This window comes from Seriola dumerili, unplaced genomic scaffold (genome assembly GCF_002260705.1).
Source record: "Seriola dumerili isolate Sdu_G_001 unplaced genomic scaffold, Sdu_1.0 BDQW01000169.1, whole genome shotgun sequence".
Taxonomy (NCBI): domain Eukaryota; kingdom Metazoa; phylum Chordata; class Actinopteri; order Carangiformes; family Carangidae; genus Seriola; species Seriola dumerili.
In genome coordinates, this window is record NW_019174424.1 from 283,954 (window position 1) to 356,042 (window position 72,089).

The following is a 72,089-nucleotide window of genomic DNA, read 5'->3' on the forward strand; positions in this document are numbered from 1 at the left end:
GCATCCAACTCGCACCCAGCATTTTAATTGAAAGCACAATTTTAATCTTTTTGTTTATTTTTGATCATATTAGTGTTATTCTTTATGCTGTTAGTGTTTTATTTCCATAACATATGCTGTGATCTACGAGCTGCTGCTTGTGATTTGTAGTGAAACAGACTGTTCAGGGCTCTGGCTGCCAGCTCTTACCCAAGACCAAGAGTTCATCATGGGCCAGTCTGGAAGAGGAGAAAGGCCTAGTGTCCTTTCTACTTCGGGCCCCCAGTACATGACCACGACCTCTTATCAAGTTACATAACAGTTTATAGAGACATATTAGTGATGTTTCTGACACGCTTGCATACTCTCCATCTTCTGGCACACTCATTCATGCACATATCCTCTCTATTTCACACTCATGTTCTTCCTTTCTTTCAAATATACATGCGCCAACACACACAAAGACCCAACAGCATTTATCAGCAGCCAGAGTGTTGACAGAAAGTAAACAGCACTGTCTCTATCAGCCGATGTGTATCAGGGCTACAGGGACCCCATTCATTCCTATCATCAGTGATTACCACCACTGAGTGCTCCTCCTGCTCCTGATTTTTATCTGCACTAGCAGGCAAAATGATCTCTATCAGACACTACAGTAACTACCACTAAAAAGTATGTATATTCTTCTCATTCTTTGTTAATTCATTCATAGTTGCAGGAAGAAGATGAGGTGGATTAGGTGGGTGACGATGTTACTGAAATGGGAAATTATCTCCTCAGTGAGAACTTGCCTTAAAATAGATTAAATTGTGGACATGACTTTTTTTTCCAAGTTGTTACATTAGTATCTAGGTTTTTTCACAGTTAAAATACATTCCTAGAAGAACATGGGAAAATGCATCAATGTAAGCCTAATCTTAAACTAAATCAAGTTTAAGCACTAGGAGGATTGTGTATACTGAGCATGTACAGGCCCAGGGACTATGGGATCAAATGCTTAAGGAAGAAGCTAGTTTTCACTGATAACCTCCAACCATAAATAACTTGGAGAAACAGATGCATTTTTCATGCTTTCTAGTGGAAATGCTCCCTCCAGTCACCCCATAATGTCGCATGCATGTAAATCAGTCATTTGACAGGGTTTGCACATATCCTGGAAGACATGGGATTATATTGTTTTTCCTGCATGAATGTTAAACGTTACTTCAAGTGATTAAATATTACTTTTGTCTGATATTGCTGCAACAATATTGGTAACATCATTCAGAGCCATCAAGATTGGATTAGATTAGATTAGATTTGTCAGGCAGGCACACTGATCCAATTACTATATATGACAGTGTGAGATAAAGAGGAAAAAAGTTTAAGCAACAAATAGAGAAATACAAGGCAATTTTGATGAAAAAGAAAAAGGAGGGAGAGCTGTTGTGATTGGAGTAGGTAGGTAGGAAGATTCTATGTCCAGTATATTATGGTTTTCTCCTCTATAAATTTTGTGGTATATAATATCTATCACTGAAGCCAAGCAAAAAATTCACGTAAATTATTTCTGTTGAGGCGCCAGCACCAGTCAAGAGCATCATGACAAAAGACCATCTGTTGTTACACACACACACACACACACACACACACACCCAAAGACATGCCTTTAACTAATTCAACTTTTAACAACTTTATAGACTGATTGTCTTTCACATACATTTTCATAATCGTTCTGCTTTTCACCCATTAGAGCTTCATATCACGCCCTCTTTACAAACTGAATGTATGATTACAGCCATTATTGTCCATGCAGTGTCTGTGTGTATCCATTATTATTATAGCTGTGATATAAGTCAGCATACGGATCAAGGACACACTGCTCTTTCATCCTCTTAGCCAGCACTTAGTGACAGATGTAGACCACATAGATGTGCACACACACACACACACACACACACACATACACACACACACACACACACACATACATATACACAGACAGATGTGTAGCCATAAGTCATGATCTATATTCCACACTTATTTTCTCTCTGAGAACTTTACTGTCCCCTGAGTATATTGTTTGCCCTTCCTTTTTTCTTTCTTGACAGAGACTAATGGAAGAGACAAAGACAAGCTCCAGTGAGAACCATCTCAATCCATCTCAATAAATGATGCAATTAGCTCACACATCTTTTTCTGCCCACAGAGGAGCAGAGGCCTTTTGTCATTTCAGTTAGATCAGAGTTTTTCAAACAAGTTTTTTTTTTTATTTGTTCCAGAATTATGTAAAAAAAATAAAAAAATAAAACAGGCTCACTGGGACCAAACCCTAGTAAACTTGTTTTAAAGTGCTTGTTGTATATGTTGTATAGTGTTCCAGTTCTACACTACACAGACCACCTGGTGTATGGCAGAAGACAAGAGCTGATACTTAGTAACTTAAGCTCAACAAACAGAAATGTGTTGAAGTCAAGTGGACATTCTTTTTTTATGAAGCGTTATCACGGACGCAGCAGCTGACCATCCCTACGTGGATGTAAGCAGAATGTTGGCAATAACTGTGGCAGAGTGTAGCAGCGGTAAAAACCATAGAGCAGGAGCTCAGCAGTTTATGAGATGAACAATAGTAAAGCACTCTGTCTCATAACCCCGCCGCTTCCAGCTGCAGTGTTTCTCTAATGCTTAGTTGACTACGAAGTTTGCGGAAAAAATGCAAATGTGATGATCTATCTTATGAGACAGACGCCATGTTGAGTTTCCCATAATGACAATATTACAGGGGGGATGTGAATGGGCTGTGTGCAGGAGAAATCCCTGAAGCCAATATACAGTAGTTATTAACCTCTGTTAGAAACCTGTATCACAAAACCAGTTCAGCCAATAACACAAACATGAGCTCTTATTATAGTCTGATTTCACATCAATATAATCAGCAGCATGAGCCATAACAACTTGTAATTCAAAATTATTGAGAAACAATGATTCTCAAGGTGAGAGTTAGGGGTGTTGTGGGGTTCGTAGACAATGATTTGCTCATGTTTATTGCAATGATTCAAAACTACTTTGCACAATAAGTGAGTGAAAATATAATGCTAGGTTAAAGTAATTTATGCCTTCATACTCCCAGCTACACTGCAGTTCTCGCTACCATACTACACAACTGGAGTATTGGCATGACGTAGATTTGAAAGTGTGTACACTAATCTGCTAGTTTATAATGGACTGTGATCCACACCATTTTTAGACATCTCTGTCAGCTGTGAGTTAATCTGGACCGGCACACACACACACACACACACACATACACATACACACACACACACAAAGACACTGTAACACACAGAGCCAGGGGTTCAAGGGTTAACAAGCATTACACTCAGGGTCATTAATACTAGAAGGGAGGGAAGAGGTTAGAGGGATTTATGTAGCTCCAAACTCCATTCATCTGTGTCTATCTCTAAGACAAATAATGGCCGGCCTCCCACCCAACAAATGACTACAGCAGATGAACACAATGAAGAGACGTAATTGTTATACAAACAGCCACTCATGACAGGAAGGAAATCCATAATATATGACTGTATGGCTTTACAAAGAATAGTTACAATTGTTGGATGCACTAGTTACATAACTTGGAACTTTTACAAATTACTGTGATACAACAGATGCTGTATTGCAGAATTCTGATTTCCTTCCATGGTGATAACACGGTGACTTAGGTTTCCTGTAGCATTTTATCAAGGTAGAAATATGAGGATTTTATTGCAGCGATGCATTAATGCGTGTCTTTTATATGCTGCCGTGAAAATAACACCTGCAAATTCTGCTGTGGCTTTATGATTACAATCTTTTCCTCTCTGGCTCTGTATTTTATACACATTCAGTATGTTTGTACCTCTCGACCTTTGTGTCCATCATCACACTCACCTCATTTACATCACATCAACTCCCTGACTGTGTGGATGGGTTTGTATGTGTGTGCTTGTGGTTGCTCAGGGCATCATTTCCCAAATGACCTGACATCCATAAATAATCAAATAAGCTGTAGACGGAGAAAAGGAAAAAAAAAAAAGTAAGGCATTAAAGATGTCGTGATACACATGAGACTCCTGTCATTCATCTTCCCCTCTCTTTCATTCTTCCTCTCCCCCTTACCCTCCCCATGACCCAGAAAAGAAGAAACATGATTTTTTTAATATATTTTTTTTTCTTCCTGCCATGTAGATGATTTTTTTTCTTTCTTTCATCAAATCGGTATTACAGATATGAAATGTGTTTTCCTTCCCTTTTCTTTGCCTCACGTGCTCCACCACGCGTACAATATAGATTTTAAAAAACAGAGTCATAAATACAAAGAGCAGCCACGCCCACCACAACACCCAAGAGAAATCACTTGTCAATGTAATGTGTAGCCCAAGAGCCCCTGCCCTTTACCTTCAATCCTCCTCATCACAGGAGTGGTCCTCTGAGACTGAGAGAACAGCGGCGTGAAAGCCCCATGATCCAGCCCGAGAGAGAGAGAGAAGTCTATCCTGGCCTTTTATACATAAATGATGTAAATTATCCCAAAGGCCGAGGCCACATCATTCAGGTTACATAAACCTGTGAACTCCGAGTTGCTTAAGGGGTGCCCTATGCATTTCTGATATGACTGTGGAGACATCTACACTTAATCATGTTCCGGCTCAGTGGTTTCAAGTTATTTCAAGTTCAGCTTAGTCCACATGAAAATATTAGAATGTGAACATAAGAGACACTCGTGGCCCATTGCGATTTCATTATGCATGCTGAAAAAACATATATACATATGACATAATAAAGAGAAATATCCATGCATGTACACACATTAAGATTGCACATGAAACAGCACTGATACATGTGGGCACACGAGCCCATTTACATAAGCATCACTACATGCTTGCACACATGCGCACATGTGGCCACACACACACATTTACATTTACAATAATCCCCTCAAATATGGCCCACATGCATGGTTAATTGTATAAGACCTGATGTAATACAACAGCGCTATCTTCTGTCCTGAAGCAAAACTGCAAGACTGCAGCAAATTGATCCAGTGTGAACAAGTGGTTCTCTGTGTTTCTTCTCTTCTCTCATATAACCTGCTGGTTCATCTGGATCAATAAACTCTTTCACCTTCCATTGAACATGTCAGTTACATTTGTGCATGTGTATGTGTGTGTGCAGAAGATTTTGAGCTGACTAAAAACCCATCCACCTATACAGCCAGGCTGTGAGCCTGAGGTTTCTGTTGCTTCATATAAACAATATATCAGCCCACTTCATCTCTCCTACCTCTGCTTTCTCTGCTCTCCTCTGCCTTCCCTTTATTCCTAACCTTACCTATGCCCTTAATCATTTCCTTTTCTTGTGCCTCAGCCACACACCCTCTTGAATCTCTTGCTCATCCTCCTGTATTTTTTTTTTCACTCACGCTTCTCTTATCGCAGCTTTGTTTCTCTCCCCTCCCTCTCCCATGTATCCTCCCACCCCCTGTGTTTCTCGATCTCTGTCTCCTCATTTCTCCCCTGACATCCCGCTCCGCCTCTCTCCGCCTCTGTCTGACGTCATAGCAACCGCAGTGTACGATCCAGGGCTTGTTTGACAGTGCACATCATTCTATCAGAGATGACGAAAACAGCCAGACAGATGAGCACTAGAGCAGGTGGAGTAGGGGGGAGAGAGAGGTGGCAGAGAGGGACCGAGCCACACCCACATCACAGTGACATCTAGGGTGGATGCAGTATTTTAAGGCTATTTGGCCGGCAAGCTGTGGGCAAGGTCGGCTTAAGCTGCAGCATTTTTAATGATGTGACTCACTCTGGCATGGTGCAGCAAACTGAGCATGCAAGAGGGTTAGAAACAGAGTGGCATCATACTCATGTGTCAGAAGGCAGAGGCAGAAGGGAAGGAAACATACTAACTTTTCACTGTATGTGTGAGTGTCAGTGGCAAAAGAAGCCAGAACACAGGAAACATGAAGGAGGGATACAGGAACTGAAGGATGGACTAATATAAAAGGTAAAGACACTGAGAGAAAGTGATTATCATTTTAAAGGATTATCGGATCCTCAGTCAGGAGGCTATGCAACGTGTGTTTTCATACACACACACACACACACACACACACAATCTAATTTTTTTTGGAACAAGAAATTAAAATGTAGTCTCTCACTGTGCAAAATTTCCAGCTCCAGCATCAAAGCGCCAGCTCCTGTCACGCATGAATCTTCTCAGAAATAGGAGAATAGCAGATCATTTGGTTCTAAAGCCCATTTAACTTGACTCCCACTAACTAACGTAAGATAACACAGGCCACTGCCCCCTGAGGCCAGTTTATAGTATATGAGCACACATCTGCAAATATAATAACTTATCACAGGTCTATGTTTGAATGTGTGCCTGCGTGAGTGTGTGGGTTGGTGTGTGTGTGTGTGGAGATGGAGGCTTGTGGGGGCTGTAATAAAGGAAACACACAGTATAATGTAAGGTCTTTCTTTCAGTGGCTGCACTATAATGAGTGTGCCAGGAAGCTTCACCGCACTAGAGATATCTTGTGGAGCAAGAATGTAAAAGCATTATGTTGTAACATCAATCATAAGGGAAACAGTTTTACAAGACGTTCAAGGTTTGTCCCATAATAACCAAATGAATAAAGATTCCATGTTGAAACAATACGACTCTTCTGTTTTTGTCATTATATTCAAAAACCTTTCCTGTTTGATTTAGTAATGTTATTTAGTATGGGTAGTTTACCTATACAAACTTAGACTTTTAATGGCCTACCAACAGATACTAATAGGCTAATTATATACGTTTTAATCTTATTAGAGCATGAACCTTTATAATAAAAACCTTTCCATCAAATGCTGAAGATCAGGAGAACAAAGTGTCACAGCTTACCTGTAGTTTTTTTCCTCTCACTGGCAGTTTATTAGGGACAACCCTTTTAAAAAAAATCAATTACCCAGAATGTTAAACATACAAGCATCAACATAAACATCAACAAACATCCCCATGGGCTCAGACTTCCACGATCACGTGTTGCCGATTGCATTTCACTTTATGATTTGTAGGCCACGTTTTTGAATCGTGACTTGTTGACGTATGTGCTGGAGTGAACGAGGAAAGGGACGAGAAAAATGAATGAGTGGAACAAATACACGTCGTGTGCCTACGTCATCTATTCCCCTGCGGAAGGATATGTTGGCTGAGAAGTGTAGTTCCGGGATGTGGGACTACTTCTCAGGATGGCAAGGGAAAACGTTGAAGGGCGTAAGAATACGACGGAGGTATACGTCGCTAGCAGGTGCACAACGCAGGGAAATCACAAATACGGGAGGAATGATGCCATAGCATATGGTGTTTTCCCGTTTCAAACAGCAGAAGACACGTCCGCCAGAAACCGTAACCTTGTGCTTTCCCTATAATAATGTCACGGTAAGTCATGCGAGCAGGCCGTTGTACAATGTTGTATGTAAGTGTTAGCTAAAAGCTAAAGGTAGCATGTATGGCTAACAGCTGACAACTCAGTGAATGCATTACACTGATCTCTGAGACGGATGTTAGGAGTTTTACTCATTCGTAGGCGTAGCTTATGGTTATACTGCACGTTTTATTTAGTAACATTTGTAAATAAATTCATATGCAGTCGAGCAAATTGAAAAATTAGGTGTTGCTCATTGTAGTCTTTTTTTTTTCTTTTTCTTTTTTTTACCGCACCTGACGTCAGCTGAGGTTTGACGAAACGTTAATTTAGCTAAATTGAGCATTATGTTTTCTACAGGATATCGGTGACACAGTGTAAAGACACTTACATACAAGTATGCAGAATACTACAATAACGCCCAAAGTGATATTTTGCTTCATCATGCGTGCGTACAATACCGTGCACAACATCAGTTTTAATGCACACCATCTGGGTGCACTGACAGTTTTAACGGTGACACCTTCCAAGCGGATGAATGCTGCAATTTATATATGTAAAAAATATCATCGTGTTACACCCTAACATCCTGCTATGTTGTGTGCTCTCTAACCACTAATCAACCAAATCCAGTTGAGTCACTTGTTGCTCTATGTGACCGAATGTCTTATGGCTCGTTGTGAATAAAGCTTTAGTGCTGTGGACAGCTCAGTTTTGCAAGAGATCTGTAAGTTGTATATAAGCTCCTTTCCCCTGTAGACTGGTGTTTATATCTCCTAAAACTCCCTGGAAAGCAGGGGATTTTGAGGGGTTTTCCCAATATCTTCTTATTTCCTTGCTCTTTATGAAGTGATTTTCCTGTTCACTGCAGTGGCACATGTCTTTATTTGTAAACCAAGCTGTGAATGGATAGATGTGACATGTGGCTGTGTGTGTGAATGAGAGAGTGACAGATATATACAGTCTGCCAAACAGAACTAGAGACTGTCTGTCATTATTCGGCCTAAGTTAAATTGGCAGGGCAAGAGGCAGTAACTCTCCGATATTCATGGCTGTGTAGGTGGATGCGAGTTTGATAAGAGGGGAAACTGACTCACAGTTGTTGTGGTTACTGGAAGAACAACTGTGGGAGGGGTTTGGGAAATGGAGGGGCTGTCGGGTGGGCAAATTGACAGGGCAACACAAACTCTACTATCAATAATATATAATGAGAACTTTCTTTACTTTGTACTTTGCACAAACACACTTTTTGTCTGTAGAGGGTCTAAGGACAGAGGGCGTTGTAATGCTGTACAGGTTGTTGAGCCCCTTGAGGCTTATTTGTGATTTGTGATGTGGGGTTATGTAAAGAAAATTTGACCTGAGTGGAGAGCAGGATGTTACTCTTTGCTTTTCTTGCAGCAGGGTGTTGACCTGTGTGAGCAAACATAGGTGAGCACAGCCACACCTCAACAATGGAAAAGATCTTCTTGTGTTCAGAATAAGATGGAAAGACTCCCTGTCATAGGCCCATCCAAGTCTTCTGTTTAGTCACCAGACATGATTTGGTTTCTTCATGGTGTTTCTGGGAGTTTCATCCTTGGCAGTAGATTGTAGTCAAAGATTGTGTTTTGATGAAGCTTGTAACAGTAACTGAAATGAATGAAGTTTTTTTTTTATTTTTATTTTTTTATATACAATATATAGGATCTTATATGCCTGTGAGTTGTCGACATGGCACTATTGTGATAATGTATATTTTTTTTAATTAATGTGATAATGTACACATTTTTACAATTGTTAAAAAAAAATCAGTAAACACTTTCTCTATTTTATTTTTTTAAATAAAATTTAACTATCAGAATATATATTGATATTGTCATATAAAATGTCAAAGACCTTGATAGTGGAGTATTTTTTATATGCGTATGTATGGTAAAAATACACACATATTTCATGAGTTATTATTCTTGACATAATATAAAGTTGTTGATGGGAGATCCTATTTACTCTGCAACTAACTTCAGCCGCAGGGTTAGGGTTAACTTCTTGCCATCGAATTTTTAAACTACCTACTTGTTTGAAATGATCAGATTTTATAATTCTTTGCTGTAAGGAACATATCATACTTTGACTCGGGAAATAGAACGTTCATGATCACAATTTCACAGAGGTCATGGTGATGTTCTCAGTTTATACCAATAGCTGAAAATCCATAAACAACCAGTTTACTACTGTATCACAAAGACAAAACAGCACATCCTAATATTTGACAAACTGAGGATATTACTTAAACTTGATTAGTAACCTAATCATTTCACATCTAACTTGGGGCTTCCTTTGCAGTTAGATTGTCAGTGTGTGCAACAGTTTGCGGGGGGTGGGGGGTCTGTCATGTTGGTTTTCTTGGCAGGTGATTAAACTGTTTGTGTTCTTGTAAGGGAGTAGCTTCAAAATCCCAGTTCTCCCCTGAGCTTCACACAGCTAGCCTGAAAGTACTTGGCCATCCTCCAAACCTCAAATTGATTTCTCATCTCTCTTAAGTCCTAAATCCCTCTTCAGATGCCGCAAGTCTGCTGCTGGAATGAATCATTTTGGCAGAGTGTTTGCATGCTGGTGAGCCTATTTTGGTTATGGCTGTTATTCTGTTGTGGTCTGCCTGTGTGTGTGTGTGTGTGTGTGTGTGTGTGTGTGTGTGTGTGTGTGTGTGTGTGTGTGTGTGTGTGTGGATTAGCAGCTTACATTCCAAATGCTGTCCCCTCTCACTGCTATACTGTCCATTTTCCTCTACAAAGTGCCCACTCATCTGTTTCACATGTGTTTTTATTGTAATGCTTTAGAGTTCGAGATGGATTGGGAGAAACCGAGAGCCTTTGCAGGAATCTACCGAGATCTTACTGCCATGGGTCCATCGTTGTAGAAGTCTTTTTACTATGAATGTGACAGCAAGATGTCGTGATGTTATTAGCATCCTCTCTCTCTCTCTCTCTCTCTTTCTCTCCCTCTTCCTCTCTCTGTGTGAATTCAAAATGTATTTGGGCAGCAATATGTTTTGTTGTGGGTATTTTTTGGATCTGCTTTCTTTGGATCTGGCTTACCGATTTCATGTGTTTATATGCAGCACATATTGTTCATAGCTGTACAACTCTGTAGTCATCCAAGAGTGCATCCTGTAAGCCAATAGCCTGATTAGAAATTGTGTCGATTTGTTTATTGTCAGTTAGGTTGAAGAGCTGTCATGCCAACTGAATATTTGCAGACAGAAGAAAATTGAGAGAAAAGATAAACATGTCGCGGCAGTTAGACTGACATGAGATAAACTTCTCTATGAGACGTAACCACAGCCAGAATTCTTAGGGCCCTGGATGGCTGTGCAGAGAAGAGATCATGGTCATTGCCTCAACAGTTTTCACTTCATTGTTTACTTGGTTATGGTTGGAATGAACTGCTTGATATTGTCTTAACCTATAGGAATTGTAAAGAGACATTTTGCCATGGGTTTGTCTAACATTAAAACTAGCCTTTAAAGGAGATGAAATATAGGTTTTAGCGTACAGGAAAAGACCTCTGTATATTACAGTCATATTCAAGAGTTTACCAAGTGGTGATGTGTAAGCATTCCCAACAAAAACATGACATTAAATCCGCTGAGAAAAAGTTGTTTACTAAATTTTGCCCAAGGACCTTCACTATGTAAAAATAGAGCGTGAACAGACTCGCACACAGCATTAAGAGAGAATCAGCCTCTGGTAAATGAAGCAGTCATATGGCCAGACGAGACACAAGAATCTCTCTCTCTGTCTCTCTCTTTCTCTCTCTCTGTCTCTCTGTCTCTGTCTCTGTCTCTCTGTCTCTCTCTGTCTCTCTGTCTCTCTCTGTCTCTCTCTCTCTCTCTCTCTCTCTCTCTCTGTCTCTGTATATCTTCTTCTCTCCCTTACTGTAATTATGTAGAACCTCTTGGTGTCTCCCTTCATTTATGAAGAAGTGAACATTGGTATTACAGAATTATTGGACCTAAGTCTGGACTCTTCATTGTTAAGGTATTTGCATTGTTTTTTTGTTGTTTTCTTAGTGTGTGTAGGGTATTGATAGGCAGGTTTAAAGATCTTAATTTCTCAGAGTGACATTGGCTTTTCTCACATTCACACATACACACACATGGAGCAAACTCACCAGAGGGACACTTGGAGTTTAGTGTCTCTTAGATTGAGACAGGAATGAAACCACCAACCTTTACTCTTCCTCTGTGCTTTCTACAGAGCGCGTACCATCTGCTGACCTTCCTTCTCCAGAGTGACTGCGGTCTCTGTGTATAGAAGCCATTCACTCTACTACCAACAAAATGTCAGGTATGGATTTGCCTTTTTTCAACGTAAATGCTAAAAGCTCTCAATTTGAAAAGGATTGCTCTGTAAATTTGTCTCAGGTCACCAGCAAATGCACACTAACCTTGGACTGCAGACATAACTCCAATCTTTAATATTTGATTTATTATTTTAGGGTTATTCCTCTTTACTCTGGCTGTATTTTAATAACTCATTTGTGGTTTTATCCAGCTTTGTTATTCTCAAAATTCCCTTGTAGGATCTGTCATATTTGCTTTTCAATACATTAATCTCTCTCTCTGTTTTAGGCACCTACACACCAGCCCCTGGTGGGCCATTCTCTGCTCTCACCCCGAGCATGTGGCCTCAGGACATTTTGGCAAAGTACCATCAAGTGAGGATGCGACTTCATACGTTGTTTATGTGCAAATCTTCATTTATCATGTCTTTTGTTTTGATGACAATAAATGGAGATTGAAAAGAATATGAGAATTTTGGAACAAGAAATAGAAGCTCATAAAAAACATGGCGACTCTAAATAACAAAACAGCAGAAAAATAAGACCCGTCTGCATAGTGTGACAGAGTATAAAGACAAATAAAAATGCCCTAGGAACTTTGTTCTCATGTGATACTGATATCTAGTCTGTTTTGCTAACTGGCATTTAAGATTCGTAGAAAAGCTGCTGCGGCCATCCTCAGCAGCACCTAGATGTGGACTAATGAAATTAATGTTATTTGTTTTGTTTTTTTCTCTACAGAAAGACTCCTCAGAACAGCCTGAACCCCAATATGATGAGTTTGGCTTCAGAATGGACACTGAAGGTAATGTGTTCACTCACATGTACAGACATAAATTTTCTTCCAAAATGATAAACTTCCTCAATCGAGTGCATGTGATCTCTGAGTTACACTGCAACTAACTGAGTTGCTCTTTCACTGTTTCTCTGCTGATCCAATATTTTGTCCAGCAGCAGTATATTTTCTGCATTCAACTGATTGATGAAATATTTTATGAATACTTACACGTAATAATTGAGCAGTGTATGTATCTCCCACCAGAGAGTTTGAGATTGTCCTACTGACTTCCTTTCCTCGTGTCTCTATCATGCTTGGTTACATACAGTTCTACTTGCTATCATTTACCAATATTGCAGCCTCCTCAATTCAAAAGGTCACATGGTGCTTAGCTATGTTAGCATTATAATTACAAAGAAGACAAACACCTATACATACCAACTTCTGATCCACTTCTCTTGTCACTCAGACGGTGAGGAGCCCAGGTCCTGGCTGGGCAGCGAAGGTTCACCCCAGCGTGAAGACCCCCAGCAGCGATTGCGTTGGCAAGCCCACCTGGAGTTCACCCACAACCACACAGTGGGTGACCTGACCTGGGAGCTCATTGATCCTGTCCTTCCACGCTCTGAGCGTCTGCGTTCACTGGTGCTAGGGGGCATACCTCACAGCATGAGGCCACAGGTAAGTAGACTTGCACGGTAGTGATGAACTATTTGTGGAGCTGACTAGAGGTGGTACACCTTGGGCTCAAATACTTTATAATATAATATTCATATTTACATTACTTACTCACTTATAGCCACTAGAGAGCTACAGTTGCCTTTGAGTGTTTACATCTTTTAGTTATTTAGTACACAAAACCAGCTTTAGAGTTTGAAAGGTGTTCTGTCTGCTAGCTTTGGATGCGTCTGTCTGGAGCTCTGCAGAAGAAGAGGACTTCTGAGATCTCCTACAGAGAAATCATCAAGAACAGCTCCAATGAGGACTCCACTACAGCGAAACAGGTAAAATCCCTAGCCAAATGTACATGTGTAAACAAAACACATTCCCATTGTGGTTATCCTACCCAGGACTGAAGCATAGTGCTTCTTAAAGACATCTCTAAATAGTATGGGAAACTACTTAAATGGCATCAAAGAATCAGGAATCTTCACTGGCATGTTTATGTATTACACACTTTTGTAATTGATTCCATGAATCCTGTACAGCCCTAAAACACGTGAATGAAGCAGCTGTTAATCTACTGCAGATCTGTATAGGTATGCACATGATGTCACAGTGCATTGAAGATGGCTCTGTCACATGAAACGGTACACATTTGCCATGGTGCGTTCTCATGGAAGAATAACACAAGAGCTACTGTGCAATCATCTGCACAGTCAGATTTAGTAGGTGATCAAGTCTAAGTTTGTTATGCCAGTCAGTCAGTTAATGGTCTTTGTAGTTAAGATGTTTTTGATTGTTTTTTTTTGTTGTTTTTAACTTCTGTCCCTCAGATAGAGAAGGACCTGTTACGGACGATGCCAACCAATGCTTGTTTCAGTAGTTTGACCAGTGTTGGAGTGCCAAGGCTGAGGCGGGTACTGAGAGGCCTAGCCTGGCTCTACCCAGACATTGGGTACTGTCAGGGTACTGGCATGGTGAGAACACCTACTGTACATACAGAACCTAATGTCACCATTGGGGGAAAAAAAACAACACTACACCAGCTATCTTACTAAACAGAGATAAATAGACACACACCTTTTTAAATTCTATTTACTTATGGTCTTTCTTGTGGCTTTCTTCTTACTATTTCCATCTTCACTGCTTCCCTTTCACTGTCTCTTTCCCCAGGTGGTTTCCTGTCTGCTGCTCTTTCTTGAGGAGGAGGATGTACTATGGATGATGTGTGCCCTAATCGAAGACCTCCTTCCTCCATCCTACTTCTCCTCCACTCTGCTGGGCGTCCAAACAGACCAGAGGGTTCTCCGCCAGCTCATTGTTCAGTACCTGCCAGCCCTCGACCGCCTTCTGCAGGAGCATGACATAGGTAAAGATGGGTATTAGGAAAGATGTGAAAGTGTGGTGCATGGGGTCAGAGGGGCAAAATGTGAGATGGAAATGACAAATTGTGGTAGACTAATATGAAACTAAGACTAACTGCTGTGTAGACTGAGTATAAACAGTCTATAGCATACGGTATGTAACCCCCTCCTCCTTTACACATCCAGAGCTGTCGCTGATCACACTCCATTGGTTCCTGACATCATTTGCCAGTGTGGTGGACATCCGTCTGCTCCTGAGGATCTGGGATCTCCTCTTCTACCAAGGATCATTGGTGCTCTTCCAGGTCACACTGGGCATGCTCAAGATCAAGGTATTTGCACTATACCACGTGCTCCCTGATATAGTTAATATTTTATTGTGCTGAGATGCTGCAGAGTTAGTTTATTTTATTGTTTCAATCACTTAATAACTTGTTTGATTTTCTTGCATGGAAGATGATGATGATGGTTTCATTTTGTTTCAGCACAGTACAGCAATTAGTACCAACAGTTGTTTTACACTACTGCAGCTAGAAATCTCATGGCAGCTATTCACAACTACACCTACTATAGACGAAAACTGCATATGTTGAGTATTAATCTTTGTGAAATTTACTCCCCCATTCTTCAGGAGGAGGAGCTTGTATCATCAGAGAACTCTGCTTCCATTTTTAATACTCTGTCGGACTTGCCAAGCCAGCTGAGAGATGGGCCTGCAGTTCTTGGGGAAGCTATGAGGCTAGCAGGGACGCTGTCCCAGGAGAGTCTGGAGGCCCACCGACACAAGCACCTGGCTTATATCCTAAATGAACAGGCTCAGCTCAACAATGGAAACAACACAGCACTCAGCACAAATCTCAACAAGGTCAGTTGTAGTTTTTGCAAATGGTGGTAAAACATAAAATATTACAAACAAGTAGTATCTAGCTGTGCTAAAAACACATCACACAGATTAGGAGGTGTACGTGCCCATTCTTTTTATTAAAGGTAGTAAAAAACAGAACTTATTTTTTGGTTTGTGTATGATCAGGTGGTGAGGAGACAGTCCCTGCGCAGGAAGTCCACCTTGAGTTCCCTGCTGTTTGGGGAGGATGAGGCAGAGGCTCTGAAGTCCAAGAACATTAAGCAGACAGAGCTGGTGGCTGCCCTGCGAGAGGCCATAGCCCGCACTGCAGAACACTTCCACTGTTTGGACCCAAGTCACTCCAGTACTGTGAGTTGACACACTGCAGCACAAGAACAGTGAGCTTTATGTCCTGTTGTGGACTGTGAATCAACCAAAATAAGAAAAGCATTAAGAGCGGCATTCCTCCATTTCCTGGCGTGCCAGGCTAAATGGTTTAGTCCTAAATGTAATATTGTAATACCATCAAATCCTAGCTATTTTTATAGATACCTATTATTAACTCAACATTTTCATCAATTTTGACTTCATTTTGACCTGCGTTCTCCCATCTTGTCTCTTAAGGACCTGACTCCTGACTACTCCATGGAGAGCCACCAGCGAGATCATGAAAATTTCCTTGTCGTATCCCGCAACCGACGGAGACGGGCAAAGGCTTTGCTGGACTTTGAGCGACACGATGACGATGAACTTGGCTTCCGAAAGAATGACATCATCACTGTGAGTCACGACTTGCACAGAGACACAAACAAAACACGACTTGTTGTTTCCAGTCATGTACACTATTCAGAACACCTCATCTCCAGTTCTTATCCTGCTGTGTTTTTATCTTTCTCCCGCAGATCATCTCACAGAAGGATGAACACTGTTGGGTAGGAGAACTTAATGGCCTCAGAGGTGTGTGCACTTCTCTTACAGTATAACACCCACTGTTACCATCTGGCTATTGGAGTTTTATTTACTCTGTGTCTAGCAGCTTATTTGACAAATTTTCTGTGGCTCTTCATAACAGGCTGGTTTCCAGCAAAGTTTGTGGAGATCCTAGACGAAAGAAGCAAAGAGGTAAGGAAACAGTTAATTTTCAGCTTGTACTTGATTTGCCCAGCAGATGTTTGTTACAGTGTTCAGTCCATGTGATATTTTGTGGTTTTTATCTTTTTTTTCCACAGTACTCGTTAGCAGGCGATGACGCTGTGACAGAGGCAGTGACAGACCTGGCCAGGGGCACACTGTGTCCAGCCCTAAAGGCCATCTTTCAGCACGGTCTCAAGAAACCGTCTATACTGGGAGGGCCCTGTCACCCTTGGTTATTCATAGAAGAGGTAGGAGAGTCTCTTTTTTTTTTTTTTTTTTTTTTTTTTTTTTTTTAATTCCACATTGAATCACATTGCCCACTGTTGTATAAATTTCAGTTAAATCATCTTTTGTCTTCTGGTTTTCTCTCAGGCAGCCAGTAGAGAGGTGGAGAGGGACTTCAATTCTGTCTACTCAAGGCTGGTGCTATGTAAAACCTACAGGTAGAACACAAACACTCACATTTAGGATAGGTGTGAAAGATTGTAATCTGTTAAAGCAAAATTACATAAAAAATAAATATCACATGTTTTGAAGACTAGAGCATCCAAACTCTTCCAGGTCTGATCAGGGATGTACTTGACTTTGATTTGCAACAGGATGGGGAAACAAGAACTGAGATACTGTCTGTTAAGAACATAAATAGGGAACTGACCCTTGTCTGCATGCACAGTGTGACATTATAAAATAACAACTCATTGTCTGTGGTATTTACTAGGTTGGATGAGGATGGGAAAGTACTAACACCAGAGGAGCTGCTGTACAGAGTGAGTAATCAGTAGAAATATTTAAAAAAAACTGCAAGTTAGTTTTATCTAGCTCAATGTAAAGGTAAATATTAAGTTGAATATTTTTGTTATTTATTTTTTATGAACATGAAAAACTCGTCCCAGTATGTTTGTTTTAAGGTAGTGTCTGTCTGGTGAGGATGAGTCTCTGTAAAGTCTGTAAACTCAGCCTGAAAAAATGAAGGTTAGTAGGAAGTGCATGAGCGCCCTCTGTCGACTCTTCCAGGCGGTGCAGTCAGTCAACATGAGCCACGACTCGGCGCATGCTCAGATGGATGTCAAGTTTAGGTCTCTTGTCTGCGTCGGCCTCAAGTGAGTTTTCCAGACCGAAACACGCACACGCACACACACACACACACACAGAGAACTGATCTCATCATCGTCCCTCAGAACACAGTGTCAAATGGTACAAACTTAAAATGTGCAAATCTACAAATGATGAATAACATGCACACCCACATGGTTCTTAACATGTGTCTGTTCCTCCAGTGAGCAGGTGCTGCACTTATGGATGGAGGTGTTGTGCTCCAGCATGGCTGTTGTAGAGAAATGGTATCATCCCTGGTCTTTCCTTCGCAGTCCTGGATGGGTACAGATCAAGTGTGAGCTCAGGTAAGAACTACGTAACTATAAAACTGCAGTCTCTCTTGATTCTAGCTGTCTCAGATTTGGAGAACAAGAGCAAGCATATGAGAGATGATGAAATAGGATGAGGTGCTTAGAAACTCACTACTGGATTCCTGACTTAATCCTGACTAGCAATGTGAAATGTATTGTGTCTTCTCCACCCACTATTTTCCACATTTACCACACGTTATTGAGTAGTTTGAAAATATCAGTGAATGTCTAAAAAGGGCTTTAAGAGCAAGACACATGATCTGACCATTGAAAGAAATAATGACCAGTCTGTTATTGTCTCCTCAGGGTCCTATCAAAGTTTGCCTTCAGTCTCTCCCAGGATTGCGAGCTACCTGACAAGAAAGAGGTGAGCAAAACATGGATGGATATCTTTTATATAGAGCAGTAGTAGGCAGGTATTACTATTCAAGGACAACTTATTATTCAGCGGAGAAAAACGCTATGACTTTATGCTGTTTCAGAAATCCACTATTCTGAAAGCAGAAGTTATGGATGTGCTGGTTCAGCATCACCTCTTTAGTTGGGATCTCTAGGTAACATGTCATGAATGAGACTGTAGATGCTATAGCCTAGTCATTAGTTATACTAGTTTATTAAGCTGCTGATTTAAGATACCCTATCAAACAAGTCATCTCTCCAGTGTCTGTCCTCACCATTCATCAGATCATCTCCTGTCAGTGAATAGAGCCTGTCCTTTTGCATGCTTGTGGAGCCATTCAACAAAGTGATAGATGCGCTGGTGTCAGTAGTTATCAGAGGGGAAAAAAAACATTAGTGCACAACTCTCTGTGTGTTGGATATTGAAATCACCTCTGGCCAGACCCCAGTCAGTGATGTCAGCAAGATTTTTTAATTTAAGCTGTCAAATACAAAATGCTTTCCTCTAAAATTGCTGATTGGTGTTTGGTAAGAGGTCCAGTTTAATGGAGTTGCCCTCTGTGGTGTCATGTTTGTCTTTAAGTAAAAGCTTTCCACATTTCTCTTTTCCAGGAAAAGGAGCAGAGACCATTGAAAGAGGGAGTGCAGGACATGTTGGTGAAACATCACCTCTTCAGCTGGGACATTGACGGCTAGACACACAACAAAAACACAGCTGAATCCTACCCCGTCCTATGCGTCTTGTGTATAGTTGATGTCTTTTCACTTGTTTCTTACAGACTGTCAATCATATATTAGACGCCATTGTCTGCTACAGTTAGTGACTACTTCACAGACCCTATCTGTCGCATCACCTTTTCAGCGTTACACAATGGTGACATCCTAATGATGATGACTAGGCAACCCTTATGGCACCATAAAGGTCGACTGGTTTGTAAGAGATGAAGCGTGTGTGCATAAAGGTGCATACTTTTATTTTTATTCAGACCCACTATAGGAGGTTTCACTTCTTATTTAAAACTATATGAAGTTATACAAGTAAAACACTCTTCTAGTACAGAAAAGTCTGTACACACTGGACTGGAACACACTACTGACTACACTGGCTGTTCAGCTTTTTATAGCTGATTTTGTGCTTTGTGCAGGAGTGAGGCATTTAGTGCATTCTCTTTCACTGGTTGTGTCTATGTTAAATGCAGCATCAGGTGATCACAAACACTGGGCCTTTTAACATGGTCCTAAATTCCACATTATGCTGTAAATTCTCAAAATTAAGACCAAAATGGAACATTCTTAAACATTGAGCTGTAGAGTTATAACTTATTTTTGAGAGGAATGCTGCTTACCTCATTATCACGAATTCCCCAAAATATTTCATCAAATACTAATGTTGCACACGCCAAGAAAAGCCTTTTCAAATTATGATACCAGACTATGGGTGTGTGTGCTACCTTATCAGTGGTAGTGTGTAGTCTGCACTTGTATGACATAGTGTAAATGAAGCAGATGAATACTTTTTGTGTTACAATCTACTTTAAATGTTACATAAATATAAATAATATATATATAGAGAATTTGTAATGTTTTTGTGTATAAAGTAAACACATCTGTCATTTGTAACTACATGTATCCTTGCAAGCTAAAGCAACTCAACACAGGACTAAATCATTACCAATTTTCAGTTTCCAACTTTAAACTGCACATACTTCAGCAAACAGGGATTTCTGTTACTAATTCAAACTGTGGACCATGCTTGACAATGCTAGACTGCAAGTGTGGCCTTTGAAAGGTTGATGTTAAGAGAACTGAATTATTTTGTGATAAAACAGCAAACTAAAGTTTATGTTCACTTGTTGCATTTTTAGCTGGTCAGTTTTGGGGTACTTACTGAAGACAGTAGGAACAATTTTGTTGCATTGGTTGTAATTCTTGGCAAGCTAATTGGATCTTGCAGGTGTAAAGCTTGAAACTGTCATGTCATTTCAGTGAACTTTTTTTTTTTTTTTTACCTTTCATTGTTTTCTGTAACTTTCCCATGCGCAGAAAACATAATTGGTTTAGTTTCTGGTTTTACATGATTGTAGCTATTGTAGCCTGTGTGAATCACAATATACTGATCAGCACTCAAAATACAGAAGAATTCTGCTGTCTGGTGTTTACTCTCAGAAAATCCAGCCAACAGTTCCCACTGTGCTCCTGTAACATGTAGACTACAGTTTTTCCTAGCCTTACTGTACAGACAAGGAGTGACAGTATATTTGAGAACATGAGAAATATTGAAAAGCTACCCCTTCTGCTAAAATATTTTTTCACACCTACAGATTTTTTTAATGCATAATGAAGAAACTTGAGATGATGCACACATGGAAAAAGAAGCACTGTTGAAAAGTTCAGTAAAGCCTGTTTATTAATGGTCAGTTTTTAGCGGCAAAGTGTGTGTTTTTTTGTTTTTTTTAAATGTCACAATGTGTTAACAGCAACAGGCCTTAACGCATGGAGTACCAGACAAGTTACAAGTAGCACTGCAAGTACTGCATGTCTTTCAAATCATGAGCAACTGCTGGAGTGACAAGATCATGTGCTGTATTTGTTTGTACTATCACTATTGGTATAAGGTGTGTAGATGGAGGACTGACAGTGGAAGCATGACAGATACTACTGAATCTAAAAGCGCAGATGAGAGTAGGTGGAAAGATCCAAGACCATCCAAAAGTCAACGTTCTGCATGTATGCCAAATAAATAACTGACAATTATAAAATGTAACAGCTTATATTTTCCATATATCTAGAATTTGAAATCACTATGTGGCCTCTGCTACATTCATTTGTGATTTGCATACATTTTGTACAATGGCATCTTTCCAATCATAGCACAACTAACAGCTAATTTACATATGCAGTATAAATAGTACATTAACTGTTTTTCATTGCAAATACACAGGGAATGCATGGGGGAGTTTCACTTATAGCTGCTCATATTGGTACTGGACCCTTATTTTGGGTTTAGCCTCCCTCCCCACCACTGACACTCAGTCAGTGTACTCAATTGTAGATTTCATAGACACACGTTTAAAGATGGATAAAATTAAATAAATCATCATCCTGAGTGAGGCTAACCTCAGAAACCACACTGCTTTCCGTTACCCAAACCATTCAAAAGAGGAAAGGCAGCTGACATTAAAATGCATGAAGGGTGTATGCCTTTTTGTTTAGGACATAACCCTTTGTGTTCCCTTTTTAAAAATAAAAACAATAGGACCTGGTGTAAAAAGGCAAGTAGTAATAAGACTGAGGAGAGTGTCTTTCTCCAAACATCAGTTTCCTTTGTGGTTTGTGGAATGAAGACACTTGGTGGAGTGATCGCAGAGAGGGAGGTTTGCCAGGGAGGAGAGGGCAGTTCAGCAGCCTCCTATCCCCGATGAGGAGGGAGCTGCTGTGGAGTTGGTGCTGCTGTTCTGGCCTTTTCCTTTGTGCCTCTGGCCACCCCTTCTCCTCCCACCTCCTCCAGACTTTGGCTACAAAGGAGAGACAACAGAAACATTTGATAAGGCCAAACTCATGTACACTTGACGTTTTTAATCAATACTAATGTCAGGCAGCATGTTTTTGTTTTGTTTTTTTTATAAAAAGGGACTGCCAGGCTATGAACTCCACCATCTTGCTTTGTACAACACAATCTCCACTATTCAGGTTCTCCACTGCTCTCTGTTCATTTTGAATTAACCCATTTTACCTTGTTCTCTTTGTTGCCCTCCTTTATCTGAGGGTCTTCCTCTCCCTCTCCCTTTGGAAGCCAGCCACGCAAGCAAAGGAGAGGGGGAGAGTGTAAAGGAGTGATGTGGCATGACAAAATTAAGAGTTTGAGATGAAATAAATCAAGCAGGATTGTAATGGGTGGTGGAAGAGATGGTGCACAGAAAAAAAAAACCAAAGGGGGGAGGACACAGGAGTTAATAAGTTACAAAACAACAGCAGTGTAAGGGCAAGTGACGATAAGAAAAGGAAATGCATCGAGAAACATCAGACTAATAGAATAAACAGCACCTCACTGTATTTTTATAGTATAATACACTTTTATTGACTCGTCACTCACTGGTTGTGTCGTGTTCGGTCCCGCCGACTGTGCTATCGTTGCTACATCATCACCGGCTGCCATGGTGCCGTCCTCTTTTCGGAGCGGTGCTTTTTTTGTAGACTGCATTTTGATTTGTGGAGGTTTGGAATTTGATGGCAAATTATTGGTGGACTGCAGCAGCTGAAAAGAATTTGAGTCGTTATGTGAGCCTGAGAGAGGTAAAGAAATCAGCCATCAGCTAGAACACTTCCTATCACAGTCTGAAACCCTATCTGGATGGAACATGTTCCACAAGGGAATAGATGAAGTAATTATTAACAAGACGTATCCAGCATTTTCTATTATAACTTAATAGTATGTAATAGTATGTGAAATTGAATATTCTTGATGAATATTAATTTTCCTTCCCACTATTCTGTTACGCTGTGGGAATTGGTTGCCATCATTATAGATTTCCTTTAATAGAAATTACAGGTATTATCCTGGAAATTGTTCCATCAAATTAGAGCTTTACGGCTGAGCACAAAAGACAGAAAAAAAAAAAAAAATCACATCTTTGAATATACTTAGCCACATCATAGTAGCCATATCCAAGTGTAAAAACTTCTTCCAGAAGGCTTTGCTACCTTAGTGATGGTCCCCACAGCCTTAGTGCGTCCCTCTCTGAACACCAGCCTCTGGTCACAGTGCAGGTACTCCGGGGTCTTGATAAAACGAAAGTGGACTGAAGCCTTGTCCCCTGTTCGTAAGCAGTCTCTGTTCATGGACAAGATGGTGGCTGTCTGCCTTATGCTGCCACAGTGGACTGAGTGGTGATCAGAAAGAAGAAGAGCAAAAGAGACAACAGGAAAAATGAGTTTATGCATATTGAGAAGGCAACAATGAGTCACCACCCCACCAAGTCACCTACAACACGTGCCTTTATGTGTCGACGTTACTCACCCATGGCCTGGTATCTTGGGGATATCGTAGTGGGATGATGCAGCACCAGGATCTCAGCCTCAAACTCCCAAGTAGCCTGTGGGCTCAACCTTGGGGACACCATCACCATGCCTTTCCTTATGGACGAACGCTTGATCTGTACAAAGAACCAGAGGTAGAGGCGACAGAAGAAGACAGTACTGTTACTATTCCACAGTTGTACAATCATTTCTCTAGATCATTTCAAGGCTGCTGCTGAAACTAGATTAGATGTGACAATGTTGTTGACACAGAACCCTGCAAAACTGAGAATAGGCTCTAACATGATAAACCTATGCATGTTTCCCTTCCTACCTTTTTAAGAGCAAATGAGGCAGTCTGGCCACCTCTAACCTCCTTCACAGGCATTCTCTTGCGGTGGATCGATTTGACGGCAATAGGGATGAAACTGCCCAGTGGGTCCGGCCCCAGCAGCATGGTATCATTCAGACGTATGAGTCCACGTAAAGTAGTTCCTGATACTACCGTTCCCACTCCCTGAGATATAAACAGAGCGCAGCATTTGGTAGATGTACACACAGTAAAATGCATTTAATGTGAAGAGCTTGTCGGTGGTCAGTGTACCGGCACAGAGTAGGTGTCGTCTATCTGAAACTCTGCGGGCTGGTCGTCACGGTAGGAGGTCCTGGAGGAGAGCAGGTTGAGAAACATCTTGAGCAGGTCCATGTTCTCTCCAGTCACATTGGATATCTGGAAGATAGGGCACATCCTGGGGGGAGACACGCACGCACACACACACGCGCACACACATGCACACACACACGCACGCACACACACACAAACACAGGTTACAAAGGTGCATTTTCACTTTTATTCTGAATCTGGCTGGGACAGATAGATAAATTCTTTATTGTCATTGGATATAAATACACAACACAATTATGTTTGATAGCAATCATAGTAGCATAGATTTGAATAAAGAATAAAACCATTGAAATATGTAAAAATGTAATAAAATATGCATACAAACATCAATCTATCACTATAAATGATCGATATTGCACCGTTATACCTCTCTGAACTGAAGTTTGAAGCCGTGACTATGACGTCGTCCTTGTTCTGTACCAGAACAGGGATCTTCCTACAGCCGGGGGACTTCAGTAACCTCTGGAGCAGCTTCAATGTCTCTGGTAGGGGGAAAGCAAAACCACAAAAATTATAGGACAAAGCCTGATAGGGAGTGCGACACATTAGGTTTTTAACTGCAAACACAAGCGGCAACTCCAGGGGACTGACCTTGTAGGATGTTGGCTGGACACATGTCTATCTTGGTTACCACTACAAAGACAGGCACATTCAGAGCTAAGGCCAGGCCCAGGTGTTCTTTGGTCATCCCCACGATACCTGCATTACTGCCCACCTGGAGAGGGAGGGAGTGAGGGAATAATTATTTCTATACTTTAATGAAAGAAACAAGAATATAACATTCTTTTTACATTGTGGACACTGTGTATAGGCTTCATTCCACATTTGGTAAGTATTAAAACAGGTTAGGTTTTATCCAAAGTTTAAATATTTCACTGTGTGTAAAATATATATAGATATACACAGAAAGAAACTGAAAAAAGTACATTCAGACAGACTTTTTCTTTTATTATATGGCACTATTTCATGATATTTATAAGGCTAATGAAAAATTCCTATTGCCCCCACCCACCCACCAACAAAAACCCCCATCTCCCCCTTTCTGACCATGAGCATGCAGAAGTCAGGCAGGTGTCCAGTCATCCCAAACACGGTGGTCTTGAGGTATTTCTCATGGCCGGCCAGGTCTATGAAGGTAATGACCTTTGAGGACTTCTCGCAGATTTTGGTCCAGTCCAGGCTTCCTCCGTGACTATCTGGTTTGTTCACCACCTAGGCACGGGCAGAGGAGGGGGTCACCATTATATTCACAGCATTCAACGGTCTCCACCTCCAAGTGCTGAATGGTACTTGTGCACTCGTACATCAAGCAAGTTGTCATTTACCAATTCTTTCTTGGTTTTTACCAGTTTGTCGGGGAGGCTGCCAAGCACTATAAAAGCTTGTATCCATACCCAGTGCTGGTGGAAAGCCCCTGAGCGAGAGCACCTGAGCTCTAATTTATAGAGCCTGTCAGCCTGCGCCGAAGATGGACAGTGACCAATAATAACTAAAATGTTGTGACACCAGTGTTCATAAAGCACTCATACAAAAGAGCATTTTAAAACCACACCCTTTGTTTTACTTTTGAGAGATTTTTATGTTTATTACACACAAAATGCTAAGGAGTAACATAAAAACAAAAGACAGTATTGCTATTGCATGATACACACATTAGGTGGTGCAGTACAATCACTAGTCTTTACTCCTTCACCTCTTGGAGGCCTCTCTAGTTAATATCTATATTTCATTCAGAATGTTAATACATTTGGGCACCTCATTGTACATCGTAGAAACCACAGTTTTTATTCTTTAACAATGACAATTCTTTTAGCTGACCCAAAAAGAATTTTCTTTGTCAAAGTAGACAAGTAGACCTCTCTGCTCTGCCCCCTCTCTACCCCTCACCTGTCCCTCCTGGTCAAACCCCAGGATATCGTTGCCCACACTGCTGGTCCTGCCACTCTCCATCTCGTGCTTGTGCCTGAAGAGCTTCTGGCGAGCAAAGCCCCTGCCATTGTCCAGCTCTCCATGCGTTAACACTCCCAATAGAGTACTCTTACCAGCATCCACGTTACCCACCACTGCAACCCTGAGGGATACAGGAGTACCAAAATATCACTTAAACTTTACTAGCAAAACATAAATTCCTCTCTTATTAAAGAAAATGTAATCAGTGTAGTAATAAAGGTTGGCAATCCATCAACATAGTGGAAAATGATCTGGATGTCAAACAATGACCAAAACTAGCCATCATTATTTACTTCTAACACAATGTTATCTTTAAAAAATCTAGGACCAAGAGGGAAGACATAATAGGTGCACTGCTGAAAAATTGGTGGAGAGACTTGAGAAGAACAGCCTGAACCGGTAAATGAACAGGAACTATCGCCATAGCTGTGGGTATTATGCGTGGAATCTACTACTCGACCGTAACCATGAACCCTCTATATTCTCATCTCTCACCTGACCTCCAGGAAGTCCAGCTCACCCACACGCCTGCGGATCAGATAGTCACGCACCAATCCAGCAGTCTCATTGCGCTCTCGTAGTGGGATAAGGTCAGCGTCCAGTTGCTCACACATAGAGCAAACCGTGGCCACTGAGGCCTCCATATCTTTCTCATCCAGACCCCAGTCACCACCATCTACAACAGAAGAGAACAAGAGGTAAGAACATAATTTCATTCATTCATTCGTTGTATAAACTTAGTGGAAACGTATCACATACACTACTATAACTTTGTAATCTTTCAAAAAAGGAAGAGAAAAAGAAAGGAGATGATGAATAGTTTGTTAACAACAAGTGTACTGTCTATGTGTCTCTCACCTGAGCCCATCCCAACCACATAGATGGTCTCGCCACATCCCTCTTCCATCCTGTCCCGTAGCTGGCGTAGTAATGAGTCATACTGCTCTCCATTTGGGCTAACAAGTGCCAGCTATTGGGTTCCAGGGAAGGAGAGAAGGAGGGAAAAAACAGAAAGAACAATGACCACTGATGTTGTTATAACTCTGGCTGGATGGTTGTTTTAGGACTGACGCATAATCAAAGACAATCCTTTATCTAAGGAGTTCAAAAGTTGGGAGCGATTGCATCAGGTGTGGTTGCATTTAAGAAAGGCAGCGGCTGGATTTTAAAGTATGAATCACTCTGGACATTTTTGTTTCAGTTGAGTCTAGAGGGAATGGCGAGTTTAAAAGCTGTTCTTCAAACACGAACACAGCTGTCTCTCTTCCCATGAAACTCCTCAAGGTTACATGTGAGCACAAAACTACCATCTCTACTTATAGACCTAAAAAGCTTGTTTATCACAACCAGTACCACAGTAAAACTTTTTCAGATTGAGATGACCAAAAGCACCCCTCTCATTACTGAATTAAGCACAACTGTGAAAGCAATTTATGGTGTCTTTTTAGAAATCAACTAAATAATTAATGGCTTTTTGTACTAGGAGCAGCTAATGGAACAAATGTGCCTTCCTGTTGTGGAAGTGTGGTTTAAGCCAGTAGATCATGGTTAAAATGTATGCGTTTAGAGGTAAATTGATGGCACTGCAGACGCAAATAATGGTTTACTATCATTACACCAAAAGGCACATAGTGTAATGTCATATGAATAGTATCAACAGAAGTCAATAAAAGATTATTGACAAAGTTACTACAGAGCATATCAGGACGACACAACCTGATGAAACTGAAAGGAGCCAAAGGTGAACAGGGAACTGCCTGATGCAAGCTGTTTGTGGGACATTTAATACCACTGTTATGTGCAATTTGACCCTTCCAAACACAAACCTGATTGCTGTCACTCTTATACCCACGCAGGTTCAAGTTTACATCATGAAAAAACTCGAACTCATTTGATTAGTCAGAGTATTTCATAGCTACTTTAAGTAAATCAACAGAGGACTGCAGCCTGCTGCTGTTTTTACTCTTACTTATTGCTCTCAGGCAGCGGGAAAACCCCACCTCACTATGTTGTTTTGCTGAATTTCATCAGCCGGTGTTTTTGTATCGTCGGTTGACTCACCATGTCAACTCGTTGTTTTGGATTGCTTGACAACAGAGTCGTTCGTATAGGTTTGTTAGTTGTAGTTGCTTTGGACAGTAACAGCAGCTTCAGAGATGGTTAGCTCCAGACATGCTGTGGTAACATATGGTGCAATGTGCTCTGACTGATGAAGGCAACTAATGTAAGCGTCAGGTTAAGCTAGCGTTAGCCACAACGAGCTATTTTACTTAACGTCAGCAAAAGCAATTTCCTGAGTCCACACAACCAGTCATGCATAATGATTTGGTACTAAGGTTCTCAGCAACAACACTGTGGAACAGCAGACGATGTTTGGTAATTACATAGGTACTGCAAGAAGCACATCATTTGTTTCATTCATTCATTCCCAGCCGCAGCTAGCTAACCTTAGCTTCGCTGCGTTGCTCTATTCATGGCCTAGCTTTACCTTGCTAGTAAAGTCAACCCCACGGTCCTCGGGTTCGCCATTGATCATGTCCGCGTCCTCGAAGCACTCGTCCCCGGCGTCATCCCCGCATCCTCCCCGGTCCGGAGCAAATATACTCGCGGGAACTAAAGCATCAGCCAGCGGTACGGAGCCCGGGCTTGCACCTGGCTCATGCGCCGCTGCTATTGATGCCATTTCTATGCCAGCCTTGCAGTAATAAATTTCAAGCTGTCTCAATTATTGTGATGACGGTTGGCAACCAAACACACACGGTAGTCAGTACAACGCAAGCTCCACACTCTAACGTTAATCAGCCAGCATTAACTAGACTACAGATTAATTAACGCCAAGTCAAACAGTATCAATCAGCTAACATTACATTAACTCGCTGCTAATTTATGTGCCGTCAGTTTGCATTCAAGCCATTTAAAAATAAAATTGCCACCGCCTCATTCATACTTATGAGGAAGGTGTGTGTAAGAGTGTGTGCACGCCCTTTTCATTTCTGTTCACCAATAGTATTTCAGTCACTGTGAAAATATTAACAGTGGACCAATGGCAGTGAGGGGGTCGTTCATATGATTACAACGTGGCCCGTCCCTCACAGGTCAACAGGCCTGCTAATGTTTGTGTAGAGATGTAATCACTGGTTAACTACAGTTGACGCAATCGTAATAAAAAACAATATAATGTCCTTTTATGGCTATTCATTATGTTTCCTATATTCATTTAAATCATTTTTTTCCTGTTAATGTAACAAATATTAGTCCATGAAATAATAATTACATAATTCATTAATTAATCATTTTAGAAGTACAAAATAACGAGATGGTGCTGGGAATATGAGCTAATGACAGTTTAAGTTAAGTTGATAATCAAAACAAGAAATGATTTATCAAAATTGTCGTCACGGAAAGAATAGGATTTCTCAAACAGCAGGGATCAGGTAAAAAGGTTACACAAACATAACACAATTAACTCCAGTGATTAATGTTTATATTTTTTAATGATTGAAACTTGTTGATTATTTTTCTTTTAGCTCCATTCTACTCCTTGATTCCCCTCTTGCTTTTGAGCACAACTCTTCCGCTAAATATTACTATATATAACCCAGACCTGTTTAACTGGGTCAGCAGGATAGTATTCATGAGTGGAATGACATTCACTGTTGAAGACAGAAAATACAGTGACACTTTAGTTCATCTGAGAGATTTGGAAGAGGAATCCTCAGCAGACAGCACCACTGCATAAGTGCTCTACGGGCTCCTCTTGATGACAATAAAGCAGTGAAGCTGGCAAAAGCCACTGTGTAATAACAGCTGTCTCTTGTTTGCTACAAAGTCCTGGACCTGAGACTTGGGTTCAGATTGTGCTGGTCTAAAGTATGTTGTCTTCATTTTCTACATGTAAGCAAATAAATTAATGTTGTGTTGCACTTCCTCAGAGAAACCACTGGAGGGCAGTGAAAACTGATGATTCAAAATACACTCAGAGCAACTGTCCACTCCACCCAGTATCAAAGCAGACACAATACCATACTAATAATTCCAGTCAAAGCTCTTAAAGTGTGTCCACTGCCAATTATTTACAAGGAGATAGAAATATCCATAAAGGTAGTTTTAATTCTGGACTATTTCTTGACATGCAATGTTTAAAAGATTTTATAACAGCAAAGTGTAGCCTATATCATAAATACAGATTAACATCAGTAAAGCATGACTATGAATACACTGTAACTAATAATAATAATTATTGCTATCATTATCTGTATAAAATAAAGATGTATTCTAGTCTGTAAGTGTGTGTGTGTGTGTGTGTGTGTGTGTGTGATCATCCAAATTTTTATGTGAAAGGTCTCTGTATCAGTACATCTGCTGACTGTCTTGAGACTGGGTCTTGGGGCAAGAGGAAACATATCACATCTCTGTGCCTCATTGAACTTCTGTTGCAAGGGCTGCATTTCCCAGTGACAAGCCATGCTGATATATCTTTCCACAAACCTTTAAATGAAATGATGTGATGATGAATGCACAGTTCTGTTTGTTGAGGTAGAAGTCAGTATAGATTGAGTTGTGGCTTGGACACTGTCTATTCCTCAATTCCTTGGATCGCTGAGACATGCCAGCTGTTTGAGCTAAACACAGGCACTGTGTTTGTGAGCCAACATTCGGAACAGCTGAAGTACAGTAAATTGTACAAATGTGCACTTGAAAACTGGATTATGTGCTTGTCTGTCAATGAACATAATGTAAAAGCAGTCATGGACTGTGATTACCTTGTGTGCAGGGACAGCAATGTCAGATGACATTCCTTGGAGGAACATAGTGGCAGAGAAGGATCTTAAGCCTGTATGATTGAGTTCAAGTAGATGGGTGCAAAACCAGAAGTCACTCTGAAGGCAAGCATTAGTGACTTGAATTTGATTCAGCCGACCATGGCCACATGATGAGATTGTGTCAGCAAGAACAGTCTGTCAACAGTTACATAGAAAGGGATGTTATAGTCGGGTTGCAGGGCCTAAACCCCTCATTACACAGATGAATGCACATTTGAGAGTTCACAGGCACTGGTCTACAGAGATGTGGAAAAAAGTGAAATGGTCAGATGAGTCATCTTTCTCCATATTTTCAACAAGTGGGCAAGTGCATGTGAGGCTACACCAAGAGAAAGATATCTACAGTGAGGGGATCCAGTGGCTCTGTTATGCTGTGGGGGGCATTTTTCTGGAATGGTTTAGGTCCACTTGTCCTCTTAGAGGGAAGAGTTACTGCAAACCAATACGAAGTTGTTCTGAGAGATAAACTTTATCATATGATGACACATTTTTATCCTTGTGGGCGTGGTGTCTTCCCCATCTAAACACGGATTATCCGCAGGGCCTATTGGGCTGGTGCGGTGGCCTCCGACCTCTAGAGAGCCTCCAAACTGTGGCTTCTTTTTATTTTATTTATTTTTTTTATCAAATCGCACAAGTTAATTGAGTTTGTATATGTTGAAGAGAGTTACTTTAATTTGCAAATAAAAATATTATAATTGGTTTGCTGGCAGCGTGGGTATCATGATGATGACGAATGAGGTCAGAGGTTAGGTGGTGACCGTGGGAATTTAGCGACACAGCTAACTCCTTATGGAAGACTCTGAAAACATCATGAAAAACAAAACGTTGAAGCGGCGGAGCAGCAAAAGGAAAGGTGAAAAAGAAAAGGATTCAGAGAAACTGAAATTCGGACAAACATACCGTCTATCTCGACTTATTTTTCAAAAGTCGGCTACTCGGTTTGCTAGCTTTAGCAAAGAGCCTGAAGAGGACGATGCTAACATAGCAGAGGGGGACAGTAACGCGACAGCAGCCACTAACATGAGCTCAGCTGAATATCAGTATGAAACAGGCAGAGAGCCACAGCCCTGCGACAGACACCTGTCCACCTGCCCCACCCTCATTTCCACCTGAGTAGAGTCAGTAGGTTACCAGTTTAGCAGCCCCAAAATTTTTCCACAATTACTTTCTGCCTGTTTTCCCACATTAAAAATGAACTGAGACCAACGATGAGGAAACCACGCTCGATCTCTTTATCAACACTGCCAGCAGAGTCGGAACTCTTCAGGACTTCAATGATTTGGAGGAATTTTCAAGGAGAAAGGCCAGAGAGAAGACCGTCACATGAGGTAGGCTTTCTTTCATATTATTAATCACACTTTATGACCTATATATTCTTGTCTTCAATGTGTTGTGATGTGTTTATACAATGAGAAGGAGTTGACATCGGTTGGTTTTGGTAATATTTCACTATTGTATCATTGCGTCTCTATACCAGGGTGGTTGATATGATGGAAATCCTGTATGATACAGGTTACATACATTATTTGATATAGGTCTACCTAAGCTGAGCAGTATGAATTGAAGTGTGTGTGTGTGTGTGTGTGTGTGTGTTTGTGTGTGTGTGTGTGTGTGGGATGATGATGATGATTGATGGAATAATCTGAATCATAGAACTGTATCGAAGCGGTATGTGCTTGCTCATGCTATTCAGCTACAGATTATAGGCTAATATATTGATATTGTTGCTGTTGGCCCAGGAAAAGTATTGTTACAATCATGTATTGTAAATCCTGTATGATAGAATATATCTACAGGTGTTGACATTGTCCTTCATGTTGTGATCATACGCTGTAGCCTGTCAGTGTGAATCCTGTATGTTTCCAACAGATAGCGGCCTGAACCTATAATTAAAAACCTTGGATTGTGATGAGAGATGATTAGGGGCAGGGGCCCACCCAACATTCTTAACAGGAGCCCACTATACTTACAGCTTTATGGGAACCAAAATAGTGGACCTCACAAGTTTAAATGGCAGTTTCAGGGTTAAAATTAGGTTAGGGTTAGGCTTCAGCATTCATTTAAAGGTAAAAGTTAGGGTAATGGGCTTGGGAATGCATTATGTCACTGATGGGTCCCTGTGAATATAGTAAGACAAGTATGTGTGTGTAGTCCCCTGACAGTTGCTGTCTTGATTTTAATCTAAATTGCATTAGGTTGTAATACATTGCTGTGCAAGTGTATGGCTTTTTCCTTCTTTGAGCATACAGCTGTGTCCGTTGTATGTCAGCAGATGAAAGTCTATCCTTTTACTGTCTGTGAGTCAGTGATTCAAACCATTTTGAGGATTCGACTCAGTTTCAACATTTCACTTTGGCTCTTTTCTCTCATAACCTAAGTTTACTTAGTCCAGCAGACTGGTCTTAAACTCTGCCATTTGATCCTGCTATAAGTTACAGGCCATGTACAGTAAGTGGGCAGTAGGGCTACGGGCTGTGCTAAATATTTAGTCGTCTCCCTGGCAACAAATACATTTCTATTTTTGTCTGCCACTCTGGCTTCTCTTCCCTCTCGCTGTCAGACTCAACAACACCAAGTTACAATGTGGCAGTCTCATGTCAACAAATAATCTATCACAAATTGTCCTCACTTCACTAAGGCCTGCAATCACTTGTTAAGCACTAAATTAGTTATTTATGGTGTATAACTTCACTTTGAATCCATTGGTCGAAATTCACTAATGGCCCAATTGTATTCGCTGTTTGAAATGTCACTCTGGTTGAAGGCACCTCCCACACTGTATATATTCTCCAGTCGAGATGCAGAGAGGAAAGTCCCTGCCTGCAGCTCTCTCATTTCTTCTCAGCTGAACTCCTCGACCATATCTGCAAAGATGATGAAAGTAAGTATCATTTTGATGACTAAATTTTGCTGCTGCATGTCTTTTAGCCTTTGTTTTTTATGACTCAGATGGAAAAGCAGTGTTAGGTGATATTTTAAAAGCTGACTGACGGCTGGTTGAAATTTGCCAGCTCATTCTATGCCATGCTGATGTAACTGAACTAGTTGAGCTATGTTTTAACAAACGTGACTTATTGCATCTAACTTTTATTTAGATTTTGAGAGTTCTCGCCAGGTAGACTTTCTTCATCTCCTTTTATGGTCAAAATATTCACTACTGAGCATATTGCACTGCCCATTAGTCACCTTTTAACTGGATTACAGCATGTGCATGTTTTTTCAACTGCTGCAAATGCATAAGTAAGTCAGCTGTTTATCTAGTTATATTCTTCCTGCAATAATTTAATCACACTGCAATAGGAATGCTTGTTAACATTTGTCCATTTCATTCCAATCATGCTGTCTCTCAGTATCTAGAGCTGAACATTGGCAGCAATGCATTGTGGTTTCTTTGGGCTCATAAACTAAGTAGATTACAATAAAGGCCCTGTATCGTTCTGGCTTTTTTCTTGGCCACAGGGGTAAACATGTGTTTGGAAAGGACACAGGAGAGTGGGGGCAGCAGGCTTAAATCACATTAAAGGATGAAATGAAATAAAGTCATCATGCGGAGGTTAAAATAGAAGCTATTATACTGTGATTCTCAAGTTTACCTGTTGAAATGAAGCAGCAATGGTATTTCATGCAAGATAGTCATCGAATGTCTCTTTCACTGTAAAAGAACTATTTTTTATTTATATTATGCAGAAATATCAGAAAGATAACAGTAATTTCAGAGTAAAATAATTAATTCAAGTACAAGTAAAGTACAAGTAGTTTTCAAGTAAAGTACAAGTAAAACACATCACAGTTAATTATTTTGAGTGTTTCTAGTCTGTTGGTAGAAACATTTTGTGTCTCAGTCTTATGCAATACAATATGCAGTTTCCTTTAGACAGCAGTGTCTGTGCGATAGCCAGCTCCAACCTCGGCCCAGCCCCACACAGCTCCAGCCCCTTCACCATGTGTTATATACGCACTTTACAGTTGGACTCTAACATGGAAAGAATGTCAAACCCGTGTCATCCTATCCTTTTACACTCCCCTTTTTTTCATTTTCTTTTGGTTGATCTTTCAAACTCCTTTTTTTTTTTACTCTAAAGTTAGCCTTTAAGCTCTGGAAGAACCAACACACCACCAACAACTTGACACTATTTCAGCCTATGTCAGACTGAGGGCTATTTAATAGGCGTTCACGTGGACAATATCACTACTTTTCACTGGGAAACTTAACTATTTCACTCCAGTTGCTATGCAGGTTTGCCTCACCACTCATGCTAATCATTTTGACCCTGAACTTTATCATTTAAATAAACAGCCTTAGAAGTTATTTTCAGTGAGAAAGTTTGGTCTCTGTTTAACTGTATCTAACATTGTTGACATTAGCAAGGGGTTTTTCCATTAGGCTGCAGTGCAGAAAGCTCAATAAAGTTCTTGCTCCTATCCCCTAAAAAAGGGGGGCTGGGTTCACTCTCTGAAATACTATCAAGTAAAAATCACATCTGCAAAAAAAGCTTTTTGCATACAAGGAATTTTCTCAAAGTTTCTCAAATGTATGTGTGAATGATAAAATATATCATTTGCAAAGAACAGGAAATTAAAACATGTACATTTGTGTCGAAGCATTTCCTGCTCACTTGGCAATGTGTTCATGACCAGAGGATTAATGAATGAGGAGCTCATGTTTCTTTTCTTTCTATTGTCTCTGCTCAGAGTCAGATTTTTCTCATGTCCCGTGTCAACCTGCCACTTTAGCACACATAATTAACATTATTGTGAAAAATTGTAAATCCTCTAAGGGCTGCTATTTTTGTACTTGTTAACTTGGTGACAGTTCACTCTTACCCAGTGGCAAACCATTGAACAGAGGTGATCTGTGTTTCGCAACCAAATAATAGATTGCTCAATTATCATTTCCTAACAGCCCAGTATTCCCCTGCCACATGTACAGTAACAACTGAGCAGAGAATTTATGCTGTGCTCAGTCCTTTTTTTTCCCCTTTTTTTTTTTGCCATCCATTATTGTACTTAGTAAAATATTACTTTGTTTAACGGTCAATCCTCGTCATTTTTAACATTTCCAGCCTCTGCCAAAATTGGCGTAGTGGAAAAGAGATGTGGTAACAGTGGAACAGGAAAGAACTGTAATATGTGAGCCGTCCATCAATGGGAGTATAATTGAAAACATGTGTTCTGTAATTTCTAAGGATGGAGTGAGGATTGGAGAGTTGGCTGAGGCTACTGCTGGTGGTGTTCTTTTGCCTGTAGCTGCAATAATAATTGGATCTAGTAAAACCCAGTAGTATTATCACACAATAACGTACTGTTTCACTATCCTACCTTACCTCCTACCCTCTTTATCTGCACAGGATATGATTGTAAAGAATATGTCCCTCAAGGTTGGGCAGACACTGACTGTAGTTGGAGTTCCCAAGCCTGATGCTTCAAAGTAAGTGCTCATGTGAAACACTATCTTGATATTTTGATATAAATGCATCACGGTAAAACTGAAAAAGTTCATCTCTAGTAGTTTATGCTTGTATTCCACAAACACACTTCATTCTTGTCATATGGAATGGTCATAAAGTTGAGTTATTTGTGTATAGAAAGTATTTGGTATTGTTATCACTATAATTTGATTTAAAGGAAACAAGTGTGTAGGTTCAATCATAAGACTGAAACCTTATGACCAAAATGTTTTCATTCATGTGGGGATAAAGTTTGTTCTTAAGTTATTTTCTCTACACACTAATGTAGGTGAAATCTATAATCAGTTAATGACTACCTATTCATTTCCCCTCAGTAATGTGTGATGAAGATGATGATTAGTAAACGTAGCAATGCAGGTCATCTCAATATTTTGTGCACTTGCTCTCCTCTTACCCATTAATAAATGCCTATTAAATGTAACAAATGTCTTTATTTCTTTATACCACCAGTTTTTCTCTGAATATCGGCTCTAATGAGCAGGAGATTACATTGCATATGAACCCTCGTTTTAACGCCCACGGAGATGAGAATGCGGTGGTCTGCAACTCTTACCAGGGAGGCAACTGGTGTGAGGAGCACCGTGAGGGAGGCTTTCCTTTCCAACAGGGAGAAGAGTTCAAGGTAAAGCCTCCTCTGTGTGTGTGTGTGTGCGCGTGTGTGTGTCTCAGCCATATGCAATCCTTCCCATGCCTCTGTCTGTCTGTTAGTGACCTCTGCTGGAAAACGTGTGTCATTGTACCTCTGATAACTTCACCCTAATCATTTGATGATGAGCGCTAATTAACTCACAGGGGTCTGTGAGAGCTATATCCATAAATTTTTCATCAGATAAACGATTTTCAGGTATTTATAATGACATGGTGTTAAGGTGTTATGTTTGAAAGATCCACGACCAAACACTTAATCCAAGAATGGAGCAGAAGTTCAATATGTAACATCTTTGTTTCGATATTCTTCCTCCTTTTCTCTCTGTCTCTCGCACTCATCCTACTGTCTAGATCACCATTGAATTCACCCCTACGGAGTTCCTGGTGACATTATCAGATGGCTCTAATATCCACTTTCCCAACCGCATAGGTGCGGAGAAGTACTCGTGCATGAGCTTTGAAGGGGATGCTCGCATCAAAAGCATTGAGATCAAGTAAACCTCCACCCTCCCAGGAATTGTTGGATTCAAATTCTGTTTTCCAATTTGTCTGACATCAGGTTACATATTACCCCAGCTTTTAAATTCCTGAATTCATGTGGTACCAGCCTTAAAAGCTTATCACATGTCATCGTATTATGCAAGAATTTAGCTTGTTGACATGCGCACATGCAAACAACCATAGAATGAAAGATAAGATAGACATTTGCTTTCTTTCAATAAGGATTGTAACTGCATGTCCTTTCTGCACACTTGACAGATCTACTTACTGGATAGCAAAGCAAAAAAGTAGTTCCAAGCCCATGTTATCTGACTGTTATTTGCTTTGCAGTGTTCAGTTGAAAAGTACCACATAAAATGTGATCAGTTGCTTTTAAAGGTGCTTGCTGCATGCTTTTCTGTTTCCCCTCTCAGACATTCCAGACTTGTAACTGACTGTAATGCTTTCCTGGAACAACATGTATTAAAGAATGACCTTTTATGAAAAAAAAATGGACTTTGTTTATTCCTTAAACAGCCTCGTGCACATTTTCTTCAGTATAAAATTATTTTTATTCGATTTCTCCAAAAAGATGCATTGTACTTCTTACCCTCTCATTATTTCTGACACAATTTAGTGCTCTCACCGCCCCGTCCTACAGTATTTATATGCATATTCTGTGCCCTATGCTCAGTTACACAATGATTCCTTGCTCATTATTTGTGACAAAATTGGTGACATTGTTCCACTTTATTGATTGCTGTTGGATTAATAATTGGTCGTTCATCAACACTGGTAATGACCGGTTTAAAGTCTATGCAAGAGCAGTGCATTCACTGAGCACTTTATTAGGAATACCACATTTTGACACTGTGAAGGGCCTCACTTTGCTCTCAAAACTGCCCCAGGTCTCCGTGGCATGGATTCCACAAGATGTTTGAAAAATTCTTCTGAGATTCTGCTCCGTGTTGACATGATTGCATCACATCATTTCTGCAGATTTGTCAGCTGTACATTCACGCTGCAATTTTCCTGTTCTACCAAATCCCAAAGGTTTTCTATTGGGTTCAGGTGGTGACTGGGGAGGCCATTGAATTACGCTGAACTCATTGTCATGTTCATGAAACCACTTTGAGACAACTTTTGCTCTGTGACATGGAGCATTATCATGCTGGAGGTAGCCATTAGACAATGGTAAATTGTAGCAATAAAGGGAATGGACGTGGTCGGCAACAATACTGCTGAATGCTGTGGCATTCTAACCATGATTGATTCGTCTTAGACTGTGTCAAGCAAACATTCCTCACAATATTACACCACCAGCAGTCTGAACAGTTGACACAAGGCAGGTTGGGGCCATGGATATAATGCTGTTGACATCAAATTCTGACCCTACCATCTGCTGCCTCAGCAGAAATCCAGATTCATCAGACCAGGCTATATTTTTCCAGTCTTCAACTGTCCAGTTTTGGTGAGTCTGTGCAGCCACTGCAGCCTCAGATTTCTGTTCTTGGCTGACAGTCTTCTCATCCCCCTCAAACTTCAAAATGTTGTGCTTTTCTGCTCACCACAGTTGTAAAGAGTGGTTATCTGAGTTACTGTAGCCTGTCAGCCTACTCTGACCTCTGTCATCAACGAGGGGCTTTTCCGTCCATAGATCTGTGGCTCACTGGATAAACTCTAGAGACTGATGTGCATGAAAATTCAAGGACATCAGCAGTTTCAGAAATATTAAAACCAGCTCACCTGTCACCAATAATCATGCCTTGGTAAAATTTGCAGAGATCACATTTTTCTCCATTCTGATGTTTGATATGAACAATAACTGAAGCTCCTGACCCGCATCTGCATGATTTCATGATTGCATTGCACTGCTGCCTAATGATTGGCTGATTGGATAATTCCACGAATATGCATGTGCACAGGTGTTCCTAATGAAAGTGAGTTCAGTGAGTGTATTTTTCTACAGGGCACCTAAGCTTCAAACAGTAAAGTCAGTTTCTCAAATAAATAGAAAATATATAATCAGCCATGTTGGCCACTAGATGTCGCCATGGCTACAATAATGTAATTTGACAGAAGCTAGTTGGAAAATGTTTCATGTTTCAGATCTCAGGGTATTTGATTCTATATCAGTAAATTGTGATCACTGTGAATTTTGCCTCTGAATTTGTTTGTGCCCACTAGATTGTAAAAGCTTAACTTGAATTGTGAACAAGGTGTTTCACCTCAAGACTGTGAAGAAGATAGTGAAGTATAATTTGACAGCTCTTTTGAACTCTTGCTGACCAGTATCATGTGCTCTAGTACATACATACAGTGGCACAGAGATGGAGATGAAACTCAGAACAAGAAGTAAATCTCTGCAGTAGTTCCAACGAGACACAGTTTTTATGTGTGTGTGTGTGTGTGCATGTGTGTGTGTTCAGAGACTTGTGAGTATTATTATAATCTAATCTGATGTAACATAAGGAAATGTGTGGCTGATTTGAGGAGAAATGGATAGAAGAAGCGGAGGTGAGGAAGAGAGCGTCTGTGTGTGAACAGGTTCCCGTGCTCTGATCCTTCAAAACAAAGGTTGACAGGCTCAGGTTTGGATGACCTTCCTTTTCTTTTGTTTGTCAGGATTCATTCACAGCAATGCAATACCATGCATGTGTTCAGTCTGACGTGGTTTCTCCAAGACATCAAGACTTGGTGCACGTGTGTGTGTGTGTGTGTGTGTGTGTGTGTGTGTGTGTGTGTGTGTGTGTGGGTGTGTGTGTGTGTGGTAATGAGTTCTCTGAAGCTACCTGCCTGTGTCAAAGGTGATCTCTCTGGAGGATGGGAGGGAGTAGATTTGGTCCAGTGCCGCCCCCCCCACCGTATCGCTTTCTGTCACCCCCTTTCTTATTCCACTCATTCTCTTTCAGCCATTTTCTCTGTATTTCTTTCTGCTCTTCTTTACCTCTGTTTCCTATATCTTTCGCTTTCCTCCACTCTCCCCTTCTCATTCTTTTTTCTCCCTCTCTTTCTCTGCTGGGTTGTCTCTCTTATTCTCTCTCTCTCTCTCTCTCGGTCATTCATCAGCTGTAACCCATCCCTCTTCCCACACTCCTAATTGGAAATAACTAATTTTAACACTTCCCCTCTTCATTATTTTGTGGCAGACAAGATCAATATCCAGGGCTATGTTGTTAGTGTGCTTGTGTGCTCGTGTTTGTTCCGCATCCACTTGGATAATTCTAGCATGGATCGAGACTGACCTGTACCCCTGACTCTTTTTGTTCACTTTTACACACACTGATGGTAAAACTAATAAGATAAGGTGATGTGTGTGTGTGTGTGTGTGTGTGTGTGTGTGTGTTCTTGATTGACCAGTATGTTTTCTGTCTGACAGAAATGTTAGATGGGCTGTGTGTTGTTCAGCCGCACTGATCCATTATCTCCTTTCTTACAAAACACTGTGATGCCTGTGTGAAGGACGACCCTCCAGCCGCTCCGCACACATCCAATCAATCATGTGAGGGCTTTGATTAACACATTCAAATCACCTTGCTTATTGTATGCCCCGGAGGAACACACGCACATGCACACAAACAAGCGCAGAGACACACACGCATGCTCATTTGTGTAAATTTATGTGATTCCAGCAGGCAGACACCAGGCATATGCTGTGATGTCAGTTCTCTAAATCCATTTCATGTAATGAGCATCACAGATGTTTAACATATCCCCGTGTTTCCTTCACCTGTGCCATGTCACTTATGCAGTGTGTGTGAGTAAATGTGCTGAAATGTGTGGAAAAGGATGATTCACCTCAGCTTACATAAAACCTTTGTCTATATTTAGCGCCAGCATGACTCCAGATTTCTGCACTGAAGCTATCAGCCACACATTGAGATGTGCGTGGGCCCGCCCCGAGCTGACTGCGGTCCTGTGGATTCATATTCTACATGCCTGCCTCACCTCAGGCTTGGTTTTATCTTAGTAACATGATGATACACAAACTCAAGCTGTTTGGTTGCAGCGTCATGATACTGTCACCTTGGGGATTTAGATATACACTAGATTATAGTCTATTTCTTTGTATAGGAGGCGTGAAATTAAACACAAAAAACAAAGATACAAAATAAAACAGCTGCGCAGGAGAACACAAAAACCCAGGTGGATTTGGTTGTCCCCAAAGAGCAAACAGAAATGCAAGCAGAAAAAAAAATGACATACACACACAAAACAAACAAAAGACACATTGAATGTAATGGAGGTTTAGGAAAGTGTGTATATGTGTGTGGATGGTATGCAACTGGGGGTAAGGGATATAGTGTATTGGTGATGCAATACATCCTAGACGATAGTCTGTAATTGCTGGTTTAAAAGATTACAATGAGTAGTCAGCTGGATAATTCTTTTAATACAAGGAAGAGAGGTTGGAAATTGGATCTCAAATGAAGTCATTTTCTATAAACCAGCTGAATCCTCATACAGTCCATCCATTTAACTTCCATCACTTATTACACCAAGAAATTCTTAATCAGCAATTATTAGTTTAGGAATGATTTTCATTGCTACATTTTCTAATTCTTTAATGCAAATATTATAAAGTTCAGTATTTCATGGATAGGATGATTCAGTTGTTTATATAGCAGAATGAGGACCTTTGTTTACCTCACCAGTAAAAAATAAATGAGCCTTGCTGAACTCTGCATAATAAGTGATCATTATGAGCAATGACCATCCACACTGTAAACAGAAACATCCATGATTTTTAGAAATGTAGCTAATTGTAAAATTGTCCAGGCTACGCTACAGGACAGTAGAATACGAACTGATTTTTTTCTTTTGTGTTGTTTTTTTTTCAAATGACTTTTTCACTTCCTCACTTTTTTCTTTGGTCTTTTCATGTTCAGAATATGATCTGTTTATCAATATTAGTGTCTGATAAAGATTTATCATCCAAATGTGAAGTGTCTAATGAAGAGGAGATCTCGCAGTTCTTCACCTGCGATCTGAAATTCGAAATGATATGACATGACATTGATATTCTTCGGTTGTGCACTGTGGCTGATAAAACCTGAGCTGAGCTGTGACCCTGACACACAGCTTGATTCTCAGAGGAGTAGCATATAAAATATCTATCTATAAATATCCATCAGACTGAGAGGGACCCATTGTACTTTCACTTTTCTTCATTTGGCGACATGAAAGGGCTTTAAAGGAGTCAAATAGAAGATTGTTGCTGTAGTTAACATTTCTGGAGTCATGTGCTTCAAGTGTGAACCTACAAGAAATGGCTTGTTTGTGTTTTCTTGGGTCTGTCGTTGTCTGTCTGGGCGTCTGTTTTTTTGTATGGCATTACTTTTCCGTGTACCAGTCAATCTGCAAAGGTGGAAACCCAGGGGAACTTTCAGTGTTGTCCCGGGCAAACTGCAGAACAGCCCTGACAGCTACAATGTCAACAATCTGCCATACAGTGACAGTGTGTGTTTCTGTGTGTGTGTGTATGTGTGTGCACGCAGACGAGTGTGCAGAACAGCACAGATGACCTTTTACATAGAGTAAGCCCTTTCAGATATAAAATATCGGTCCTTAGCTGCACTGCACATATCTTGTGTTATCTGCTGTTACAGCCTGTTAAAGAGGAATTCAAGTAAAGTAATGAACAGTCTCTGTGGCTGCATCTAAGAGAAATAAATGTACTGCATACTGTATGTGTGTCTGTGTGTGTCTGTGTGTCTGTGTGTCTGTGTCTGTAACAGAGACAAAGAACAAGAGAGGCTATGCCAGTATGATGCAGAGTTTACCACCTATAGCCTCCAGCCAGTTTTGTAATGCACCTCACACACATTGTGTCAAAGTCACTCACCCTGTTTGCTTGAGTTGTCTCCTGGGCAGGAATGAAGCCCATCACCGTGGAATACTAACACACGTGGACTGACCACCTGGTAGATTTAATTTTTCAGTGGCTTTTACAGACTAAAGCGTACAAACATCAGAACTGCTGTTTTAATGCTGCACATCTGAAAAATAAGGTCTGATTTCGAAGTTCACATGGACCCTGTTCAGACCTGGTGTTGACATGTCGTCCCTGTGGAATTATATGGTTCTATCTGACATTTTTGTCAAAATTGAGTTATTCACATATTTTTCTGTGACAACCGATTAACATTATAGATTTTGTCTAAGTTGTATGCATTTTTGGACTACTTATCTAGAAAACAAAAAGGCCCTATCAGTTCTGCTGTATGGAATGCAAAAACTTAAAGCTCAATATATCAAAACTGCTCAGAGCGCAGATAGAACCTTATTATTCCAAGGGGACGATGTGTCTTGGGTGATCTGATCACAAGTGGACAGCTCTAAGTAAAGGTGTGAATGCACCCAAGACGCATTGAGGACGCATTGAGATCTGATTGCTCAGATCACATTGAGAGGGGTCCTGGGCCACAGTGAAGGACCGCCTACTCAACTGACGTCGTATGTACTCATTCATGCTCATTCATGCTCATTCGCGTATGCTAGCTTTATCAATGACATCTGAAATGTTTGAAGGGCCCATAGAGAGATATTACAAGTATCTTGGGCGATTTAGTTTGCCTGGAACACGCCAAGGAATAGACCCATGCTGTGTCTCAATTCACATCCTTCTGTTAGTACACTGACATATAGTACACTGTGTACACAGTATACTCACTGGCAGGGTAGTGTTGTATCAAACATTGCCATTGTGCACCTATCAGAAACGATGATTGCAACATTTGACCGGGATTGTCACCCACCAAAATTCCCACTGGCTGTGTGTGCCTCCTGTTCATGCGACATGAAACAGAAAATTGGGCTGCCATTGGCGCCGACGACGTGTCCACCCCACTAGGCTGCCATTTTCACAAGTTTGAAAATACGTTAGTGGTCCCTCCCCTTCTGCTACGTAGCCAAGATGGGGACTGTTGAGGGTGAGAGGTGTCCAGCATTTCAAACTCAACTTTTAGACCATTTTCAGTGCACCATCCCGGTACTTATAGTGCACTACAAGTGTCCATACTTGTCAGTGTGATTGCACTTATGTACTCAAAGTAGCAAGTGTGAGTATGGAGGTACGTGAATTGAGTAAAAGCACTAATCTGTATTGTTTTGATTTCTTTTTCTTATTTTGATAGCAGACCAGGCACAGGAAGTGCATTGCTGCCTGCCACTGGTTAGAAACAACAAAGCATTTGGTCTTTGCAAACAGAACTGATGTACGTGTTTATTCGAGACGCATGTGGAGATGCATTCTAATGTCAGGTGTGAACTGATGTGCTCAAAGCTGTCCACTTGTGAGACTCATGCTAATGCCAGGTGTGAACAGGGCCAACAGGTGTGAACAGGGCTACCAGTCCACTGTAATCCCACAATACATCAAACCCTCAGGGCATGTGGCAGGAAGCACTGACCTAGCTGCTCACCCAAATCACTGCAGGCTTATACTGAACATAGAGTTACAGCCCTGTATCCTTTCGTGAACATTTTACATTTGCTCTTCCACCACTGAAGATTAACCTTTCTTCATAAATGTACCAGTCTTTCACAGCACTTAGAAGTATCTATTATATGCCAGTGTACCATGTTTATGCCTCAGGAACATTCACTTACTCCACAAAGTCATTTTGGATAAATGTGTTTGCTAAATGCCTAAGTTTGAAATTTAATTTGGGCCAGGGATCTGAGACTACAAATAATGGTTTTGTGAGTCAGGCCTTCATTACAATGCATTGATCTGCGTTTATGTGCAATCTAGTGAGAACATAAATTTACCTCTAGCAACTGTGTAATGAGTCACAATCAGGCCAGGCCTTCATAATTTAAATGCCAAGTCCACCTTAAAACAGAATTTGTATTTAATGTCCCCATAAACCTGGATAGCACCATCATGATGCTACAATATTTTCAATCTGACCACCTCTAGATATCCGTAAATTATACTTCTGATCTATTACAGTGTCCATCAGGCAACTATAAATGTTGAGCAGAGAGTTAAATTTACTGCTCCAAATATTGGAGGGATTTTGATGTACATCAAGTAAATTGTGGGCTAAGTTGTGGGAGTTTTGTGATTCATATTTCAAATATGTCTGTAAGAACAATATACCACTCATCCGTGGAGAAAAAAAAAACAAAAAACAGGTTCTTCTCATTTCTAACAACTCAGGAATAAAAGACGATGCTTCATAAACTTTTTTTCTTAGCAGAACTGTCAAATGAAACATTGTTCTAAATGACAAAACTACACTGATGGAGCTGACAAGAAACACATTGTGATTGTATTGTGATTGTGGGTGTGTGCCAGAGATAAAATAAGCATAAGGGGCCATAAGCTCTACTGCGGTCTAAATCCAGATAGCACTCTGCACACTAGTTTGCTTACTGCTGACTGTAAACACAGGGAGAGAATTTCATATGTAATGTTCCTTTGACGTCCTCGTCCCCATCTGTCTGACACTGGCTTGCTTTGTCTGGCAGCTTGTGTGCACACAGTCCTCCTTACTGTCTCCCAGTTGCTTTACTGTACGTCACTTCCATCCTCTTGTGTTACAGGGAGCTGCATTCAGTTGCACGTGTGTCTTTATTTACGTGCATGCGTGCTCAGTTAGGGAGCTACTGTGACAAGATGCCACACGTACGTGAGGAAATTTTGGTTTTAATCGTAGTATTTTATCAAAGGATGATCATCTAAATGGCGACTATTCATCATACTCTCATATTCAATCCTTTCTCTGGGTAGCCATGTGCTTTTTTTATTTTATAGCTATCCTCATCTTGCTGTGGCTAGTTTGTGGTCACTGAGCCTATATTTGGTCAGGACCTGTCTTTGTGTTTTACTTCTGAATGAATGCATACACAGCAAACTGATCATCTTTATTTAGATCCAGGTAGCAGTGACGTCCGTGTTGTATTTTTGTATGTATAACAGAATTATTTTCTGTTCCTCTCTCCTCTCCCTCCTCCGTGCCTTACCTGACCCCCCCCCTCCATTGCCTCGGCTCCTGCACACCCCTCTCTGAACTCATCTCTTCCTTTATCCGCTCTGTTGCCTCTCGCTGCCGCCGCCGCCGCCACCGCCGCCACCGCCGCCACCTTTCTCTCCCTCACCCTCTGTATAACAGCGTCTCTGAAGAAATGTCCCTCGTAATCTCTCTCTTTTACTTCAGGTTTACTCACACTCGGCCCCTCAGGCAGGGTGAGTCAGGTGTGACCGCATCTCTGGTTGCAAGTACTGCCTGGGTTAAACATCTACACACACACACACACACACACACACACACACACAAACAAACTCCAATCTTAATGCTGTACACCGCACGTTCCCCACAGATTCTCTGTCAGATATGGGTTTTTACATCTGTCCAGCTCTTGCATCCACATCACTCGTGCTGCGGTTACTTTCCGATCTCTGTCAAGGTTGTGTGTGTGTGTGTGTGTGTGTGTGTGTGTGTGTGTGTGTGTGTGTGTGTATGTGAGTGTGTGTGTGCTTGTGCATGTGTGTAGGAATGTGAGGCGATTTCCAGGTCTCTGCACTGTTCAAATGATATGCATCCTGTCAATTTGAATCAGTGTGCTCTGGACCTCCATTTACCCACGCAGTCAGTGTGTGTGTGTGTGTGTGTAATGTCAGGACATCAGAATACACACATGCACATGCATTTCTCTCATGTGCACAGTATTACTTGGAAACATGCAGGACAAAACAGTATTGCATAAAATAATAGCATATGTCTGTGAGTGTGTAGGTAGCCATACATAGTGTGTTTCAGTGTGTTTCTAGTGTTATCTTTAAATAATGTAACTGTTGTATTGTTATAGAGATGTTGAGGCTATCAGTATGAGTGTGACATAGCTTTGTTTTTACTGGTGGGTACAGGTGGAGTTTTCCCCTCCCTTTCTCATTTTTCTATCCCTCTGTCCTCATCCCTTTATTTCCCTTTACCCCCCCCACCACACACACACACACACACACACACACACATCCCCTTCCCCTTCAATCTCCCACCTTTTCCCACCTCCACCCTCAAACCACAGTGGCCTCCGCTGGGCTCCGCTTGCTGCTTTTCTTGCATGTCGGCCTGAATGTTTGGATCGATAAGAGCCGGCTGCGTAATAGAATTAGGCTCTAATGGAAAGTACAAACTAGCTTTCTATTTACTAAATCCCTCCAGGGGGGTACTGGGTAGGTAAAGAGCAGACTGTGAAATGAGACTGTATTCGAAGACGCATGTGCACAATTTTCATGTGTATGGGCGTGCGTGTGTGTGTGTCCGTGTGTGCACATGTTTGTCCATGAGGGGAAGGGAGATACTGTAAACAGACTTGAAATCAAGTCAAATTGGTTTAAATTCTTCAGCTGCTGTCTCAACGTCACATAAATGGATATTTCCACAAGTGATGAGTGTGTCAGGGGACGCAGGAGTTCATACACATCTATAAATATGTGGTTTTCAAATTTCTTCAAAGGATGTTTCGGTTTTAGAATATTAAAAATGTTAGGGGCCAAGTAATTACAAGTAAATTACAGTATTAGCAGAAATGTCAGTCAACAGATTCCTTAAAGACAAGTCAATGCTTAAACAATACTCAAGGAGATAATAAGGTTATATTCACAGTAACTGAAACCTGATAGGAAACAATTAAGAATAACTTAAACTAATATGAAAATATGAATTAAAATAATGCAATGAGACATACTGTTTAGATGGTATGATTTTTGCTTGAAACAAAACAATTCTGCCAAAGATGAAAACTAACAGCACATAGCTAAACAAACAATCCATCAGTCCACTGGGCAAAAAAATCACAGCTGGGGTTTAATGGAAGCAGAGTTGTTGTGCGAATTGTCTTTGTTGCGCCAGTGTTTAGATTTAACAACCCAGGCCTGTTAAATGTGAACATTTAAATTAAAAATAATGGAATGACTTTTTCTGTGGGTTTTCTTTGACTTTATTGTTACTTTTTCCTCTTCTCAAGTCCTAGCTCTTCTGCCTCTCAACCTCACTTGTCCTCTCTCTCTCTCTTTTTGTCTGTCTCTTCTTACCACTTTTTCCTGACATGACCCTTTAGTAAGGACGCCTCGGCGTTGCCTAGACATGACTGATGTGAAACACACCCACACACACAGACATTGAGGGGCTTATTCACTCAAAGATGAACACATGTCCAGCCAACTGGGTCTCTGAATTTTTCATAAAAACACAGGGAGCCACAGTTCAGGTTTCAGTTGGGTTGGTATAATTGAATGTGTGTGTGTGTGTTTGTATTTGTGTAAAAGGGATAGAAATTGTGTGTGTAACAAGAGAGGCAAAAACTGACAAGGAAATTTTATGGCACAAGGAAACTTCAAAGTGCTTTATTATTAACTCATCATTAAACTCATAATAAATGTTTAGTGTTACATGAGATGATAGAGATGGATGTAGTTTACATCTTAACAACTAAACACAACTGAAGTTTAAACTGAACTCCTGGAGGTGTGTTTGCCTGTCTGTGTGTGTCTGTGCATGGCTGCCTGTGCATCTGAATATGTAAGACACACACCAACAAGGTACTTGAACGTGTGCGCACTAGTGTGTATTAATTGTGTTTTCTCATAGTTAGTGTGGTGACAGTTTTTAAAAGAGTTTGTATAGTGAGTGTGAAGGTTGAGCCTCTGGCATTAATCACTTTCATTCAGATCCCTCCCTGCTCCATACCTCCAGGACCCCCCCTCCCCTATCTATACCCAGAGAGGGTGAGAACTCACCACACTTTGACACATAGACACAACTCACTCACACATATACACACATCTTGGAAAGCAGCCTATCTCTTCCCAGCAGCCCTGAAGGTTCCGTGCAGCTGTGTGTGTGTACAGCATCTCTGTGGAAATGAGCCTCTATCAACGTGGTCATCCAAACTGACATACAGTACCTGCTTCAAACCAACTTTCACATGACTTTTCAGGTATGTTTGGTTTCTCCTAAAGACTGCATTTTGAGATTACCATAAAGCAAACTATCTGCACTGTATGAACACTGGGCTGAAGGCTGAAGTCTTGAGTTTTTGGATCTGTAAGCAATGGGCCATAGGCCATGTGGGTGTTGCCGTGAGTCTGTTCATTAAACATAAGCAGTTGTATGTGATGGCTGGTACAGAATTGTTACCTCAATTCTGATTAGAATACAGTGCTCTTTGTCAGATGCATTCAGATGCCAAAAAACCAGGGAAGTTAACACTATTTCTCAGTAAATAAGAGTAGTGGGGCTAATATGTCCTGGGTGAGTAAATAAAAAAACCTTTATTTTCAGTGTGGCAGGTTATTGTCACATTATTGTCCTGAATAATAAAGACCACCTTGTGACTCCTGATGATGCAGTGTTCTGTGACTTCTCTCTCTTGTGCTACTGTGTTATTGCATTGCCTTGTTGTGATGCCATGCAGTGCGACATGAAGTGACTTGATGTGATGGGATGTGATGTGACACTAGGTGACATGATGTGCCATGATGTGATGCAATGCAACATGATGCTACAATTCTCATTAGACATAGACATTCCCACAGTGTTTGGTAACTAATGCAGCCTAATGAGTTTTGTTAAACTGTCACGCCAAAGTGGTTCTTACCAAAATAAAAGCCCCCTAAGTTCTAGACAGAGTAACTCCAAGTCAGTGATATATCTGATCTGAAGAACAAGCAACTAAAGTAGATAGAAAAAGACTACTTTGGTGGCTTGTGTATCATCAAAACACACAGGGTACATAGCTTTGTTTCTTTGTTATTCCTGCTAATTGCCAGAACCAAGCATTGTATTTCCTCATAAGTGCCAACCCAGACAAAGCACAGTCAGCAAATACCCCCCCCCCCCCCCCCCCAGTTCCAAGTATGCTCCCTAAACTTCAATTATTCACAACTTATGAATAACGCACTTTACCTCAAGCTGGCAAGTGGGGGTATTTTTGCACATGGCGCCTTGAATTAGTCATAACCTCACAATGGCAAAACATACAATTTTCATGCCTCCAGCCTTTTTTCCTTTGAGGGGTATAAAAGTGCCATAATAAGTATTTTGCTGTCAATACATGTAGAGAGTGTCTAAAACTAACCCATATGCTTAAGATTCAAAGCGACTTCCTGCTTTCAGCATGACTGACCTGGCATGTGAAGGAATGTAAGTCATGTTTAATTGATCTAAAATCTCTGCAGCCTCGCTCTTTACATTGTATGGATCAGCATTATTTCGAATTACCAACAAACAATGAAAGACATTTTTATCTTGAATCTTATCACTGAAGTTTCTTGTCCCAGACATTGTATATCTGGGAAACAATGTGGTGTGACCTTGGATCTCCAACTTCAATTCGCCACTATGACCTTCTCACTAGAGTTGAATGAATAACTATCAAATTAGCTGCTGCAGGCCTTTATTTTATTATTGTACATATTATTTTATGTAGTATTTGATGGGTGACATAAAATAAAAGTGAGATTTTTCCTTCCCCTGAGGTCAGGAGGAGGATGACTTGACATTCTAATGACAATCACTCTGACTATTTTGGAAAAAGTTCAGAGAAAAAAGTAAAAACTGACACTTGTCATCTTGACTGTGATAAGGCCTGGTGGTTAAAAGCAGCAGTTAAATCCATGCAAGGAAGCATCTCAAAGAGTTGATGAGAAAGTTGACTGAGCACTCTGACCCATCTGTGGAGGAGGTTAAGGCAGATAAATGGAGGGAACAAGAGAGTAATGGCCTACATTAATATGAGACTTTCCAAATGAGAAGTTTTCAGCACGCTGGATAGCGCCCAAAAGGGCCTGCGCGCCTGTTAGCTGTCCATGGTGCTGAAAGAGACAGTAAAAGACTGTCTATAAGTGTGTGTGTGTGTGTGTGTGTGTGTGTGTGTGTGTGTGTGTGTCTCTTTGGTAATTGTATTACCAAATATTTTTCCTTCTCAGCTTATTTTTCATCTGCATAAACACGGCTCATCTCTCTCTCTCTCTCTCTCTCTCTCTCTCTCTCTCTCTCTCTCTCTCTCTCTCTTTCTCTCTCACACACGCACAAACACACATACACACACACACACACACACACACACACACACACACACACACACACACACACACACACACACACACACACACCTCTTCGGGAACTATAGTTGAATCTACTTTCTGTTGCTATAATGCATATATGCAGTATGTTATCTTCACATATGCCGAGGTGTCGCCACCCCCAACCTCGTGTATTTGTTCGTGCATAAGTCTTTCGCGTTCACGCTGCGATGGTGCGTTCGCTTGTCCGATCTCATGAAGACCTGAAACGCTCAGCCTGATTATCCACCGCTGTGTGCTTGTCTACGCTATTTGTGTGTGTGTGCGTGTGTGTGTGTGTTTGTTTATGTGTGTATTGTGCATTGCCACTTATGCTATGTTACTCCCGTGTCTGGAATCACGGTGCTGGTGTGAACTGGTTATAAAGCTATAAGTATGCCCCATCAAATATTAAATCCGCCATACACCCTTTTCCCACAGATTGCGTTTCTGCACGCCACAAACACACGCGCACGCACATGCACAAACACACGCATAAAAGCGGACGAGTCCTCTCCTTTCCCTCTTTAGAGGCTTCAGTGTAACACTCAATTCAGTTCAGATTTACTGCCATAACCGAAGCACTTTCAGATGGACCTTGCCCCCCAGTCGGCATTGTGTTACTCTTCATGCAGGAGCCCATTGTTGCCCATTTGCCTAAATGTGACTCTCTCCCTCTCTCTCGCTCTCACTCTCCCTCTCTCTCCCTCCCTCCCTCTCTCACACACACACTCGGAACTCTTCGCAGAGAATTCAACCGCAAGACGAGGTTTTCACGCGCCGGAGTCAAATGAATAAACCCATAGAGTGCGGGAATGATTAAAAAAGATCCACTTTTCTGAGCAAAGTATTTACCCATACATTTGTCCGAGGCGATCCTTGGGTGAACCTTGTTGGGATATTTTGGCTGTACGAAGAGGCTGGCTTGACTCCCTCGCTGTATTCCACCGGGAGGAGGACTAGGAGGGCGCACGACGAAGTAAAGCCGACACTCATTGAATTTTTTTTTTTTTGGTATTTTAAGCTGCAGGTGATTAACTGTTGCAGCTGGTTTTGAAAACAGACACGCCTTTTGGATACAACGTCTGGGAATACCAAGTTGAGGTGTGAAATTGGTGTCGGAACGATCTGAGAAGATGTGAAATATTCTTCGTGCCATTTTTTTGTGGGAACTGGGAGACGGGGGAGATGGGTACGTTGTTAAAACACGCTAGTTCGGACAAATATTTTCCTCTCGCTTCTTAGGATTTTTTTTTTGCAGTGTGCTCAGTCAACGTGACCGTGGTTTTAAAAAAAAAAGTGTTCCCAAATTCCTCAGCGCATACAGCTTAAAGTGGAACTCAAAATATTGATTATCTTTGACATTTACTGGGTCGAGGTGGTCGCCTAGGAGCCCCTAAATAAAACTTGTGTGGTTGGAAACACTGTACGAATTGCCGTTTGATTTTCTTCTTGGCATTCCGTGGAAATGTGAGTCCAGTGGAGACCAGTGCGCACAACACAGAGTCGCCAAGGCTGCAACGCGCAACCCAATTTTCCAGCGGGGAACCGGGGCTTTGCGCCGCAGCCTCGCAACGACGCTCTCGCCTTTCCTCGCCTAAATGCCTCCTTGTGCATCGCTTTGATAAATGGCCAGTGGATACTGATTCTCCATGGTGTTCACCGGCCAGGGGTCTCAGAGAAGGCGAAACGACGGCTGTTTTGTTCAGTAAATCCTGGACACACCTTTTTTAATGTCAGTCAAGGTAAGTTTGGCCTATTTCCACTGGGTGTAAATAGACACGCGATAAGCATGTTGCTGTTGGCTCCTCCTGGGCCCCAGAGGTTTTTAAGAGAAGCTGTCAGAAAGCGCGCAGATGAGGCAAAGGTGTTGCTTGTTCATTAGACCTGTAGCCTCACTGATCCGACAAGTGATCGTTTTACCTTTTTTATCTTCAGATTCCCGCAAAAGTAAATAGTGTAACACGGTCTTAAAAACAAGTTGCCATGAGGATGATACAGTACGCTAACCTTCAAAAAATTAAATTGGGAATTTTAATGTTTTTGAACATGTTTGGTTTTAAATGGACTCAGTGAAATTAGAAATTAAAATTAGAATTCATTTGCTGATCTGTTCTCTACATAAAAAAACACATTTCCCTCTTTGCTTTAGATTGCAGTCAGAAAATACAGTAAAACATGTTTGGCCCTCAAATTTTCATGATGCTGAACAGTCACATGCACTAATGCACACAAAGTTGTTGGTGCCTCCTGTGTCATATCCTGAGGACACATTTAGAAGAATTACACTACCTGATCCAGCCATGAATCACCAGTAAAAAAAAAAAAAAGTAATGTTAGAGACCTCACTGCTGTACATTTTCTAATACTTTCAAAGAAATGTGTTCAGTTCAGACAGTGGTGCAAACATCTGATCAGAGAGACTATGATCTCACTAGAATGACCCTCTCCTCTCCTCTCCTCTCCATGCACATATATGCACATCGCTGTCTTTACTTAGCACCCACTTATGTATCTGATCATTTAAGGATAAAGGGACATTTGTCATAGTGTATTTATCATCTGGGCGTGACTGACTGAGTCTGGCACTCTCCACCCGTGGTTGCTTGTAATTTTTTCTCGAAATGTAAGCTCACTCTCCTGCTGCACCCATTGTAAGTGACTCCGCATAAAACTGCCATCTTAAAGTCTACAACATAATATAATTGGATTGCACACACAGACACAGACATTGTCTCCGCATTGCTCCCAGTTGAGGAGCAGTAGACCTCCAATCTGTTGTCCTTAAATGAATCTTTTTGTCCATGCTGGTGATGGCAGAATTCCTGCGAATGCTGAGGTTGCTCTTAAGGCCCTCTAATAATGAAATGCCCCCGAGCTGCACAGTGAGAGGCAAGTGGCAATTGTTTTGAGTGAACCCTGACCCTTGGAACAAAGCATCAATAAGCCTGATCATTCATATCTGCCCTCCCCTCCCCTTCCCTTCTATTGATATTAGCTCATGCGGTGGTGTCTAACCTCAGGCTACTGTTGAGAGGCATGAGCAAATGTCTGTTAAGTGTTAGGTTTACATACAGCATGGGTGTCCAAAATTCACATTACTGAATGTATAAAAAGATCCAGTTATTTTAGTTCCAATCAAACTCTGAAAATGACTCATAGCTTTATGTAAAAACTGTTTAAATATCTCCTATCTGGGAACAAAACTGTTGAAAAACAAGATTGCTGGCATCAGTGACCATGGTGACAATCAAATGTCTTACTCTGGAGACGTCAGTGCCACTTTACACGCACTGAGGTGCACAGGATGGGATGTAGATTGTGTCCTTGAGACTTTTGTGTCAGGATCTTTGGCAGTCAAGGACGGTCAGCTAACCAATTTTTTGCTGCTGTTAAAAGAACAAACGCAGCAGGGAGCAATGCAAAAATCGTTAGAATGAACACAAGTGGGAGCTATGCATGATGGTGACAGGCTTTTATACACTAGGGTCAAGGTGCATTTGCAGTTTGTTCCATTGAAGATGCTTACCCACGTGTATGCTTTTTCTTTTCTTTTTTTCGCGTACATAGAAGCACACACACATAAATGGACGTCAGCTCTGGCCTGTGTGAGATTTTGTTTTATGGTTCACCGTAGGGGAGAGAGAGGGCATTTATAGTTCTTTTGTAGCAGCAGCTCACAATGACCTGAAAGTAATAGGGGGTGGCACAAATATAGAGAAAAGGTGTGTGTATAGGAAATGAGAGGGGAGGAAACAGAGAGAAAAGACAAGTTCACAATCAGGGGGGGAAAGACAAGAAAGGCTGTTAAAGAGAAACAGAGGGAGGACAAGGAGCGATGTGAGAAGATGAGGATGAGAAGGTACAGGAGGTGTAAAGATCAAGGGAGATGTTGGGAGGGGGGGCAGACATAGGGAAAGAGAAGAGGAGATGGAAAGGGTGAGAATGACAAAAGGCTGGAGGGAAGCACAGAGAGCGGGATGGGAGTGGGTCTGCAGTGAATGCTGGTATTATTCAGTTAGGTGAAACGATCGGTTTATGCTCGACAACTGTGTGGTGAGGGCAGCCACATACTGCGCTGTGAGAGCCTCCTGTGAAGGCCAGACGAAGTGAGAGGCAGCGCGAGACAGAGAGGCAGAGCGAACGAGGGGGAGAGGGAGCAGGGAAGAGGTTCGGTCGCTCCGACTGTCGATATTCTATGATAGAAAACAAAGGAGGAGGAAATGTGACGGGTGGAGGGACGAACACCAGCAGCGAGAGTTAGACACAGACGAGACACAAAATAGAGAAGCGTGAATTGCAAGAGAAAAAATGGCTGAGAGCGAGAATGACAAAGAAAACAGATCTTAATTGTCTGACAGTATGTAGCTGAAGCGTTTTTAGTTTGTCTTTCACTTCAATGATATTCTCAGAATTTGCATCTGTGCAGCAAAAATATAAAGCACAGTTTGATGAGTATTATAAATCAGGTGGTCTTGACTTTAGGCCTCTCTTTCTCTCTATCTCTCTCTTTTCTCTTCCTGGAAATGTGAGTCACTGTGAATGCCACCAACAGGCAAGGCTGTTGACTCATATACACTCACCCACAGGCTCTGCTATTGTTTCATACTGAACGTGATTGTGGCCAATTGTGTGTGAGTGAGTGAGAGAGTGTATTTGTGCGTGTCTGTGTGTGAATGCAAAGCACCGCAAATATGGTAGATCAAAGAAAGAGATACATGGGTCGACAAATCAACAAAATCACAATTACAACAGCAGCTGTTCAGGTGAGTCAGATTAACTTGAATGGTATGGACATCAGAGTTTGAACAGACTGCTTAAAGGCCCAATGAATAAAATACATCATCTCTTCAGTTATTAAAAACCTCAAATATTTAATGAGATATGAACAATTATGACAACATGTGCCAAAAGATGTTTGCAGAGAGGAACAGCGGGGCAGACAAACACTTAACTGGCTGGCTGATAAAGAAATTACACACTCAAATATTAACACAGAACTGAATCAATACCTCATTGACATTATGTATATATATATATATGTATATAAACCTTTATGTCAGCTTAACATAGATAGTATTTCAGGAGGCCTGTCAGAAATGACTTACTGATATAAAATGTTGAACCTGTAGAACAAATGATAATAGAGTACAGTCTGATGGTCTGTCATACGTAGAGAGAGCTTTTGAGCCACAGTAAAGGTATGTGCAGCCTGCTTGTGGGAGAAATTAGGTCTAATGATAAGTCTGTGATGGTTGTATAACTGTGAAAAAAATACCATATATACCATACGCAATTCAAGTCCTGTGTAATATCGGTACAATGAGGATTTGAGTTCATCAGAAGGCAATAGGTGACCGCAGCACTTACTTCCTTCATTAAATATGCATGTACATACAGTATATGCATGCATATGTTTGTGTTAAGTGCGCACGTGTACTTCCCTGCAGTTCAGTGACAAAGGAAGATGCCAGCACGTTCTTTCACACGCGTCACCTTCTTCAGCTTTATAATTGTCTTCCTCCTCTTCTCTTCCACTGGAAGCATGTTAAGAAGAAATCTTTTAATGGCCAGTGTGAGCAGGAGTAAAGTCAAGTCCAATTTTATTCATACAGCCCGATATCACAAATCACAAATTTGCCTCAGGGGGCTTTACAGTCTGTAAAACTTATATGACACCCTCTGTCCTTACATCCTCGAATCAGATAAGGAAAAACTCCACCTTAAAAAAGAAATGAAAAGCAATAGATGTCGCGTACACAACAGAGACATAGTAGATTTACAATAGGAGGAATCATTACAGCAAGCAGAATGTGTACAAATGGAAACCTGAGCATTGTTTTAAGGCAGACTTTAAACATATATTTTTGTATATTTGTCTGACGCAAAGTTGCGTGCATGTGCTCAGCCAAACAGGATGCACCTACTCAACCCTAATAGGCCTGCCCTTATACAAGAACAACAGCTGCCCTTTTATCTTATCTGCTTTTCTTTGACAGCAGCAGACGACAAAAAAAGACCAGGTTGGCTTCATCAGGACATTTTCTAGGATCTGTTCTTCCTGGATCCGCTCGGCTGCTTTGGTGGCCCCGCGCTGACACTGTTTTATTTTCAGCTTGCCCGGGCCTTTGTCCAATAAGCCCGAAACAAACAATAAATATTTACCATATAGTCTATATGATGATTGCCTCATGCCGGCTTTTCAGAATAGGCACAGAGACCGTGACTGATGGAGGTTGCTGTCATGCCTGGTGGAGAAAAAGTGAATCACACCTCTTCTGCAAAACACAAACAGAAATAACTCCTTGCTATTGGAGTCCGAGGAGTTGATATGATATCCTGACATTAAATTCTGGTGTTTTATGAGAGTGAAAATAGTTTTTCTTTGTAAAGCCAAACCTCACCGCACTGTAAATATCTTTTATGTGACATCTAGTTTCTACTTGTAGCCACACATAAGGAGAAATCAGTGTCACAATAGTGTTTGTGTGGGTGTCTGTGTTTTGTGTCACTTTATTTTAGCATTTGTTTACATATAGACAGACGCTCCATGTGTGTGAGTACATGCACGTGGTGTGTCCTTACAGTATCGCATTTAATCCAGGTGCTTTCATTGAGTGTGCTCAGGTGCAACAATGGATACAAACCCACACACACACACACACACGTCTGCAGCTAATCTCTGTTGACAAGCAGCAGTTGTCCCATCACACAACATCCCAGTTACAGACGATTGTATGCTGCAAAGCATGGGAGGGTGTGGATTTGTGGTAACTGGGTGTGTATGTATTTGAAATGATGTGTTTATGTCAGGGATTATTGTGTGCTTGCTTTTGAATTGTCATGACAGCTGATCATTGCTGGTGAAGCTGCAGGTCATTGTAAATAAAAAGTGCTTTTGGATTAAGAACTGATGGCTTAATTTAGATTTTCCCTTGACATATTATCGTGCTGATAACAGAATACTTAAATCTATCCAAAGGTTATGGTTCTGATTTACTTTAGTACATTGAATTCTGAATATGTGAACATAAAGCACTGGCGGTCCTGTTTATTGTTTGTAAAGTAGAAAGAGTTGAATTGGTAATCTTTAAATCACTAGCCTGAAGTTACCATCTTTAAATTATTTATTTATTTTTTTTATATACAGAATAATGTATTTAAATCTTTGAGCTTAACATCACCAGTAGCACAAATATACATATACCACATAAAAAAATCTATTTACAGTTCTGAAATTTGTGTAAAATATACTGTATATATAGAGTTTTAACATACTGGTTTCGTATAGAGGAAAGGACTTTCATATGACATGCGAATGAGTGAGCTTTAAGGGTCCTGGTTGGCGGACTTTGTTACCTTTGGACAGAGCCAGGCTAGCTGTTTCTCTCTGTTTCCAGTCTTTATGCTAAGCTAAGCTAACCAGCTGCTGGGAACAAGACAGCAAATAAGTTTATTTTTCATATTAGCACTTAAATTTTGGTTAAATTTTGGTTTGTTCCTTTTTTTTTTTTTCTTTTTTTTTTTAAAAAGGCTTCCCTGTCATATTGAGTTTAATGTGTAGAATTTCTTTCAGCTGAACTACACAGCACTGAACACCACACAGGAGCTTACTCTTGTCATAATAAGTGAGTGCCTCTAAAAACTAGGCTTTTAGAATGTGTATTAGAGAGAGTGTATCCCCTCACAGATGTTTAGTTGAAATTCGACTACAACGCCCCCTGAAGGCACCTCAGCATGTTCTTTTGTCCCACTAACATCCAACCTCACACCTGCTGTCCACATTAATAATCAGCTACACTATCATTACACAAAACCTAACATGCATCCCACTACACCATCTTTATTTGCTGCCAGATTTCCTTTGTTCTTAACAAATGCAACTTAAATCTGTGTTCTATGACCAACATGTAAATCTCACCTTACTGGGATTAAACAACCTGTTTCACTATTTAAGACACCAACATGTTGCAGGTTAAGTGTTGCCATTGAACTGTTAGGGTTTAAGACATAGTTGTGATATAGTGATGTGTCAACCCATTAAACACAGCCTCTTAGGTAAATTTTATCATCTGATGTTTCTGTATTGAAAACACAGAAATCTCTCTCTCTCTCTCTCTCTCTCTCTCTCTTTCTCTCTTTCTCTCTCTCTCTGTCTCTCTCACCCACCCTCACCCACACAGGTACACTCACACATACCTATTCTTTCTCTGACACACACAGACACACATGTGGTCCCTTGGCGTGCCTCTTCCACAGCTGTTTTGTCACCTGTCAGGGCTGACACCAGTAAAGAAGGCCATCTCAGGACCGCTCTACCGTCACTAAGTCATTTTGACGGACACCGCATCCCGCCGTTCAAACCCACTCTGCTCACTGCTCAGTGATGTGAACAAACGGCAGCCTCGCCGTCAAGATTTGTGACCTTTCGGAGTCAGAGTGTCACTTCCGTAGCATTATTGTCTTATTATGTTCTGCATGGCCGACTGCATGATTAATGGATCATTTAGCACTTGTGAGGTAGAGTAACACTGTACAGTAGTAATTTAGAGTAATTTCGCTTTTAGATTCTTCTGGGAAATTGTTATTATCATGCAAGATGATTTTTTTTCTTAGAAAGGACTTCTTAAATGAGTCACCTGTTACTTGAAAAGGAATTATTCACACAAGATCATTGACAGCAACAATTGTTGCACATTACAGTAATTTTGTTCAGGGCGGTAAATTACTTAGGTCAAGAGAGCTTTAACACTTAAAGGCTGCATCAGTTACAATTCATGAGATACTGAGATACTACTGAAAATAGATGCACACCTTTACGTAGCAATGTAGTCTGTCCACAGATAACTCACATCTGGACATTCAGTCATCAAGCAACTTCTTAAATTTCCACTGCAAAGTTGTAAAATCTAAGTTTGGATATAATAACTCATAAAAAAGAGTGGGGAGGGCTGTGGACTATGGACTTGACACAATTTATGCACCTCGCTCACTGAGCCACCAGGACTAATGCCAAACAGTTTTTTAAGAGTCAGCTTTCTGGAAGCAATTTGGAGACCCAGGGACGCATATGACTGGAGTCAGGGAGACATTTGACTGGATGATACAAGTTATCACTGGAAAACAGCTTTCTGCTCTATCTGTTTCCATCTCTTGTTTTGCCCGGCATGCAAGCTAGAGAATCTAATGCAGCACCAGATTCAAGAGGTAGGCACCAAACAAAGCAAAAGTCAGCATTTCAGTGTCAGAGGTTGCCACAAAGTGGCAGTATTTTGTTTAGACTTAAGAAGAGTGGCATTAAAGGCTGTCATAAAAGCAGCTGTGTTACTTGGCAGCAGCATTATAGCTGAGTAGAGATATTTCACAGGGTATTACTTCTCAGTGTTAAAAGAGTTTCATGAAAACCTAATCTCGACACCAACAAATCCGTGGCAGTCTAAATGCCAGCCTTTTATTTTCGCTACACAGCACTAATAGTTGATTAAAATCAGTGTATGTGATTTCTGATCAGACATGACATTGATCTTACATCAACAGCCTTGACTGAATTGATGAATATAGTACCACATTTTGCAGTGAATTGAACATGAGTCTGCTTTAGAATCGGATCTGATCATTCTTATAATATAAAACTGGACAAACTCACACATATACATGTAGACACATCCTCCATTCTCTCTGTTCCTCTACTGTTTTCTGTCAGTTGCTTGTAAATTAAGGGGATTAACATTGACTGTTGCCAGAGGGTTTGTGTGAGTTTGTTTGTGTGTGTGTGTGTGTGTGTGTGTGTGTGTGTGTGTGTGTGTGTGTGTGTGTGTGTGTGTGTGCGTACGTACGTGCATGCGTGTGTGTGTGTTTGCAGATGAGAAAGACATCTAAGAGGAGGGGAGTACAAAGAACATTTGCTTTGGGCTGGAAGCCCGTTATATTCTCTCCACAATGCTCTCCTCCTCTTCATGCTCCCACTCTTTAATAGCACTGCAACTCACCCAACTCCTCTCTGCTCTCACCTGACACATTAGAAGAGATGTTGGCCACTTATTGCTTTCTTCCCTTACAAGATCACTTTGAACACCTTCAAGGTTATCACGGTTTATCGTCACGGTTTAAACACTGTAGCATGATCATAAGCATTTTCATCGCCATCCTCATCCTCATCATCACCACAAATACTTCTGTCATCGCCATTATCATCTCAGCCATCATCACATTCACAAGCAGCGTCAGCAGTATTACTGTCATTATCATCGTTGTAATTATCATTACCATCATTATGAAATCATAACCATCTCAGCTCCTCTGTTCGTCCCCTCTCCTACTCCTGGATACAACCCAGAAGCAACAGCTTGACAATATAAAATTATTTTTCTCATTTCTCCTTCTGCTTTATTGTCAGCATGCGCCAGTCAGAGGGACCTAAATATGCTTTTATTGAGAGGAGAAGCCTGACACACACGCACAAACATGCGCGCACCCACCCACGCACACACACACACACACACACACACACACACACACACACACACACACACACACACACGCACACACGACTTGTATTACTTTTACCCTTACCCTAAACCTAACCATTACCACTACCTACCTAAACCTAACTCTAACTACTGACCCAAAAATCAGCTTTTTCCTGCTTCGGGACACAGCTTTTGACCCCAGTTGGACAAGCTGTCCCCAATTAACTGGTTTTTAGTCTGAAATTTGTCCCCAAAACTAACCTAAAAGTCAGACACACAGACACAAACACGAACACACACATGCACACACGGAAAAGAAACTGAGAGCTGCAGGGCTGTAAATGTCAGCCCTCACTCTCTCTATTTGCTGATAAATTTGATTGATCGTGGACTTTGTGTGTGTGTGCATGCATGTGCATGTGTGTGAGTGTGTGTCCATGTGTGTGAATTACAGCACACAGGTAAGAGAAACGCAGATATACAGACTATAGTACTATAATACAGACAGTTGTAATTACTGATGGTGTTTTGGTGCCATGAGTTTCAGTCCAACAGAAATATCCACCAGGTACTTATTTTGTACTGTATATTGGCTACATTCTGGTCATTTCCATTTTTTTCCTCAAGACTTAGTATCAAGACTAATGCTCCCAGCCACCCATCACAGTTCAAGTATTTGGTGATTAACAGCTTGTCAAATCCGACATGTAGCCAGATCGTCTTGAAACAATGTCATCCCCCTTGTGACATTTGAATCCTGCTCCTTCTTCCTAATTGTCACTGGCATGTTGCAATACATTAGTCGAGTATCATAATGATGTGTAGTAGGAGTTATGGATTATGAGTAATTGCTGCAGTCATACAACATGACATACAATATCACCCGGAGAGGACGTTGATGGAGTTTGGAAAGGAGACGCCTGGAAGGCTGAGTATACATGTGTGTGTGCTGACATTTTGAGGCCATAGAAAAAATGATGTGATGTTGCGTTGGATAAGTGACAGTACAGACTCAGGACATGCTGGATCTTTGTAAAAAAGTTAAGTGATAAAAATGTCCATAGAGATTTTTTTTTCTGTGTCCGTGAGAGAGAGTAGCTTATGATTCAGTCAACATTTCTAACCCCATCCATCCATCCATCTATCCATCCATCCATCCATCCATGGTCTGCCGCTTATTCGAGGTCAGGTTGCGGTGTCAGCAAAGCAGTCCAGACATTCCTCTCCCTTGCAACGTTTTCTAGCTCCTTCTGGGGGATCCTGAGGCATTCCCAGGCCAGATGAGATATATAATCTCTTCAGTGTGTTTACCTTGGAGCCTCCTACCAGTTGAACGTGCCCAGAATACCTCCAATGGAAGGCACCCAGGAGGCATTCTAACCAGATGGTTGAACCACCTCAATTGGCTCGTCACGATGTGTCAGAGCTCGCTGCCCTATCTCTAAGGCTGAGCCCAGCCCCTGCGGAGGAAACTCACTTACAGCTTCTTGTATCTGTGATCTCATTCTTTTGGTCACTACCAACAGCTCATGACTATAGGTGAGGGTCGGAATGAGGAGCGACTGGTAAATCAGGAACTTTGCCTTCCAGCTCAGCTCCCTCTTCATGGTCCGATACAATGCCTGCTTTACTGCTGATGCTGCACCGATCCACCTATCAATCTCCTGCTCCATCCTACCCTCATTTGTCAGAATGACCCCAAGATACTTAAACTCCTTCACTTGAGCAAACACGCCATTCCAACCCAAAGAGAGCAATCCCCGTTTTCTCACAGAGAGCCATGGCCTCAGACCTGGAGGTGCTGACCCTCATCCCAGCTGCTTCACACTTTGCTGCAAACCAACCCAGTACATGCAGAAGAACAGAGTCTGATGAGGCCAACAGAACCACATTATCTGCAAATAGCAGAGAGGAAACTCTGAGACCTCCAAACTGGGTCCGCTTTTCCCCATGGCTACCCCTTGAAATCCTGTCCATAAAAATCACGAACAGGATTGGTTACAAGGGACAACCCTGGTGGAGGCCAACACCTACCAGGAATGTGTTTGACTTCCTGCCAAGGATACGGACACAGTTCTCACTTTGGTCATACAAGAACTGGACATCTCATCTAGTCGGGGACTCAGACAGACCTTCCCAGTTCACCCTCGCTACTCGTTTGGGTTAACTAATTTTGTCCAGCCACCTACCCTGCTACCTGACCACCAGGTGTTGATCAGTTGACAGCTCTGCACCTCTTTTCAACTGAGGGTCCAACATTCTGTCACAGATCAGACGATACACCCACAAAATCAATCATTGATCTTGCGCCTAAGGTGTTCTGGAACCAGGTGCACTTATGAACCACCTTATGCTTAAACATGGTGTTTGTTATGGCCAATTCATGGCTGGCACAGAAGTCTGACAAAACACCACTCGGGTTCATGTCAGGCGCCAGGAACTTACCCACCTACCGACTCCAAAAAGGCTGGATAGTCTGAACTGCTGCTTAGTGACTTCCAGTTGCATAGAGAACCCCAACACAGCAGCACCCTGACTTTTCCTCTAGCGCCACCATGAGATTCACATTTGTAGTTTTGAGTGAAATGTCTTAGATGGATTGACATACACACATTTTACCAGCTGGTAAAAGCGTACTATGACATGACAGAGCTGAATTGTCTGTCCTTCTGCTTTGCCTCTCCTCTCTTCATCTATCACTTTCTTTCTCCCTCTCTACCTGTCTGATCTCTCTCTCTAATGCCAGCCATGTTTTCAAAGGACCGAAGTGGGGGCTGAAAGACATATGGAGCTATTGTGGTTGTTGATGGTGATGACACCGCGGTTCCTTTGAGCACCTCTCTGATTCATTACCCCTGGCCACTCATAAAGCTACCAAACACAAACACACACAAGCATAAAAAGGGAATTCACAAATATACACAATGCATAAACAGGCATATACAGACTTACACATGTTATGGATGCAGAAATACACTTTTGTGCATCATACACAAACACATGCAACACACGCAACTACACTAAATGCAACGCTAATAAATACGCAGTCATTGATGCAGAAATATTTTAATGAATTCATACACACTCACACCTGCATACATACATAAACATACATCATCTTGTCCGCACATGCACATACTCACTCCATGCAAGATGTGCTGACACACTGAAGGCACTCTGTCCTCTCTCCCCCTAAGGATTCTGGTAATTAGATTCCTACAGGCCAAGTCTCTCAATTTCACTGCATTTAATTGGAAACACACACAGACACACACACAGACAGACAGACGCACAGGCACTCAGAGTAGGCTCCACAGGTCCACGCTTGTTGATCACAAGCCAGGGCTGTGCTGCTCTAGTAATTAATTTCTACGCTGGCCCCCCTCACACGCCTCATTTACCAATCAATCCCTTCTTTGTTTTATGAATTCTATTAAGTCGGCCTCTGTTCTGCCAGGAGAAGATGGAGGAACAGACGAAAGGCGAGAGTCTTGGGGTGAAGCATTCTTGTTGAACGGCAGAGTTGAGTTGCATATTAAGTGCTCACGGATGGGTGGGCTGCATGGAGGTGAGCGTGTCGAAATGTCTGCATGTGGGTGCACACCCTGAGGTATGAGGGCAGACATAGGGAAAAAAAAAAAATCCACATGCTGTTCTCTGAATGCCATGACACTGATTGACACTGACATCTCAGCCCTGGGCTTTCTTCAGTGTTAAAAGCTCTGGTGCACCTGAATCCAGACAGGCATTTACTGTAGTTGATCAGGTGGTTGTGTTCTTTACACAGAGTGCGATAGAAGCATTGAGAAAGCAATCATGGCAACAAATTGTTGCTCAGAGGATAGACTTTCATTGGACTGCCTCATGATCTAATCTCACTCCTACAGCTCATTGAAATGCAGTTTTAAACTTTACACTTCAATGGTCTGCAGCTGTTGTTGACTCAAACTTGAAAGTTCCAACCAGGCCAAAGTTAAAGGGGATTTTGGAAAATAGCTTTATGAGCTTTCTTGCTGGGAGTTTTAGATGAAAAGACTGACACCACTCTCATGTCTGTAGGGTAAACATGAAGCTACCGCCAGCAGCTGGTTAGCATAATTTAGCATGAACACTGGAAATGGGGAAACAACTAACCTTGCATAGAAATATTAACTTATTACTTTAAGTTCAGGATTTTTGATATCGACTACTTCTCTCCTTTTTATCATATGAGTTATATTAACATGAAAGAAAAGAATGATATTTAAAAGGGTTGGCTTGCTTTGGAGCTATACTTTCTGCCAAATAAATAGCTCAATGAAAAATGTTCACAGCAAGGTCTGTGGATTATGCTGAGTACCTGGAACATTATCTCTGGAAGAGCAGTTTGCAGTTGAGTTTCTTAAATCAAAAATTTCACCCCTCACCTTTATTGAGGCGGCAGCAGGTTCGGAGCAGAATATCAAGTTTAACTGTATGGCAGGACACAACCGTGAAGTACATGTTTGTTAGTGACTTGGGCTGACTGAACCTTTAAGGTCGTGAAGGACAATAATTATTACATAATATGTGATATCTTGAGGAAATGCAGGAGAGAGAAAGCAAGGTACTGCTGACACCTTGCTTGGCGGCAGCATCTGTAGAGTCTATATTCCACTGGGACTATGACCAGAGACCATCTGTCAGTCGCTTACATACACACACACACACACACACACACGGATAGAAGAAAAGGCAGGATCACCTAGGCAAATACAAAGCATTTGAGGATAGATAGATAGATAGATAGATAGATAGATAGATAGATAGATAGATAGATAGATAGATAGATAGATAGATAGATAGATAGATAGATAGACAGACAGACTGCTCTACTGACTGAGACAATATAATTAGAGTCGAGCTACTCATTAAGAGCTACATAACAGGTTCCAACACAGTGTCCCAATAATGGAAACAGCGTCATGTAATATTTCTAAATTATTCTTATTATTAAGAACTGGAGCAAGCAATTAAGGAAGACAGTTTAATCTGTTGTGGATGCAGACACAAGCAGTGAACTAGACCATGAAAGCTCTCTATTTTTGACGACACCTCTCATCCCTGGAGATGCAGCAAGCATCCTGGGGCACTCTCACTGCTGCCTACACACACACTCACACATGCAGTTGTACACCCAGGGGTGGGAGGCTATACATGGTTGTTCGAGGACATACAAACACACAAGGGATACATCTATATGTGCTAAAGTTGCTTTAGGAACACGAGTGCAGCGTATTTTACCCAATTCCCTACAGTGCACTGAATCCTTTTGTGTTTGGAAATGAGCCATTTGATCTTTGGGAAGTTTGGGTGACTGAAGCCAGATGTCAACCAAGATGTTTTATGATTGATTAATAAAACGTTTGCAAGACAAAATAGCTTTTGCTTGAGTTAGAACAGAACAAGAACTTGTGCTGGAATTTTAGCAAATACACACTTGCAAGCCCTGGTAAACGCAGAAATACACAGGCACACACACTTACATAAGTCATATACCCCTACAGGGATGTTTCTATACATGCAATGGTGCCTGACACGCATCAGATGTTTCTTAACTACAGAGTTTTATTCTTTTTTTTTAAATGTTTCAATCCAAAACAAAACCGAATTTACTCTCACAAACACACACGCATAAAAACAAACACAAAAGTGGCCTTGCAGTCGAGCTGCCTCGTCTGACATGACTCGTTTACCAAGTCAGGAAAGCATAAGTAACATCATGGTATGCTGAATGGACCCTACATCGTTCAAGGGTCTCACACAACAATGAGGCTCAGCTACAACAGCCTTTGACATATAGAAAAATGCTTGTGTGTGTGTGTGGGTGCATATAGAGATGAGGAGGGTTTAATGTGTTTTGACGTGGGCCTTACTCTTAAAAAGACAAAGGTCACTCTCTAGAGCAATGAGACGTAACATCAAGCTACAAAGCTCCGATATGTAACAGGCAATGTTCATAAAAAAAGAAGCAAATCCTTTTACTTATTCTGTCGATATTTTATGTAGCCTGACGCTCAACTTTCTGTGTGTGTGTGTGTGTTTGTGTGTGTGTGGTTGCATCTGGAGACCTACTGAGTAATGAGATGGAGCAGAGAAGCATTAGTATTTTTAGCCCCGTTAGCTTCACAGAAAACAGGGTGTTTTGTGAATGGTAAGTTCTCTCTCGCTCTGCCTTTTAGTCTGCGCCGCTTGTTAGGGAGAACTGCAGAGGAGGTGAAGGGGGGGGTGGGGGGGGGATAGTTCTGTGGGGCGGTCGACAGGAAGAGAGGGTGAAAACTTCAGAGGGAGAAGGAAAAAAAAAGAATAAGGGGAAAAGAGTGTAGATGCTGAAACACACACACACACACACACACACACACACACACACACACACACACACACACACACAGAAACACATGAACAGGTTGAGAAAAAAAGAAAATGGGGGAGTAGAAAATGAGTCAAACCCGAAGTACACTGTCGCTCCGGAGTGTTGCTATAGCGAGTGATTGAAAGCTCTGTGTAGGCCTTACCTGTGGATGGTTGTACCACTGCAGCAAAACCAGATGGCAGTGTTGTGCATTCAGGTCATTATATACAATATCTGTATTTTATATGACTTACTCAACGGCCAGTGATGAAACTGATCTGCGCCATTCTGAGACCACATGGGCTGTATCAGTATGCAGGACTGAACCTGCAATAATTTGATTGTTTGGTCACTTGGCCAGTGGCAGCAAGTTGCCCTCTGGCAGACATGTTAGAGTTGTTTGTTTTTTGGCTGGAATGGCCCTTTAATCATGAATGTTCGTGACTGACTGACTGAATGATCATAATTCCACCATTGGTAAGCAGAATGCCACGTGACTGAGTTTCCCACTTGGCCATTGCTCTTTCACAATTAAATGGCGCATAGAGGCGGAGCCGCAGTCAAAATTGATTGATCATTTCATGAGTAAATATAGCTGAAATCACAGTACAGTCTCTGTCTTTAACCTATGCGTTTTAACCTATGTTGTGGTTATAAAATCAGCAGCAGCTTGGAAATGGCTTGGAAGTTAACATGTGGTCTTAATGGGCCGCGTTTAAGTCACTGTTTCATACTTGACGGAAGCAGAAAAACACATCATTGAGAACGATTAGACTTAGATACTGTATATGAGAGCACAGAGAGTGCGAGAGCAGCAAACAGATAAAGATCTGAAACCAGCTGACGCTAGGCAGAATGCAAATAATGCAGATAAGATGCAATGATGTCAGTTGTTTACGGCGGTTCCACAACAGTTTTGACCTAGTCTTGTTTTTACACATTTACACATCCAGCAGATACAGAGCAAAAGTTATCATTCATTTGGCGTGTTTCTTTAGCTGCTAAGGGCTCCACTTTGTTCACCAGCCAGTTGCTAACTTTTTAGGGCTGTTTCTATATAAAATATGAGCTGAAAGACGCTGTGAAGTTGAGGTTGAGGTGGTATCTTCAGCATTGAGCGATAATTGTCTTTGTGGTTCATCATTGCAAATAATCATTTGATTGATTGTTATTCTAAAAAATATAGATTATAGCAGGTTTAATAATATATACACTGTATATTTTAATTAAAATTCCATTTAAAAAATGTTGGTTGACTTCTTAACTGCCTCTGATGCATGCTTGACTTTGTGCATCAAACATTCAAACTGAAGTTGATGTTCAGTGAGTCCACAAGAAAAGTCTGGAAAATCTGGCTAGGGAAATATTTTCTGATTTAAAAAAAGCGATACTGCACCTTTTCTTCTCCTTACTTCACCAAGCTTACAGGTGAAGTAAGGAGAAGTAAATAACAGGCTAAAAAGAGGCTTAAAAGAGTGACAGAGACAACAGAGGAGCGTGGTACAGGCTGCAGCAGGGAGGTGCAGTAGGAGGTTGCATAAAGAGACGGAGAAAAGTGATATCAATTTTTTTTCATTGTACCTCTCTTCTGAATGAGCAATCGCCGGCGACAATATTAATGTCATCCGTCTGCTGTGTATTGAAAAATAAACCTTACCAAGACGCAAAAAGCTATCACACTGAGAGTGTCGAGCGAAAGACAAAGGAGACAGAAAGAGATGGGATAGATTGTGAGACAGAGAAAGAGGGAGAGACATCAGAAGTGACAGATGAATTGAGAGGTTGAGATGCAGAGGGGGAGAGAAATGAGAGATGTATTGAAATGACGGGAGACCTTTGAAGATCAGCAGGTGAATCATTCCTTTGATAATAGCGTCGGCTTTTCATTGTGGCGCTCAGCAATGGTGCTTGTGTGTGTGTGTGTGTGTGTGTGTGTGTGTGTGTGTGTGTGTGTGTGTGTACACCGTGCGCTTGCATATGCGTGTCTCTTTCACCCTTTGTAATCTGGGACACATTACAACCATGTGTTCAAGGCTGAAAGTCTTCTCCTACTACATGTTATAAACACAAATCAAAGACTTATAAATAACAGATCACACATGAACTACACACGATTAACAATACCAAAAACGCTTTATGGAACAGAAGCATGAAATGTCAACCACTTGTCAGATTTAATACACAGAGCACTGCATGTCAAGCCAAGATGTTTACTGTGTTGCCCCCGTGTGAGCAGTATATGTGTCATTATGTGTCAGTCTTTCTTTGCATGTATTGCTGCCACCATAGTGTTCCACAAGTCAAAGAGCAGTGTGACCTATAGGGGACTAATGTGTGCCTTTGGGGGACATCAAAGGGTATTTCAGCCCTGTTCTTCGCGGATGATTTGACACAGTCACGCCGGATTACGTATGTGAGTGTGTGCATTTTGAGAATTCCTTTTGACATGTATATACAGTACATGAACCCCGTCCTTGTGTGTGTTTGTGTTCACACGTGGTTGCCTATCTGGTCAATTCTACTTTGATGTCGGGGGGGGGTCTTGGACTAGCCCAACACCTACAGTAATCAATGAGCTGAGCAGACGCTGCAGCCATCACTGGCAGCATGTGTCGGCTAATGATTGACAGGAGTCGATAGCTTGAGGTTACAAAGCTAGGCTGCAGGCCGAAGCATCGACTCACCATTACTCTATAGAAAGTAATGCATTCTCATACTGAGATGCACTCTGAACTACTCAAGTCTGAAGTACTATAATATCAAACTAGTGATGGGTTAATCGCTTCTCTCACTTCCAAACCTTCATCAGATGAATAATGAATATATTTAAAATATGGATTATTTTAATTTAAGAATGACAACATTTTCATATTTTTATACACATTTATTTATTACAAGAACTGCAGCTGGATCCCACAAATATTATATCAAGATTTCATATCCAAAGTTTACATACTTAGGCCACTCCACAGGCTTTTTGACAAGTAGGCCGCATGATAAATTTGGTCTTCTGTTAGATTTCAATATTATGTAAAATTAAACTGCATACATCTAGTTTGACATTTTTGTAAGGTCATTGCTCAACAGTTTTCTCTGCCAGGTCTGGGTTAATTGAATTTTGGATGCTGTGTTGCCTACAGCCATCCATGGATTACTTACAGGGCGTGCAGAGCACACATGCAGGTGCCCAAGACTACCATGTGAACTGAGTGCCTGCAGATAAAATATGCTGCTGATCAATAATAAATGACATACGTGTTTACGATAATGTGGTTTCAACACTGAGAGCTCTGAATACTCTTACTCCTGTCTCTCCTTCACTCGCTTTGGGTACTCAATATTGATATTTCTATTGACTTTTTTTTCTAGCATACTCTTTCAGCTGTCTTTGATAGTCTTTAGTGTTGGCATAACTTATTTGACTTGCTTAGGTGGATGAAGGAGCTTGTTTTTGTCATCCAAGGTTGAACAGATTGAGCAGTATTTGAACATAGAACGTGTTCGGCCCTCAACCCTTTGATGTGTGACCTTCACAAGCCTGCTCCTCTTAGTCTTTCAAAACTGTAATGAATGAAACTCACTGGTCAACAGGTCACCTTGCAAAGATACAGTAGCGCTGCCTGAAAGTGATTGTTGGAGTCTCCATTTTTTCACTACTTCACATTTTAGTGCCACGAAACATGTAGCTCAAACTCTTAGGTGGGTGACTCACATAATATAGTTTATAACACAATGTGTGTGTATGTCTCCTCATCATTTTATAAACTAACCCAGTCTGATC

General features: G+C 41.2%; 3 protein-coding genes across 4 annotated transcripts; 2 read left to right on the forward strand and 1 right to left on the reverse strand.

Annotated features, from left to right (window-relative positions):
- Positions 1–7,288: 7,288 nt before the first annotated feature.
- On the forward strand, positions 7,289–20,209 carry sgsm3 (small G protein signaling modulator 3). The gene is made up of 21 exons (XM_022752347.1): positions 7,289–7,425; positions 11,650–11,739; positions 12,024–12,109; positions 12,476–12,539; positions 12,982–13,193; positions 13,409–13,516; positions 14,009–14,152; positions 14,349–14,544; positions 14,726–14,871; positions 15,171–15,404; positions 15,570–15,752; positions 16,008–16,163; positions 16,286–16,340; positions 16,456–16,505; positions 16,613–16,765; positions 16,890–16,960; positions 17,236–17,284; positions 17,532–17,617; positions 17,795–17,917; positions 18,230–18,290; positions 18,935–20,209. Exons 2-21 carry the CDS (start codon positions 11,733–11,735, stop codon positions 19,016–19,018), a joined length of 2,268 nt encoding a protein of 755 aa, XP_022608068.1. The 5' UTR covers positions 7,289–7,425; positions 11,650–11,732; the 3' UTR covers positions 19,019–20,209.
- Positions 20,210–20,307: 98 nt separating this feature from the next.
- On the reverse strand, positions 20,308–28,871 carry LOC111227006 (GTP-binding protein 1-like). Of its 2 annotated transcripts, XM_022752348.1 has the most exons (14): positions 28,462–28,871; positions 26,832–26,943; positions 26,469–26,649; positions 25,911–26,094; positions 25,071–25,235; positions 24,615–24,738; positions 24,391–24,505; positions 23,943–24,087; positions 23,673–23,855; positions 23,340–23,475; positions 23,024–23,202; positions 22,416–22,577; positions 22,056–22,106; positions 20,308–21,837 (listed from the first exon to the last, which is right to left on the reverse strand). In XM_022752348.1, the coding sequence occupies exons 1-14, from the start codon at positions 28,654–28,656 to the stop codon at positions 21,721–21,723; spliced, it is 2,049 nt and encodes a 682-aa protein (XP_022608069.1). In that variant the 5' UTR covers positions 28,657–28,871; the 3' UTR covers positions 20,308–21,720. The 2 variants fall into 2 exon arrangements, with proteins under 2 accessions (XP_022608069.1, XP_022608070.1); XM_022752349.1 differs by lacking the exon at positions 22,056–22,106.
- Positions 28,872–33,603: 4,732 nt separating this feature from the next.
- On the forward strand, positions 33,604–37,901 carry LOC111227122 (beta-galactoside-binding lectin-like). The gene is made up of 4 exons (XM_022752530.1): positions 33,604–33,680; positions 36,148–36,227; positions 36,718–36,889; positions 37,267–37,901. The coding sequence occupies exons 1-4, from the start codon at positions 33,672–33,674 to the stop codon at positions 37,411–37,413; spliced, it is 408 nt and encodes a 135-aa protein (XP_022608251.1). The 5' UTR covers positions 33,604–33,671; the 3' UTR covers positions 37,414–37,901.
- The last annotated feature ends 34,188 nt before the right edge of the window (positions 37,902–72,089 follow it).

Bases quoted from the DNA above. Each gene is read 5' to 3' on its own strand.
- sgsm3 (XM_022752347.1), top strand. The intron at 15,405-15,569 runs GTCAGTTGTAGT...GTGTATGATCAG, and splicing joins TCAGCACAAATCTCAACAAG to GTGGTGAGGAGACAGTCCCT. The intron at 17,918-18,229 runs GTAAGAACTACG...TTGTCTCCTCAG, and splicing joins CAGATCAAGTGTGAGCTCAG to GGTCCTATCAAAGTTTGCCT.
- LOC111227006 (XM_022752348.1), bottom strand. From the start codon at position 28,656: ATGGCATCAATAGCAGCGGCGCATGAGCCAGGTGCAAGCCCGGGCTCC. The intron at 24,506-24,614 runs GTCAGTCCCCTG...TCCCCCTACCAG, and splicing joins TCCAGCCAACATCCTACAAG to AGACATTGAAGCTGCTCCAG. The intron at 22,578-23,023 runs GTAGCAAAGCCT...AATTCTTTTCAG, and splicing joins CTGTGGGGACCATCACTAAG to CTGCTGCAGTCCACCAATAA.
- LOC111227122 (XM_022752530.1), top strand. The intron at 36,228-36,717 runs GTAAGTGCTCAT...TTATACCACCAG, and splicing joins CCCAAGCCTGATGCTTCAAA to TTTTTCTCTGAATATCGGCT. The intron at 36,890-37,266 runs GTAAAGCCTCCT...CCTACTGTCTAG, and splicing joins AACAGGGAGAAGAGTTCAAG to ATCACCATTGAATTCACCCC.